Below are 72,089 nucleotides of genomic sequence, written 5' to 3'. Positions count from 1 at the left end.
TCTCAATGTCTGTCAGTCTGTATAAGTAACTCCTATAGCATACCTCCCAACCGTCCTGGATCCGGTGGGACAGTCCCGGTTTCTCACCGCTCTACCGGCGGTCTGCAAAATGTCCCGCTGGTCGCTGCATCCAAACAGCTGATCGCTGCTGACTGCAGCAGCGATCAGAAGAAGGCAGGAGTCTTGCGGCGGTGTTCTCACTGCGATCGATTCCGGCACGGGAGTGGACCAGTCTAGTCACCTGACCTGTCATCTGACCTCACCGGTCAGGTGACTGGACTGGTTCACTCCCGGGCCGGCATCGACACCAGTGAGAACGCCGCTGCAAGACTCCTGCCTTCTGACTGTGAGTGACGTCAAAAGCAGAGCGAAGAGTGGCAGAAGTAGGGCCGGCTACCTCTACCGCTCTCCGCTCTGGCACCTACAGGGGGACTGCGTGTGGAGCTATTTACAGGGGGGCTGTGTCTGGAGCTATCTATAGGGGGGCTGTATCTGGAGCTATCTATAGGGGGCCGTGTGTGGAGCTATCTACAGGGGGGCTGTGTGTGGCGCTATCTACAGGGGGGCTGTGTGTGGTGCTATCTACAGGGGGGCTGTGTGTGGTGCTATCTACAGGGGGGCTGTGTGTGGAGCTATCTACAGGGGGGCTGTGTGTGGAGCTATCTACAGGGGGCTGTGTGTGGCACTATCTACAGTGGGGCTGTGTGTGGAGCTATCTACAGGGGGGCTGTATCTGGAGCTATCTACAGGGGGGCTGTATCTGGAGCTATCTACAGGGGGGCTGTGTGTGGAGCTATCTACAGGGGGGCTGTGCCTGGAGCTATGTACAGGGGGCTGTGTCTGGAGCTATGTACAGGGGGGCTGTGTGTGTGGAGCTATCTACAGGGGGGCTGTGTCTGGCACTATGTACAGGGGGGCTGTGTGTGGAGCAATCTACAGGGGGGCTCTGGTGGATGATTTTTAAATTGACCGGTAGCAGAGTTACACAACTGGAATAAAAAATCCCCATCATGTAACTCTGCTACCTGTCAGTTGAAAAGTCATCCACCACAGGGTCTCCCTCTTGACTTTCATTGTTCTCAGCCTTTTGGTTTGTCCTGCATATGCCGCCGTGATGAGCAAATGTTATACCCAAGATAGGAAAAGTAACACAAAGACGATAATACCGGATCCATAATATCTGTGATATCCAGACAGTCTAGAGATCCGCAGTGAGAATTTGCGTGTTATTTGCAGAAGGATCTGGCCGTGATTTGATATTGGGCGTGGTTAGGGGCGTGGCTTAAAGGGTCCCTCTTTTCCGAATTCAAAAGTAGGGAGGTATGCCTATAGTTATGCTATGTCTGTGTCTATTTATCCTAGAACACGCCAACATTGAGGTAGGAATGTCCACATGACAGTCCACATGCACCCCGGTAGTTAGGAATGAAAACTCCACTTCTTAGTGTTTCCTTACAAGTCAAATACTGGTAGAAAGCAGCTGTTACATAAAAAATAGTAAGTTCAAATTTAAAATAAAAATATATTTTTGTTATCTCCGTTAAAGGTTTGTCCAGAATTAGAAAAATGTATCTGCTTTATTTCAGAAACAGCACCATGTTGGTCCCTGAGCTGTATTTGGTATTAATGCTCATCCCCATTCAAGTGAATGAGCATAAGCTGCAATACCAGACACAGCCAATGGACAGAAGTGGCGCTGTTTATGGGGAAAAATAAGAAAATCCTTTTATTTAATCTTGGACAAGCCCTTTGAGATAACTCCAGTCCTATGGAGAACAATAGATCTCACATTGTGATCCCACCATTAATCTAGCCAAATTATCCATTCAGCGCTGCTATAAGCATCTAGTCTGACACTGTCCAATCAGTGCTCAAAGTCACCGATTGTGTAGGGACACGCCCCCTTTGACAATGCGAATGGTAACACCCAGTTGTTAATTTATTAATACATTTCTAGGAGGAATAACAGAGGAACGCAATGCAGGTTCCAAGAAAAGATGCTCCAGAATTGTGATATTATGTGGAATACAAGTATTTACTAAAATAGATACACCAAGGGAGGTGACCCGTCCTCCTTAATTTTGCTTTATATAACAAATTCCCACGCAATATCTATACCCAGCCTTCTATATTACAGACGTTTTTACCAGGATTACAGTAAAATACTTTGTCATTATTGGTGGATTAAAGGGGTTATCTCATCACTGACAACTCCTTTCATATGGGAGTTGGTGCAGTGATCAGTGGATCGCAGTGGGTCCGGCTCATGACACTCCCGGCAAACAGATGATTTTTTAAAGATGGCCCTGAGGCCGCTACAGGGGTTATATAGTATTACATGGCGTCCACTCATATGAACGGCTTGAGTCACTCATAAAAAATTTTCTATGCAGATTCTAGGTTTAAACCATTCTATATGTGTGTGTGTGTGTGTGTGTGTGTATATGTGTGTGTGTGTATATATGTATATATATATATGTACTACTAAAAGGTTCATAAAATCTATTATTTTCTTAGACTTCCATTCTGTGTCCTCCTACTGCTACAAAACTACATTTCCCAGCATGTCGTGACAGGCACAGGCTGGAGACCACTACTCTGGAAAATGTCTCAAACGTTTGGTATGAAACCATCACAGTCCATGAGATCGAGAGTTCCTGGAATTTCTGGACAATTCTCCATTATAGTAAATAGGTCTAAGGACTTACTTTGATTATGCCCGGAGATCCCCTTTAATTACACATATTTAGGAAATGACATGTAACCTGTCATTTCCTTTTACCTATGTGCTCTATAAAGATGTCTCTTTTATTCCTCCTCCCTATTATTACAGATCTACGCGGGTCTCGCGCCTCCTTTTGTTTGGTGTCCTAAACTCACTCTCTCCCGGATCGCAGAGATGTGATATATAGCAGTCTACACAACAGATGTGCACCTCCTCACCTCCAAGACACTTTGCATCAAAACTCTCACCAAAAAGTACATGTTTAACTTCTCCAATTAACGCCCTATTTGGGACACGCGCTTCTCCCTAGGGAGCATGTCACCTCATGCCTATCAGACCCCAAAGCAACAAACTCGAAAGTCTCTTAAAGACACTTAAAAATAACCCTGTTTTCCCAGTCACGAGGGAACCATTGTTTGTCAGGAGACGGCAGTGCTCAGCAATGTTATACTCAGGCCTTCTACATAGACAAGGGTTTAACTGTGAAACGCAAGTTATTGTTTTCTATACAGATATTTCCCAATTTGGAAAGCTTAAAGGGGTTATGTGGGACCAAAAATAATTAGCAGTGTACTCGCGGCAATATGTGGTACACTCGCTAATATACATTCCGGTCCCCTATCGTGCCGATTCTGAGATTTTCACGCGCTGGCGGGGGACCGGAAGTCTAGTTGCATAGTCTTCTTTGATGACGATATGACTCCTCGTCATGTGACCGGCTCCGCTGTACTCTATGTAATCACTGTACTACTGCTCCTTTTTGTACATGGAGTACAGCGGGATCGGTCACATGACAAAGAGTCGTATCGTCATCAAAGAACACTGTGCAACTAGACTTCTGGTCCACGGCCAGTGCATGAAAATCTCAGAATCGGCGTGACGGGGGACCAGAATGTATATTAGCGAGTGTACCACATACTGCAGGGAGTACACTGCTAATAATTTTCGATCCCCACATAACCCCTTTAAACTGACTACAAATGAAAAAAAATTAACCTTTCATTTTTCATTTTTCTTGTCTTGCGATTTGAATTTTCTGTCCTTCTAGAGGGAGTTTAGAACTGTGGCATAAGCAGGGGCATCGCTATAGAAGGCGCAGAGGCCCAAAGGACCCTCTGCCAGATAGGATGAAGTATTATAAATGACACATGGTATGTGGGGTCCCTGTGACAGATTTTTGCATTAGGCCCCAGGAGCGTCAAGTTATGCCTCTGACTTTGGGAAATGGTCAAGGTCATTCAGACCTTACGGGGAATGGATCACCTTATTTTTGTTAATAATAAAAAAATCAATATTCAAACATATTTTTATTGCAAATCTGTTCTTTATTTTCTGATTGGATATTTTTCTATTCTCTTGTTTTTACATTATTATTAGCACAGTCATCTTGCCAGAGCTGCTGGTCTAAGCAATTTCACACTATATGGCCAAAAGTATGTGGACACCCATTGCAAAGGAGTACATAAAATCAAGCACATAGTTTTGACTTACAAATACAGACTAAATACTGCCAAGTGAAAGTGGCCTTAAAAGGGGGTATTTCCAACTTGAACGTTTATGGCATGTCCACAGGGTGTTTGATAAATGTCTGATAGATGCGGGTACCAGCTCTGGGACCAGCATCTATATCAAGCACAGGGGTGCCCGACCCCTGTTTCGCCTGGTGCGGCAGGTGCATTGTGCCGATTCTAGGCAGGGACTAGTGGAGAGGGGGCCGTGCATGAAAACAGCTCTCCCCATTCTGTTCAATGGGAGTTTATGAAAACAACCGAGCAAGCACATACATTAGAATGGAGAAAGCTGCGTGGTCCCCACTCCATTAGTTCTGCCTGGAATTGGCAGCTTGCGCCCACCACACCATGCGAAATGTCTAAGTTGGGAATACCCCTTTAAGCAATGTCCTACAATGTATCAGGGAACGTCGTTACTGATTAAATTGTCTTCATAAAATACCCCTCCCCATGTACTGTAATAAAGTACACCAGGGGAAATGCTCCTAGACGAATTCATAGCAGGGAGTCTTGGAGCTCATCGTCTTTCTCAGGGCCACTGACTGGGTAACAGAGATAACTGAGGGTGGCATATACTTACTAGCATTAATGTACCATTTTATTCCAGCTGCCCGATCTGCACTTCAGTGGCTTCTTGAGTGGGTGAACAAGTTTAGTAACATTATTATTATTGAAAGTGCCCGGATGATATTTGGCTATTGGAATGGCGGCCCAGGGGCCAATTTCCCCAGGTGTCTGTTACATCTCAGTCACAAAAAAGGTTATTTTGCTACTGTTTGACCTGTTATCTGGTCACTGTGGAGTTATTTGGGCACTGTACTTTTTAGGGGCTCTGTGGTGGTATTATTTAAATAATATAGAGTGGTATTATTTGGTGATGGTATTATACCATTGTTTTAGCACGTGCAGCTCAGTTGTTTGAGCACTGTATGGCTCTACTACATTCTTATTAATTGGGCACTGCATGGTTCTATTATTTTTGCTCTGTGGCGGTATTATTTATGCACTGTACGGTACTTTGTGGACTATTATCCAAATTGTGCTACAGTTAAACTTCTTTTACTTTATTGTGACAGAACAATTTCAATCTCTTGCCTGTATTTCTAACCCACTATCCCTCCACGTCCTTCCAAAAAAAAAATAGAGGGGCCCCCACATGTTTGGCCCAGATGACATATGGTGATATATGAAACAACGTTCTTATTGCAGAGTGTGAAGTGTCACTTTTATCTGTTGTTGAAGTGATCTGTACATACAAAATTTTTATATGGTTATTAGCGTCTAAATCTATATGTGCTCCTTTGCTTTAGATGTGACTGACTGATTTTGCTTGTAATTGGACTAAAACTTCCCGATGTCTGCTCTGCATATACTAATATAAATGACAAGTGTCCCTGAGTTTCCATCACTGTGACAGATTTTTTTTCCGCTGACAAGTATGCATAGAACAAGTATGTGACAGGGCACTGAATGTTACTGAATTAGCTCTTAAGGGCAGAAATAACAGTAACTGCTGCAGCAAATATACAATAATAAAATATGAGGTAGTACAAACAATTTTAAAGGGACATGCTTCAATAGAAATTTTTTCTATTATTTAATAGGGGTCGACTAAGAAACTTTTTTTATATATATACAGAAACAGCGCCACTCTTGTATTTGGGTTGAGCCTGTTATTGCAGCTCTGACCCATTGAAATTAATGGGCCTGAGATGCAATACCAGACACAGTCCATGGACAAGAGTGATGCTATTCATGGATTAAATAATTCAGCCTTTAAGTAATGATCTTGGGAGCTGAGGCTGTGCACAGTGGTTTTCTGGTGGACTGTCCGTATACAAACCATCCATATGGATTAGATGTATTTAACCACAGATCCCTATGATGTGTATCCTGTGACCCCAGATGAGATGTAGGCAAACAACCCAACCACCACTTAGTCGCCACACATTCCCACAGTCCCTGAGATCTGCACTAGGGGCCGAATTGTAAAAAAGACAATTATATAGAGGCAGAGCTGTTGTGGCTCCAATGCAACCTATTTCACAGCAGTGAGGGGAGAAGATTTCTTTTACTCCCCCTTTAGGTATAGATAATTTAACTATGATGATATATATAATATGGAGTTAATACGACACACCATAAGTAAGAGTAATTTGGGGACCTACATCACCTGGCTTAAAAGAAGCACTGCGATGGTGTCCACAGATAAAGCAGACTATTATGTTTCCTAATGTTTGGTTTTTGATGGATTGCCGGGCACCAACTTTTTGGACTGTTGTCATCTAAAATACCCCCTCCATATACTCAGGTGGGCTGCCAACTTTTAAGTCCCACAAATTTCAGATGGGGGGCTCTGTCAACAATTGACCAAATGAAAATCTGATTTTTACTTCCCAGGTCCCATAGAAGTGCTGCAGCTTGGCTCTGCAGGTACACCACTGCTTTTAGCTTTCAGTCTGTATTTTTTTTATAGTCTTTGTTATTCATAGTGTATTACGTAATTGTACATTTGCAAGTTATTTTTGACTCTTTACATATAAATCCTACATTTTTATGTACGGCTATATCTTGGGCTCAATTTATGCCTTCCTTTTCTTCTTTGTTCTCTGTAACGTCCACAGCCGCAGACTGTCGTTCTAACTTACCCCTCAACGGCTGCGGCCATGGACGAGTGAGTGCAGGTCGGCATCTCCCTCCTGAGAGACGCCGGCACTCGCTTCCACATCTTTGCACTGGTTCCCATAGGGTGCTTGCGCCCGGCCTTAAAGGGCCAGTACCCACACATGTGTAAAATCTGTAATTAGCCCATGATCACAATCGACTATAAAAAAGGCTCTGCCCTTTCACTCATTTCCTGAGCGTTGTTGTGTTTACCCATGTTAGTCTTAGCAAATGGTCCTTTACTGTTATCCTGTTCCTGGAGTTCCTGTGCCCTTCTACCTGTATCCTGTATCCAGGGGCGTAGCTAGAGGCTCATGGGCCCCGATGCAAAAATTCTTACTGGCCCCCCCCCCCCGCAAACTTCTCATGGCCGACGGTCCGCTTTCAGCTGCATCGCTGGGTCTCCTAAGTGACCCAACAATGCAGCACTAGCAGCCGGGGCGTCACTAAGGCTGGGTTCACACACACTATTTACGGACGTAATTCGGGCGTTTTAGCATTGAATTACGTCCGAAAATGCGGCTCAAAAGCGTCGGAAAACATCTGCCCATTCATTTGAATGGGTCTTACGATGTTCTGTGCCGACGGTCATTTTTTTTTACGCGCCGCTGTCAAAAGGCGGCGCGTAAAAAAGTGCCTGTCACTTCTTCAGACGTAAATGGAGCCGTTTTCCATGGACTCCATGGAAAACCAGCTTCAATTACTTCCGTAATGGACGCAGCAAAAGACGCCTGCACATGCCATTACGGTTGAAATTACGGTGCTGTTTTCTCCTGAAAACAGCACAGTAATTTCAGCCGTAACAGACGCTGCCGTGTGAACATACCCTCAGGGCTTAAAATGTCCGGGAAATAGCCCCAATACATATGTGTCCGCCCCAAAAAAAAGTGTGTATATGAGACAGCATAGCATATCTATAGCACTACGACCCTATAAACTATGGATAGGATTAGATACAGTGGCTGAGCAGACAGTATCACACATGATAGGATTAGATACAGTGGCTCAGAAGGCAGTATCACACATGATAGGATTAGATACACAGCTCAGCAGACAGTATCACACATGATAGGATTAGATACAGTGGCCCAGCAGACAGTATCACACATGATAGGATTAGATACAGTGGCTCAGCAGACAGTACCACACATGATAGGATTAGATACAGTGGCTCAGCAGACAGTACCACACATGATAGGATTAGATACAGTGGCTCAGCAGACAGTATCACACATGATAGGATTAGATACAGTGGCTCAGCAGACAGTACCACACATGATATGATTAGATACAGTGGCTCAGCAGACAGTATCACACATGATAGGATTAGATACAGTGGCTCAGCAGACAGTATCACACATGATCGGATTAGATATAGGGCCCAGCAGACAGTATCATACATGATTGGATTAGATACACAGCTCAGCAGACTGTATCACACATGATAGGATTAGATACAGGGCCCAGCTCGCTGACATTGCGGCTCCAGCGCTGGACCCAGGATTGGTAAGAATAATAATTTTGCTTCTTTATGTGTTACTGATTATTTTTGCGTGTTTGTGTTTTTTTTACAGGTTCGGTTGTTGGACTTCGGATACGAGGACTTCAATGACGGCGTTTTTTTTATTCTCAATAAAATGGTTAATGAGGGTTGTGTTTTTTTATTTCAATAAAATATTTTTTCTATGTGCTTGTATCTTTTTAAACTTTATTATCACCGCCTTAGTAATGGCCGCTGGCTGATTGACAATCTCCATCACTAAGGCGAGGCTTAATGTTAGCCGGTGCAGAGGCTACACTAACCCCCATTATTACCCCGGTACCCACCGCCACCAGGGGTACTGTGAAGAGCCGGGTACAAACCAGTACCCGACCATCTGTAGTGACGGGCAGGCACCGGGGTGGCCGCAGGCTGGTAGTATTAGGCTGGGGAAGGCCAAAAACAGTGGCCCTTCCCACCCTTGTAATGCTGCCTGCTGCTGCTGTGTTGTATCTGGCTGGTTATGAAAATTGGGGGGGACCCGACATCGTTCTTTCCAATTATTTTTTTTTATTTTTTAAATGACGTGGGGTCCCCCCCATTTTCATAACAAGCCAGATACAATAAAGCAGCAGCAGGCAGCATTACCAGGATGGGAAGGGCCACTGTTTTTGGCCTTTCCCCTCCTGATAATACCAGCCTGCGGCCACCCCAGTGGCCGACCATCACTACAGATGGTCAGGTACTGGATCGTACCCGGCTCTTGCCAGCACCCCTGGTGGCGGTGGGTACCGGGGTAATAAAGGGGGTTAGTGTTAGCCTCTGCATCCGCTAACACTAAGCCCCGCCTTAGCAATGGATGCTGTCAATCAGCTGGCGGCCATTACTAAGGCGGTAGTAATATAGTTTAAAAAAAAACACAAAGACATAGAAAAAATATTTTATTGAAATAAAAAAAAAACCCACACAACCCTCATTAACCATTTTATTAATAAAAAAAAAGCCGTCATCGAAGTAGTCCTGGAATCCGCCGTAGTCCAACGACCGAACCTGTAAGAAAACACACAAAAAATGATTAGTAACACATGTGTTAGGGTATGTGCACAGACACTAATTACGTCCGTAATTGACGGACGTATTTCGGCCGCAAGTACCGGACCGAACACAGTGCAGGGAGCCGGGCTCCTAGCGTCGTACTTACGTACGACGCTAGGAGTCCCTGCCTCGCTGCCGGACAACTGTCCCGTACTGAAAACATGTTTACAGTATGGGACAGTTGTCCTGCAGCGAGGCAGGGACTCCTAGCATCGTACATAACTATAATGCTAGGAGCCCGGCTCCCTGCACTGTGTTCGGTCCGGTACTTGCAGCCGAAATACGTCCGTCAATTACGGACGTAATTAGTGTCTGTGCACATACCCTAAGGCTTAGATACAGGGCCCATGTGTGATACTGTCTGTGGGACCCTGTATCTAAGCCTACCACAAGGTAGGCTTAGATACAGGGTCCAGCAGACAGTAATATTATACAGTATAAGATTACTGTGTGCTGGGGCCCTGTATCTAAACCTACAGTGTGGTAGGCTTAGATACAGGGCCCAGCAGACAGGATCACGCATGGGCCATGTATCTAAGCCTACCATGTGATTGGCTTAGATACAGGGCCCAGCAGACAGGATCACACAATCTGTGATCCTGTCTCATGGGCCCCCTAAGCCTGCTACATCGTAGGCTTCGGGGTTGTGCAGTCCCTAAACATTGATGGCCTATCCACAGGATAGGCCATCAATAGCTGATGTGTCTCCCGAGACCCGCAAATCAGCTGTTTTGAAGGGGCCGCAGCACTCGTACGAGAGCTGCTTCCCCTTCATTTCACTACTCGCCCACACTGTGAATCGCCGACACCGATTCACAGTGTGACCGGAATGAAGTGACAGGAATGAAGGGGAGAAGCTCTCGTACGAGTGCTGCGGCCCCTTCAAAACAGCTGATTGGCGGGTCCCGGGAGTCGAACCCCGCCAGTCAGGGATAACCTTACCTTCCTCTTCGGCCGCGGCGGGAGTTCTGTAGTCTCGATGCTGTGCGCGGCGGCATAGCGCTGTGACGTCATGCGCTGCGCACAGCGCTTGACGTCAGGACCTCCGCTGCGATCCGGAACCAGGAAGGTAAGTAAAGTATGTTACTATAGTAACAGGGGCCCGCAGCCCGAGTTACTATAGTAACTTTTTATTGATGTGGTGCGGGGGGCCGTGGGCCCCCCTTGCTTCGGGGCCCGGTCGCAATTGCGACCGCTGCGACCCCTATAGCTACGCCAGTGCCTGTATCCCGTGCTACATTTGTTCCTGTGCCTTAGAGTGTTGGAGTCGTGTTGTGTCATCTGTCACGCCTTCTGTTATACACCACGTCTGTTGTCATCTGCCTGCAAGTTCATCTGTGCCTCAGCCTCCACTACTGTCTGGACTATCAAATGTACTCTTGTACTGGGACTGTTGCTTGGCCAGGTGTTACTCCGCTGCGGTGGTGTGGCCTAGTGGGTCCGCATACCCACGGATCGTAACATTCTCTTGTCGTGTTGTTTTTACAGAAAAACTTAGAGAAATGTTTCTATTAACAGTCCCTTTGATTTTAACAGGATTTTTTGGATGGTATCATGTACACACAGTTGTGATGTCACTGCAGATAACCTAATGGAAACACAGTTGTGCTGTTACAGTAGCTTACCAGACTGAAACCCACTTTTGATGTCACAGCAGATAACCCGACAGAAACACAGTTGTGTTGTCACACTACCTTAACTGATTGAAACCCACTTGTGATGTCACAGCAGCTTACCTGACAAAAGCACCCTTGTAATGTCACAGGAAATCACATGACTGAAACGCACCAGTGATGTCACAGCCAGGAGCTTACCTTATGGAAACACACCTGTGATGTCACAGCAGCTTACCTGATAGATGTTTGTGAGTTCACAGCTGCTACCCAGACCTAAAGACTCTTAGTGCAGTTGCACACGACCGAGTGCCACTTGGGCTGTTTTTCACGGCATCCGAGTGGCACCCAATAGTTTTCACTGACCCGTTCACTTTAGCGGGTCAATCGGGTCCGTGAAAACTGACCCGATCCGTGGAAATGTCCTTTCTTTCCATGGATCACTGAAGGGACCCGGGCGGGGCACACTATCGTATGCATGAGGCATGACCCAGTAGCTTACCCAGGTGCAGACAACAACATAGGGCCCCTGTTCTGGAACAATATATGGGCTCCCTGATATCCAACTGATAATTTAGTGATAGAGGGATGCTAGTAATAGACCACCTCATTCATGGCTCTCCAGAAAATTAATCACAGCTGCACAAATCCATCAATAATTGTTAAACATGGATAGGAAGGAGCGTAACAACTTATGTGTGATCTAACTGACATTAGGAACCGCTTTCATTTTTTTTACAGTAGCAGTAGCCCTCATTGACTGCACAGACTGAACATATGCTATTTCCGCCCCTATATATCTATAACTAATATATATATATATATATATATATACACACCAACAAGCATCTCACTCCCACCCCATACGCCTCTCGTACTGCAGAACACATAGTCTGACTCTGCACACTTCGGGCAGGTTCAGGGTGTATGGAGGACGCTTGATTTGAGTCAGTAATTGCTGTCTTCCCATCGGATTTTCCGGCTGACATCTCGTCTCACCGGTGCTCGTATCCCACCCCCACATCTGATTTCTACCTATCGTCTTAATTGGGACTCTAGATCTGTAGATTCAGTGATTTTATCTGAGTAACTGACCCAAGCTGGGGGAGGGGAGCTACATTTGCTGCATTAAAACCATCTATAATTGAGTTGTTTTGTTTTAACGCTTTCATGGCTACCATGTAGAGCATTTCACCTAAGCGTGGCAACATATGACTCGATCTTCACCTGTTCCCAGAACTAGTATACTGCTTATTTTACTAGTTACCATCATATTTATCTCTCGCTTCCCTGATAGCATTGTGGCCGATGAAATCCGCCTCATGCATTAAATACTGAATGCTTTTATTGGGAACTCTGGTGTAACGTTAATGAAAGATGAGTAATTGGGTATTGTCTACTAAATAGATTGTTGAAAACCAAACGGTAAACTGATCCCCACATTGTCTTATGTTGTAGTTCCAAAAAGTAGTATTTTATTGTTTTCCATGTATTAAAGAACTGCGCTAATTTGCACCAAAATATCTAAAGGATGCACATTGAATTGTCCCTACCATATTCTAAGGTATTATTTGACTCCAGTTCACACACTGCGCTTATTATGAGGGTTTTTTTTTTCTTCATATGCTAGGGGGGGGGGGGGAATTGTTACAAGAACATATCCCATATGGGAGAAGCATCAAAATATTTTTTCCAGAAATGTAATATGCAAACCCGTCATAACCACACATACATGGTCCCTGTTCGGCGGCAAACAGACTTCACGACGGGAGTCATTTGTAGATGTATACTACTGTATAGGGATATATATTTCCATATGTTAGGTGGCACTTCTCAGACTTGCCCACCAACCATAATGGCCGAATGTAGAGTGAACATAAGACGAGGCAGGTGGAGGTATAGTTTGTGCCCAAAACAGTCTAGGGGGCCCCATACTATGGATCCGTCCATAATATGGCCGGATGTGTGAAGCCTAAAGGTAGCCCCCAATGCGACACTATCATTGGTCTATCCGAATACTGGACTGTTCATCATATCGGAGGGAAATGTTTACTTCTATCCATACCTCATTGACTACAAGTCTCAAATAGCTCACAGAAGCCTGCCATCGGGATATCCGGCTGTTTTAGTCTATCCGTACTGCAGGTTTCTTCTCCGCTGTATATTGTGCCGTATCCTCTACATTGAGCAGTGGCTCTGATGAGTGTTATCTTTTCTGCATTGGGGTGGAATGTATATTTTGTGGGGGTGGGGGTGCGCCCGTCAGTATTTCACAAGCTTTGACATAGGTGTGAGAATAATGCAGATATTAGAAGGGAAGAACATCTGCTTTTTGGACCTGCTTGCTACACCTCAGTTGCTTGGCAGACAGCTGCAGTGAGTCTTACAGCACTGACTCTATATAACTCCTCATATACAACACATATGTATTACGTTCCAGCATCAAAATGAAAAAGAAAAAGCACAAAATAATTAAAAGGAATGGGGGAGATGTGAATGTAAAGCTGCAAGATGAGTTGATTTTTGTTCTTAAGTGAAAAGAAAAGTAGACATATGGTGATTCCGACACAGGGAACATTTGCAAATTTCTCTCCCTTCTAAAAACATCTAGTAATTGCTATATATATATATATATATATATATATATATATATATATATATATATATATATATATACATATATTTATATATTTATTTTTTTACTGTGGTCTAATGTTTAGGTCGTCTTTGGATTTTAGTTTTTAATAGTTTGTGAGTGCGAGTCTAGTTTCCTCAGCGACTTCTAGGTCCCAATGGGAAATCTGTACCAGGGCCCCCTAAACGTGTAAAAGGTTTATTAGATAGGTAGATATGAGATAGATAGATAGATTAGATAGATTAGATAGATAGATAGATAGATAGATAGATAGATAGATAGATAGATAGATAGATAGATAGATAGATAGATAGATAGATAGATAGATAGATAGATAAGAGAGATAGATAGATAAGAGAGATAGGACGATACGAGATTGATTGATATATGAGATTGATAGATAGATATTAGATAGATAGATAGATATGAGATTGATTGATAGATATGAGGTTGATTGATAGATATGAGATAGATAAGAGAGATAGATACGAGATTGATTGATAGATATGAGATAGATAGATATTAGATAGATAGATATTAGATAGATAGATAGATAGATAGATATGAGATAGATAGATATGAGATAGATAGATAGATAGATAGATAGATAGATAGATAGATAAGAGAGATAGATATTAGATAGATAGATAGATAGATAGATAGATAGATATGAGAGATAGATAGATATGAGAGATAGATAGATAGATAGATATGAGATAGATAAATAGATTGATATGAGAGAGATAAGAGAGATATATATGAAATTGATAGATATGAGATTGATAGATAGGTATGAGATAGATAAGAGAGATAGATATGAGATAGATATGAGATAAATAGAGTTAGATAGATATGAGATAGATAGGTAGGTAGATAGATAGATAGATAGATAGATATGAGATAGATAAGAGAGATAGATAGATAGATATGAGAGATAGATAGATAGATAGATAGATAGATAGATAGATAGATAGATAGATAGATAGATAGATAGATAGATAGATAGATAGATAGATAGATATGAGAGATAGATAGATAGATATGAGAGATAGATAGATAGATATGAGATAGATAAATAGATTGATATGAGAGAGATAAGAGAGATATATATGAAATTGATAGATATGAGATTGATAGATAGGTATGAGATAGATAAGAGAGATAGATATGAGATAGATATGAGATAAATAGAGTTAGATAGATATGAGATAGATAGGTAGGTAGATAGATAGATAGATAGATAGATAGATATGAGATAGATAAGAGAGATAGATAGATAGATAGATATGAGATAGATAAGAGAGATAGATAGATAGATAGATAGATAGATAGATAGATAGATATGAGATAGATAAGAGAGATAGATAGATAAGAGAGATAGGACGATACGAGATTGATTGATATATGAGATTGATAGATAGATATTAGATAGATAGATAGATATGAGATTGATTGATAGATATGAGGTTGATTGATAGATATGAGATAGATAAGAGATATAGATACGAGATTGATTGATAGATATGAGATAGATAGATAGATATTAGATAGATATTAGATAGATTGATAGATATGAGATTGATTGATAGATATGAGGTTGATTGATAGATATGAGAGATAGATAGATAGATAGATAGATAGATAGATAGATAGATAGATAGATAGATAGATAGATAGATAGATAGATAGATAGATAGATAGATAGATAGATATGAGATAGATAGATAGATATGAGATAGATAGATAGATAGATAGATATGAGATAGATAGATAGATAGATAGATAGATAGATAGATATGAGATAGATAGATAGATAGATATGAGATAGATAGATAGATAGATAGATAGATATGAGATAGATAGATAGATATTAGATAGATATATATTAGATAGATAGATAGATAGATAAGAGAGATAGATATTAGATTGATAGATAGATAGATAGATAGATAGATAGATATGAGAGATAGATAGATAGATAGATAGATATGAGATAGATAAATAGATTGATATGAGAGAGATAAAAGAGATATATATGAGATTGATAGATATGAGATTGATAGATAGGTATGAGATAGATAAGAGAGATAGATATGAGATAGATATGAGATAAATAGAGTTAGATATATATGAGATAGGTAGGTAGATAGATAGATAGATAGATAGATAGATAGATAGATAGATAGATAGATAGATAGATAGATAGATAGATAGATAGATAGATAGATATGAGATAGATAAGAGAGATAGATAGATAGATATGAGAGATAGATAGATATATATGAGATAGATAAATAGATTGATATGAGAGAGATAAGAGAGATATATATGAGATTGATAGATATGAGATTGATAGATGATAGATAGGTATGAGATAGATAAGAGAGATAGATATGAGATAAATAGAGTTAGATAGATATGAGATTGATTGATAGATATGAGATAGATAGATAGATAGATAGATAGATAGATAGATAGATAGATAGATAGATAGATAGATAGATAGATAGATAGTGCAGTGAAGTAGAGGGAAGCTTTGTTCTATAGGTCTGAAGTGATAGGCTTCTGTCTGCTAATAGAATGGTGATCTCTAGAATGGTGATTGCCATAGTACTATGTGGCAGTGGGGATTATGTATCTTCTATACCCTCAAATCTTATACAGAAAGTTAAAAACCTGATCTATAAACATGGTTTTCTAATACTTGAGGATTATGTATACCTCATGATATATCCTGCATTTCTGCTATAGGTAGTCTTCAACTAGACAAACGTTTAGACCAAAGGCGTAACCTGAAGCTCCTGGGCCCCAATGCAAAATCTGTAACAGGGCTCCTCACCCACTATTTGCCATTTATAATACTGTTGTCTACTTATTAAGCAGATGGTTCTTTGGGCCCCCTCAGGCACCAGGTCACGGGTGCGACTGCTACCTCTGCACCACTTATAGCTGTGCCCTTGATTTACACCTACCCTCTCTCCAACATGGGACCCTATGTTGTGGTATTGCACCTGCACGACTAAGTGGACAACCATTTACACCATCTTCTCTCCCTTCCTTATGGACCAGGAATGGTGTACACCATTCCCAAACCCTCACCAGTAAACACAGTTTTTGAAGAATCAATATATAGTAAAGACTAGTATATTTATAGATATAGTGTATCTTAGTTTATTTTTAATAAAGGCTTATTAATTCAAGTTTGTTTGATGTTAGAATGCATAAAAGTCCACATTTCTAGTATCCGCTTTGTTATAAGGGCTTACCTATGATTGAATATGTTCTGGCACTGTTAAGGGAGACATTACAGGAAATGACTAAAGCGGCAGTATGGCGCTGGCCACACTTTCAGCTTACAAAGTTGCAATGTTTAGATGAAAACGCCTCACGCTAAGTTCTCATCTAACAGTCTTGATTGTGTTGTGGCTATCGACCATGCCATGCCCATATTTTAGGCTTATTCTATGACGACTTTACAAATGTGACATGTGAGGCAGGGGCGACATGTCCACTTTTGTGTCGTCCACCTTTGAAGGGGTTGTCCTCTATGTGGTCAGTCTCATAATCTTACTCTATCAGTTAGAATAATTTTAGTAAAAATGTGCAAATAGTCTGGAGCAATACGATTCCTATAGAGAAGCCCACTTATAGCCAACTTATATTTAGTCATTGATGGGTTAAAACCAAACAACACTCGAGAAAGGCTACGTTTAATGACACAGAGAGATCGCTCTTGTCCTGTCCTTTCTTCAGAGCCCTGGAGTGCCCTCTCCCAGTGTCTGCATTCAGTTGCCAGTGTCCCTGCGTCTTGGAAACAGCTGAGCCCCAGACTTCTGCCTTTGGTTCTGAGACCAACAAACAACCCTCACATTTTCTTCACATTAGACATCCACTTCTCCCGGTCCCAGGCAGACAATGAGCTGGTTGTGACTGCCCAACATTCAATCAGCACATAAGTGCCTGCCTTGTTCGCAGGCTAACACAGTGTGTGACAAGGACATCAGACTTTATGTAATAAGTACTACATGATCTCTTTAAAGGGACACTTTCTTTCCCCGACATCTGCCCAATGAACGTTGGCGAGACATCAAATACACATTAAATAGTCGGCCGGTCCCACCAAAATTGGCTGGTTCGGCCAACATTAGTCTAAGGCTTCGTTCACATCTGCGTCAGTACTCCGTTCATGGGTTCCGTCTGAAATTTCCGTCAGGAGAACCCATGAACGGAAGCAAAAAAGAAACAGACGGAAACCATAGGTTTCCATTTGTCACCGTTTTGTAAGGGTTCTGTTGTTTTGACGGAATCAATACCATAGTCGACTTCGCTATTCATTCCGTCAAAACAACGGAACACTTACAGAACGGTGACAAACGGAAACCATTTGCACCCGATCCATCACCATTGAAATTATTGGTGATGCAAACGGAAATCTATGTTTTCTGTTTGTTTCAGTTTGGATTCCTTTCATGGGTTCCCCTGACGGAAATCTCAGACGGAACCACTGAACAGAGTCCCGAAGCAGACGTGAACGAAGCCTAAGGTGTATGGCCACCTTTACTATAAACGCTATATTATCTGTATTTCTTTGACAGTCGATTGTTATCTATTGTCCTCTAACAATTGTTCAATATTACCAGCTGTTATAGGCTGAGGAAAGGCTGACTTTGATGTTCTTCCATCAAATTACAGTGACACCAAAATGCAATCCCTACAGGGGAAGTCCATGGAATTGGTGGTCTCCAAACTACTACTGTCAGGGCATGTCAGATCATGATGGTAGAGGCTGTGGGACTTATTTGCTTTCCCTTTCTAATTGCCCAGAGATTTCCATCACTTGAAATTTCTGACTCAACATTTTGAATGAAAGACCCTACAAATAAGCAGATCTTTGCTTAGGATGCGGTGTCAGAGATTTGGGTGTAGTTGATGCCACGTGTAGGTTGTAGACCACTACAGATTCTTGATTTATGAAATTGGTCATACTCCAAGCTCAGGCACTATAATGATGTGATCATCTGACACATATCAGAACATCATTGTTTGTTGGATTTCCCCTTTAAGTAGAACCTAAACATGTAAATGTTCTAAAAAAAGGGGTTCCTTTGGCCGTGTATATAATTTTAAAAAATGTTTATAGACATCACACATGATAGACTTAGTTACACTAGTCAGCAAAGTTTTCTTAGAAATTGTCTTCAAACTATGAATCAATTATTTATTTATTTATGTGGGTGTTCATCGAATCCTTAAGAAATTACTTTCAGATGTGACTTTGGTAATAGGTCCACCCTGAAATAAATTTCACGTTAGAGGACATATGATGACATCACTTACTTCACTTTGTTGAAAGCTTGAGTATGCCACCAACCAAAATGGCATTGCGTTCATGAACCTACGAATCTCCAGATCAAAGAAGGAGTCTTTCTTTATGCAGTATGTATGATCATGGGCTGTAAGTTATGTGTTTATTTCAATGTGGTCATTGGATTTGGCCATTCATTGGGAACGATTTATTAAAACTAGTGCAGTTGTCCACCGTGACCAATTTAGATCGAGCTGGAATCTGATAAGTTGCTCCAACTTTTCCTTGCACCAATTTTGATACGTGCATGAACACACACCTTCCCATTACACCTTCTCGTTGAGTTGGTACAAAGAAAACACACACAATTATTTTTTTTTTTACAATTCCTGGAAGGATTTTATATTTACAAGAAATTTGTTCGATATCCCACACAAACATTACAAGACAAAAAAAGGACAAAGATTTTGACATAGGTAACCCCTATTAAATAGCGAGCAGAGATAACTTGTAGGGTGTAAATTAACTGGGCACATAAGTCTTATCTTAATGTAAGATTAGGTATTATTCAATTCCTCATGTACTGTAGATATAATCTAAAACATGCAATCCATCCTTCATTGACATGACCAACAAACATGTGAAACAGAATGGTGACTAGACCCAGGTGGCATCTCCATGCCAACTAACCGAGCAGCCAAGGCAGCCACTGTGGGCTTCTCAATGCAGATTATTTGAGGGATGTATCTGCTAATGAATAGTTTTGCGCAGGTCAAGTGGATGCCCGGCAGGCATCATCTTTACGTACAGAGATGTCAAACTTCACGGATCTAAATTAATTGGGGTTTGCAAAATGTGGACATAAAGTGTTAAAAACATTATTTTAGCATTATAGTGTTACTTTTTTTAATCAGCAAGTTTCTAGGTAGGTTTTAAGGAAGCTAAATCTGATTGATTCTGTCTTCAAATGGAGAAAGTTACAATACGACAGGCCTAAGGTGGGGAACGCGGAGCTTACGGATAGATTGTCCTGTACATAATGTATATGTTTCTTAGTCTGTGGGGGAAGATATTCCATGACTCATTCTCTTTTCTTTCTTTAACACTCTCTATATATAATTACAAGATTTATTTTGGAGTTCTAGAGATATACAGATTGAGGTAGAAGGGAAAAATAACGCTGGGGGTTATTAGGATTTATTTAGGCACGAGAAACAAATATAGGGCTGATGAAAGAAACTGGAGCAGCCATATTGAAGAACGGATTGGAAATTGAATAAGATGTTGACGTTTACAACTAGGATATCATTATAAGGTATGGCGTTTGGGAACAGCATCATGACTAATACATGAATACTAGCGTCCTAGGGGATTTGTTTAACTATTTAGATGAAAAACATGTTCAAGTGTGGGAGTGGGAATCTGGAAATCATGTTTGCCATGTGGGTACTGACGTGAGAGATGGAGTTGGCATGAAGGTTGTTGAAGGCATACAGTCAAAAGGGATATGGAATTGAAGAAGAAAAGTCTTTGTGAAGGAATATAGAAGGTTTGAGATATGGAAGCATGAGACTGGTGGAGGGTTTCCAGGAGAACGAAGCTCGGTGGAGGGATGGAGTTAGGAATGTTGAGAATAGAGGTTGTAGATGTATGCATGGATGATGGATAAGGGGTAAAGGAAAAAGTAGCCTTTAATTTATTAGGTGTAGCACAGAGACAGAACCTTGAGTCTTGGTGGAAAGACCCATGCAAAACTCTTGGTAGATATCTACAGGCACAAAATATGGTGGATTGATATATGGATAAGACTTAATAAAAGTTACATAGGATAGGCTTGGTAGAGCTGGAGACATGAGGTTTGGTGGAATAAGTATGGTTGTTGAGGACGCATTATAGGTATGAGGTTTAGTATAAGGAACCTGTACATGGATGAGGCACAAGGCTTTCCAAAGAAATGCATGCAGATGGCTTGATGGAAAGTTACATAGCGGATTCTTGGTACATAAATACAGGAATAAGAATTGAAGAAGGGTTTTTAAGTATAATAAGTGTTAAAGGCATGAAGTTTGCTGGAGATATATTGGCATCTTATTAGATGGAGGTATATATCCATGGAAAGGCAAAGGGAGGTGGACCTGATCACGAGGCTTTGTAGCTGGTTTTATGACCATGTTGTCCTGCATTTTTCACACAATGGAACTACTCTATATATCCATGAGCTAGACTGAGGCTTATTGAAATAATTCCTAATGAGAAATTATAGTTTGGCACAAAAGTGATACCTAGATTAGGAAATTAGATCCTAATCCAATTATCTAATACTGAAAGGGTCAAGACAGAAGTTCATACAATTAAATTGGCCATTATGGGATTGAGCTTTGAATGGGATAGTGGCCTCAATTGAGGACTAGAGGCATGAGTGACGTGAAGCCAGTACAGTATTGAGGCTTTATTGAACAGCTACACAGTGAAGCATGGGAGATGGCACAGGAGTGGTCAAGGGCACAAGAGAGGTGTTGGGTAAGCATTGGGGAACAGCTACACAATCCCAAACACACCATGTGCAATGGAGGGGATTTAAGTGTTGAATGCAGCCGTCCTGTGCTTCTCTCTCGGGCTCCTTACTCCCCGGCAGTATAGGTGTAGGTAGGGGTAGTCCAGAGAACATTTTTTTTCTCAGTCTGAATAAATGATGAAGCCAGAGAAGGTACTGTATTTGTTGTTATTGCCTCCATGAGCTTTTCCACCATCCAACTTAATGTAGACTTCATCTCCGGCATCCAGGTGAAGGATCACACTGTTACTGGCATAGTCGTAATTCTGATCTGCATCCTGAGCAATGGCACTGGCACGAACCTGAAGTTAAACAAAAAAAGAGAGGGTAAAACACAGCTTATTAAAAAGGTAGCGAAATTATTGGATTGTTCTAGTTTTGGGCAGAGTTTGAGACGATAAGCCATGTCATGATGATGTGAAGGGCAAAAAAAAAGATTTTATAAATGCTGCTTCTTCTACAAGACATAATGGATCAAAGCTATTGAGGCTCTGTTCACATCACGTTTTTTTTGCTGCCGTTTAATGTGTCTGTCGGAAAACAGCTCCTGATCTATACATTAAATGTAGGCTGTGGCGGATTGCTAACGGGGGCATCCGTCACCATAAAGTTTAATGGTGTCCGTTAAACAGATACGTTGTGAACTGAGGTCATGAGAGTTCATGATGTATCCTTTAATCGGATATCATCATAGTCTATGGGTGACGGATGCCACTATTAGGCACCCTTAGACTTTAATAGTATCAGTTTAATGGATAAGTCATCAAAGGCTATTGGAAAGCCCAGGACGTATCCATTAAACCGATGCCTGTAACGCATACCATACAGTCGCATGCCATACAGTCACCCATAGGCTCCTATGTTTATAAAATATATCCGTAAATTGCAAGGGTATACTTTTTTTGCAGGATGGAAAAGCGTAGACTACCACGCTATTCCATACTTTAAAAAAAAGAAAGGTATACTGATGTATACAAGCCCAACGGAGACCAAAGGGACACTCTTTTGGCCTCCATAGGGCTAATGGCGCCCTATAGACACATTTAGCTTGTACATTGGGATCGCTCCCGATGTACTCGCTAAACAGACATTAGAAACGTGATGTGAGCAAGGCCTTATTTTTGTACCATAAGTTAAAAACCATCGAAAGAGGGTTCGTGCCAATCACCTGAGAAGAACACAATGCTTTGTACACAGCAAATGCTTCCTTACAACCCCTGAGGAGAAAATTGTATCGGTTAGCATTATCGGTTAGCATTATCGGCTTATCTAATAGGTTCCAAAGGGCCTTTTACATATTCGGCCAGTGCAGCGAGCGCCGGTCAACGAGACATCGTTGATCGGTGCTCATTTGCTCCTGTCAGAAGAAGCTATGGATGGGGATGAGCAGTCGTTACTCCGATCGCTCGTCTCCATACATTATTATTATTATGTCGGCAGCACTTCTCCGTGTTTATACAGGGAGATGTGCTACAGACAACGATAATATTTCACTTTTTTAAAACGATACGACCAGCAGATGATCGAGCGTTTGCTCGTTCATCTGTTGATCACTGCCCTTTTTACACAGGACAATTATCGGCAATGGGCGTTCTATGAACGCTTGTCTGCCCGATAATCGTCCAGTGTAAAACCCCCTTAACTCCACGGTTCACGTTAAAATATATCTTTATTTATTCTTTATTGTTCTTGTATTGATTGAACCATTGTATGTAGATTTTAACAGTAGATCACGGTCACAATGGTGAAGCTATAGAGGGTTGGAGGTTGCAGTTGCACCTGGGCTCTGGTGCCGGATGGAACTCCAAGGCCCCTCTTGTACATCACTGTGAAATATGTTGGTGCTAAATAAATAATAATAAACGATCACCAAGATAATGAAATATTATGGTAATCCATACTCGGCTATTTCATCATTCCATAGACTTTAAATGGAGCGTTAGTGTGCATACAAGCTCCATTCAAGCTCCTTCTCATAGTAGGGGGTGCAATGAGGAGGAACAGGGGTTTGGGCCCCCGTTCTTGCGATCGATGGGGTTTCCATCTATCAAACAATTATCACCTGACATGTGGATAGGTGATAATTGTAAATTCTGGTACAACCCCTTTAAGGGCGCGACCTATTTTCAGCCTTAAAGTGGATTTCCAGGACTTTAATATTGATGGCCTATTCTTAGGATCATTTTCAGATTGGCACCCCCACTGCTGGCACACACACCTAACAGCTGTTTGCCAGGCAAAGCACCATACTTTCTGTAGTGATTGTGCCTGGTATTGTAGCTCTCTGCTGTTCAGACTAAGCTGCAATACCAGGCACAGCCACTTCAAGATGTACGGAGCCGTCCTCACGTCCTAGACGGACCTGGGTGCCTTTGTTAGGCCCCCAGCTGCCATGGCAACCCTTTGGCACCACGTGATGGCATCGCAGAGCACTAACAGAGCTTCCTCCCATCTGTAAAAACACAGTCCTATTTATTGTGGCATTGAAATGGTTAAATGGCCTAGATCAGAGCTAGCTCCGATCTCAACTGTATGTTACCGCTGACACCTAATGCAAATGATGCAGGCTCCGCTCTTGAGCTCATGCCATTCCTGCGTCCCATACGTTTACAGCGCTGTGCGAGAACTACCTCCAGTTAGTGCTGAAAATGTACAGACTGGTGTTGTAAGAAAGAGTAAAGAGGTTTCCTGAGACTTAAAATATGTCATCAATATTTGTTTGCGTCTGAGTCCCGGGACCACCACCGATCAGCAGAATGAAAGGGAATAATAATGTGGCTGTGTCTGGTACTGCAGCTCATTCTTATTCACTGCAGCTCGGCACCTTCATTCTACTGATTAGCAGGGTCCCAAGAATCGAACCCCCACCAATTACTTATTGATGGCCTTTCCTAGGGATTGGCCATCAATATTAAACTTACAGAAAATTCTTTAATGAATCAGATGCCGGATATAAATTTAAATTAGCCACAATTAGTTCAGATACGTGCTGCATACCTTCAGACATTTCGGTGCAGACAGGCCGCATGGATCTGAACTAATTGCAATATACCCATAATTCCTGTGGATTTCATAGATGTCTCATTTTCTGTGGCTTGCAGAAGAACAGCAATTAGTCGGTCTTGTTTATTTGTCAACAAGGGTAAAAGGAAATTCAGAGTTTGGTTAAAAAAAATTGGAAATAATAAACTAATTAGATGAAATCACAAGATGTAATTACCACGTCCTTTAATCTTACAGAAATCCATCAAAATAACCTTAAAACTACAGCGAGACAGAGAAATCTGATTCCACTTTATACATCAGAAAGCCAATATGTTTTTGCGCACTGTCTCGGAGGCAGACGGACCCTTGACTCTTCAGTCCCTGAATCTCATAGCTATCCGTATCGGAAATCAATGACCGTGCATTGAGTATATTGCCCTCAAGGGGTTAATCACAAATCCCTCTATTTCCAGTGGAAGCGCGGTGCCTTTTTGACAGGACGGAGGCACACGTGAGCCTCGACACCAACTCCTAGCACACAAGCCTCAGCACAGGTGTGTTAATAAGGAGAATAAACAGCTCACTGTGCTAGTAATTAATGTCTCCAGTCACAGGCTCGCCTGCCAAGAACTAAAGAACGAGAGAGAGCGGCAGCGAGAAGGAAGAGGAGTATGTGACTCATTAAAAGTGGCAGTCCCCCCTGCTGGAAAATAATCCTTGTTTTTCAACTAGACAACTAAACGTCTGCCGTAACACGCGATTGAGACAGTTTCGGACAATTATCGGCTGAAATCGCTGCACAAATGGCCATTGCGGAGGCCGATGGATATCGTGATACCGGGTTGAATTTTTTTAGCCATTAATTGCTGACTTTGGGCTGTAGTTGCGATTGCCAGTTTGTTCCCTTTTTAGGTGATCTCGCTCAAGCAGGAATCCATAGGCTGTCTAAGGGTGTCGGTTGTAACGGGGTATAGCTATGGGTGCCGCCAGGCCGGTAAACCACCTACCTAGCCAATATTTACACTGGAAGACCGATGAAGTAAAAACATTTTTTATAGGCAACTGTAAGGCTGGGTTCACACAACCTATTTTCAGACGTAAACGAGGCGTATTATGCCTCGTTTTACGTCTGAAAATAAGGCTACAATACGTCGGCAAACATCTGCCCATTCATTTGAATGGGTTTGCCGACGTACTGTGCCGACGACCTGTCATTTACGCGTCGTCGTTTGACAGCTGTCAAACGACGACGCGTAAAAATACAGCCTCGTCAAAAGAAGTGCAGGACACTTCTTTCAGACGTAATTTGAGCCGTTCTTCATTGAACTCAATGAAGAGCAGCTCAAAATTTACGGCTGTCAGAGAAGCCTCGCAAAATGCGAGGAGTAGCATTTACGTCTGAAACGAGGCAGCTGTTTTCTCCTGAAAACAGTCTGTCTTTTCAGACGTAAAAGGCACTTCTCGTGTGCACATACCCTAAGTGCCAGTAAGGCTGGATTCACAAGGCTGTGTTCGGTCCGTGAGATACAAATTGTATGTCGGCCGTATTTCCTGGACCGAACACCGTTCAGGGAGCCGGGTTCCTAGCATCATAGTCATCCATGATGCTGTAAGTCACTGCCTCCTGTACTGAAGACATTATTCCCGCAGGCAGGCAGGGACTTCTAGCATTCTACAGAACTATGACTCCGGCTCCCTGAACTGTGTTTGGGCTGGGAAAATGTGGCCGACATACGGTCCATATCTCACGGACCGAACACGTTCGTCTAAATGAGGCCTAACTTTGCATAATAAGACTTTTAGTTTGCCAGTCTGCCCAGCCCTACAAACGTCAGCAGCGTGAGGACTAGGTCAAGCGTAGGATTGGCACCAGCGGGAGATTGCAGAGATCCAGAGATACTCACATTCAGCAGCCGAACATGCGCACCCTTCCTGCGCGGCCCCGAGGGTCAAGAGCGGAGGTCGTTGTCTGCCTGAGGCTCGCAGACATAAAGTTTGCCATGCATTAGATCCTAAATGGCCGAAAAGGCAGATTTACAAAATTTTCTGCTGACTTTTCGTGACACGAACATACACGACAGACGCTGACTAAAGCAAGATATTTGTGAACAAATGTATCTGCAGTGTGGAATTTTTCGGTTATTGTTGGGTGCAATCTTGTATAGTCGTTCATGCCAAACGGTAGGTCGGTATCCCAGCAATAGAGGCCCAGACCAGGCCACACATCAGGGCAGAGATCGATTGGCAATTTGTTGTTTTAACTTATGGCATCGACATCCAGCGCGACAACCTTCACAGACCAACCATGGACAACAAGTCATTCAGAAAACAGCCATCCGAAATCCCTAATGTGTGGCCAGTTTAAGAGAAAAATCCCGAGTAATGTGAAGTCATGCCCCCAAAAATCACACCAACTTTTAACCCACGTGACGATGTGGGTTAGAAGTAACCCACATTGTCACGTGGGTTGTAAATACGTGGGATGTAAATACACCCTGAAACCAGAAATGTAGAGAAGTTGCCCATGGCAACCAATCTGCATCTGTAGCCCGAACTAACCAGTCTGATTGGTTGATATGGGCAACTTCTCCACTTTTCCTTTGCACCAGTTTTTATAAATCTCCCTCATTAGATTAATTCTTGCAATACGAGAACAGGAGTGACGCTATTCTCGGAAAAGATGCAGACCCATTTTTTCTAATCTCCTATAATCCCCCTACCAGACAAGATTGATTCACATATTTTTCTGCATTCGCATCATCAGCCCAAGCCATAAAAACCTGTGTATAGGATATAAATGCTAGGATCAGAGCTACTGCCCCAAGGGTGTACAATGTTATGAGGCCCTTGGAGAGACGGGGCCGTGCTCTGCTTGGTCCCATCCCCTTTGCTACTGGGTGGCGAGAATGTGCGCAGGACTCCCCTCTCGAGAGAAACTGCATTATTGGCAAACAAGGGGGTGGCACTTTAGCCAAAGGGTGATGTAAAGGGTATGCAGGGGGAAACCAACAGGTCCTTCTGTCCTGAGTGTCAAAACTTGACAACGTACCTAGGTGGCCCATTTTGATCTTTACTCCAGGTCCACTTCTCTTTTATGTACTGCTGCATGCTATACATTTTTCTGCACATGTGCACACTTCTGTAAGGCTGTTCCTGAGGGATTTTTACAGTATCGGGAAGGATGTCAATCACTCTGGAGCAGCGGAGATCTAAGCTCTCAACATGAAGACCCCTGACCCTACTTCTAGTTTGCATACTGGGTGCAGAATTTTTCAGCCTGGAATAACCAGGTATTTATTATACCTATTCTGTATGTAGGGGTTATAATATGCTGACTGCTGTCTAGGAGGATTTTTCCAGCGACATTCTGCTTTAAATACCTGTGATGTGGGTGCATATTTAGCAGTTCTGCTTTATTCCTGCCCACTTCACACGTCCTATATGAACGGTTTGGAACATATGGGAAAGTACAAGATCACATGGTACAAATAAGTTGTGTTTTCTGCAGATGTGCAAATCTTCTCACTCAATTCTGCCTACGAAATCACACAGCTGATCATCATTTATGTGGAATGCTGACATGTGTGATAGAATATTAGACATTTAACTGTAAGGCTCTGTTCACACCACATTTGTACCCTCAGTCAGACATACTGTATACTGCACAAAACAATGTAATTGTATCTTTTTTTTATTTTAACATTATTTTGGTGTTTTATAGAGCTCCAAATCCACTGCATAGACATAGGTTTAAAATATGACATGCTGACTACCTGCAGCCACCACTAGAGGGAGCTTATTGCATACTGTTATACATAGAATGCTATAATAACACAGTATGCAATAAGCCCCTGAGCTCCCTCTAGTGGTGGCTTCAGGTAGTCAGCATGTCATATTTTAAATGTATGTCTATGCAGGGAATTCAGAGCTAGGTAGGTGCCTATGCTTTTCATTATCTTAAAAAAAATATCCTGACATAAACCTGTCAAATGTATGCCAAAAGGACAACTTTTTGGCTTATTTTGGCACAGCAGAAGCGTATGGGTACGTCTCTTTTTATGTTTTGTTTTTTTCTCTACAGACATACTGTATATGTGTGTATGTAGGTATGTATGTGTTTATATATATATATATATATATATATATATATATATATCACAAAGAATAAATCCTGCAGCACTCCAGTAGTCAAGATAAGAAAAAACTGTGATTTATTTATGCCAACATGGCAAGTGCAACGTTTCTGTCCAACATTAGGACCTTTTTCAAGCATTTTTCAAGAATAAAATAATACACTGTAACGATTTACTAAATAATGCACCGCAACTTCAGTGTCGTTCCGGTGACCTTGTGACCATCGCTAAAAATCCAACCATGTCTGAGCTTCTGCCCAATGCTGTTTTGGCATGCTTAATACGCCCCTATTTCCCATACTCTTCTACGTCTTGAACCTAAGCTTAGGGTTGTTACCTCACTTTAGAATTCATTCTCTGTTTTGGAGTTATTAGTAAAACATAAACCACACTATAAAACCAGCTTTCAGAATTTCAGTCTTTTGTTCGGCTTTTGTACTCGCGCACCTGTTCAGTTGTACAAGTCTCTAGGACTATAGCGAAATAGTGTCTGGAGAAAACAAGGTCATAAGCATCTGGTTAGATAAAAGCTAAAATTTACCTGTCAAAAATGAACTAAAACTGGTTTTATGTTTTTCTTTCCCCTGATTGATTCTGTATTTATGGTTACGTCAATAACCTTGGAGAACCAGAGATGTCAGTTCACCTGTCATTAGAAAAGATCACTTTTAACATTGCCTACAAGATGTCCATAAAGAATTGAAGGTGTTGTCCGCAGGGGACTCCACTAGTAAAGTTTTTACTGTTACTCCCATATGGGCTATTTTTCTAATTCATACGCCATAATCAAGATTTAAGCCATCATTGAATGTCCACATAACAGATCACATGAAGAACCGTAAATGTATATGCTAGTGGACATGTCAAGTTGACTAAAACCTGCCCAGCAAACCAGCATGAAGTAGACAAGAGGAATGGCCATGTCAGAAACGTAATGTCAACTAGTAAGGCACAGACAAGTCCAAATGGACTGGAAAACCTAACGTGAAGAACTTTATGCAATGTAAAATGTTACTAAATATTCCCCCTTAATCATTTAGGCACAATGTGCCCCCATTATGCACCAGCTTTTTTTTTCAGCTAGAACCCGATTGGCTCTTGATTCTGGAGGACACATTGTGTCGGTTGCACTAAATGGATACCCACTGATGTCATCATGTGGCATTAACCCTACAGTTCCCCAGCAGATTATGGTGGACTCCCTGTGTGGTGGTTCCCTTTAAAATCGTTCGGCAGGAATGTTGGCCCCTGTGGACAGGATCGCTTCTCGCAGTTGCCGGTAAATTGTCCTTCTGCTTTAGGGTAACCCGCTGCCATGAAGGGATGAACTTAGTCGGCCCTACTGTTCAAACATTCATCCACAGGTATCAGAGGACCCAGGGTGTGCCAAGAAAACCTTTCCCACACCCTGACTCCACCTCCACCAGTCCGAACTGTTCACATCTGACAGGAAGGCTTCATCGATTCATGCTGGTTGCACCAAATACTGACCCTCCCATCAACATGTTGCCACAGAAATCTGGATTAGTCTGACCAGGCAATATTTTTCCACTGCTCAGTGATCCAATTTTTGCCCACTGGAGTCTTTCCTTTCTGCTTCCCTCAAACTGGTCATCTGTTATAGCCCATCCGTGCTAAGGAATGCCAAGTTGTAAGTACGAACACGTTAGTTGGAGTACCAGCATTGTATTCGGCTACAAGTTGGTCAACTGTGCACCGACTGTTCGTCAGAACGATTCTTGACATCCCACTCTGACCTCTTTCGGCGATGAGCTGTTGACGTCCATAGGATCTGCTTTTACTGGATGTTCCTCACTCACGCCATTTTCGGTTTATTTTCTACATTGTTGCTTGAAGGAACCCCACAAGGATGTCAGTCTTTAAAATATTGTCCCTGGCTAGTTCAGCACTGATGACCATGCCTTGTTCAAAGTCACTTCGATAGCTCAATTTATATATATTAGAGGTCACTTTCCCCTTTTCAAGGCTTGTGACACATATGACCCACATTACGTGAGTCTACTGACCAAAACACTGAGCATACGTTTGCTTCAATTTAAGTAAAATATTTTCAAAGAGACAGATGTCAGTCTGCTGTTCATCTGTATCACTGAATCAGAATCTTTCTATTCTTCCAGTATCCGTCTCGGCTAATGAATGCATAGAATTAGTGCGTGAAGTATTTGCTGTTTCCATCCAAGCAGGTGTCATATTATAGCTGCCAACATTTTTAAATAACTTCCAGGAATACTTTGTTGATGAGCTGTTGTATTTAAATCTATCCCGTACGATAAATTATCAGGAATTCACACAGAACTATTTTCCCCATCATGACATATTCAAGATCATTGTAAAGTAATACTTTGTGCTTTAAATAGTTACATAGTTATTTATGGTGAATAATTCTATATATGTAGAAATGTTTGAGATTGGCGAGGGTCGGCGAAATCACAAAACTGAACAGCCAATCATTAGTTATGTGTCACTTGTGGTGCATGACACCAAATAAAGAAGTTTGTCCTCTCAATGCCGTCAACAGACATTAGAATTTGCTGGTGCTACCTTACTTTAGGTTTTTTTTCTATCTGTTACTACTCTGTACCTACAGCATTTCAGCGTTTTCCATCTGTGACACCAGTAGAACACACTGCCAAATAAGTAATCATAAGGTTTGTTCCATCAACCCCTGTCCATATGTTCTATCAGGGACCCACCACAAGCAGTGGCTCTCACTCTGGCAGATCGGCCATTCATCTGAATCGCTGCCATGTAAGGGTATGTGCACACGGTAGCAGGCTTTTACGTCTGAAAAGACCGACTGTTTTCAGGAGAAAACAGCTGCCTCGTTTCAGATGTAAATGCTTCTCCTCGCATTTTGCGAGGCTTCTCTGACAGCCGTAAATTTTGAGCTGTGCTTCATTGAGTTCAATGAAGAACGGCTCAAATTACGTCTGAAAGAAGTGCCCTGCATATAATGTATATAAGTGTCCTGCACTTCTTTTCACGAGGCTGTATTTTTACGCGTCGTCGTTTGACAGCTGTCAAACGACAACGCTTAAATGACATGTTGTCTGCACAGTACGTCGGCAAACCCATTCAAATGAATGGGCAGATGTTTGCCGACGTATTGTAGCCCTATTTTCAGACGTAAAACGAGGCATAATACGCCTCGTTTACGTCTGAAAATAGGTTGTGTGAACCCAGCCTTACACTGCATATGCTCCGCAGTGGCTACTGCAAGGCAAGTGCATAGTGGGCTGATTTAGCTGTTTGCCAGGGTCATGAGAGCTCTCTGATTATGAGGTTGTCTGTCATGAGGCAACACCTTTAATGTTGGTGCTCCATACCCACCTCTAAAGCATGTTTTTTTTCCATCTGTGACATAAGTTGAGCCCTCGGCCCTTTAATTTCACCCCAAATTGATAAATCCTCAGTAAATGTAAGTGTTTGATATCTCTTCTTCTTCTGTTAAGATCCAAAATATTCTATTTAGCCATTTTGCTATAATATATCTGTTTCTATCAAATATCTTTGACAAATAATTTTGCTACCAATACAGCTCTTACAGAGATATCTGAATAGTAAATCTGCAAGTTATATAGCAGTGCTGCATCAGGGAATACATCATTGTGTAACGAGGCAGATTTGGCATTCAGGAATCTAGGAAAGTTTGGTGTCAACCAGTCATAGAAGCCTCAGTTTTATAATTGGGCTCCCTACCCATCTGGAACCATCTGGCTGCTCTTATGAGTACTATACATATTATTGATATATTATACTTCGTATTGTGCTATCATAGGCAGAAGCTATATCTTGGAGATGACTTTCACATTTAAAATATGTCTGTGCTTGATTCCCATCAAGTAAAAGTGTAGTGACCACGTAAAGCTTCTAAGCAGGTGGAGCATGGAGCATGAAATTGCTTTTTGGTATTATAGTCTAATTCAAATAAAATGAAAAAAGAAATAGAAAAAAAAAACAATGACAAAAGTATGCTGCCCTCAATGAAATATTTAGAGACGATTTAATAATTAGACCCTGATTTATCGCCAATGCCTCTTAAAGGTATATTAACCCCTTTCTGCTCACCGTGCACTATTGGCACACATGTAGTGTGTGTGGGGAGGGTGTGAAACAATAGTTCTAGGAAATATTTCTAGAACTGTTTCTATTAAACTGCATGTGCAGTACAAGTGAGTTGTTTTTGTTTTTTTTACATGCAATATAGTTCTACTTATGAAAGAAGAAAACTGTCTCCAGTGCCACCTAGTGATGGCTACCCTGCAAGAGAGTGTCTGAGTCTTGAAATTTGAGTTATCAGCCTAACCAGAGACACCAATCTGTAGACAGTTGTTTCATAGTAGGTTTCTGGTTGGTTGTGTACGATGCCTGTGAAGCAGCTCTTGGAAAGTACTGATTTACTGATTCTACTCAAGGAGAGCCAGCTGGTAGGGAGTTTTAAGAGCAATGCTACCTGGGAAAAATTATGCAAAATAGCTCTTCTCTAAAAGCAAGAGAACTGGTTTTCCCCTATTGCAGTCGATGGTGGGAAAATGACTCAAGAATACCTTTCATTGACAAAAAGATAGCATTTGTAATTGCTGCAAAATCCAACATGCTTAAAAAATAAGTCCAATTCACTAACATCTGTTGCATTTTAGAGTAATACTCCAGGTAAAAACTAAGACATACAGTTATTGCCAAGAGGGTAGGCACCCACCCCAGGCCCAAAGTCTCATCTGCGTGGTCACCGCTGATCCGAGGATCCACAAGTGTCTTCTTGCAGGCCACTTCTGCAGCCAGCCTGCATGTATCCTGGGCAGTGGTTGTCATTTCCTGGCCAGGAACCTGTATAAGAAATTACTCTTTGTAAAGTCTGCACGTGCGGTCAGTCGATTCCTATACAGGTTCCTGGGCGGATCATAACAACCATGGGACCTGAGTATCAATTTAAAGGGGGCCTGTTAGTAAGTGCCCTTGTATGTTACATTTGATCCATATATAGAGACGTGGGGAAGCAGCATCTTGGAATGAAGCATAACAAACAGGCGCTTGACCAGAGACAGGACATTATAGTTTGTGGTCAAGTGTTAATCAGTTATGCTCAATCCCTGGCAGCTGCTTCTCTGCATGTAAAGTCTATATTTGCCCAGCAACATCACTCTCCGCTAGATAATGTCATACATAATGCCCTGTATACAAAGCAGATAGACTATGTCAAGGACCCTACGGACTGGTACCATAGTCCTTTCAGTTCCGCTGAATATAGATTTATGAGGACAACACTGTGGAAATTATTCTGGAAGGAATGCGTATAGGTCAAACCATTCCCAGAGGTACTGAAGGTTGTGTTGGGCAATTGGTTAGGTCTTCATGGAAGGATGAGAGCTTCATGATGGTGTTCCCATGTCTAGGTACATCACGTAAAATTATTGAGTTACATATGGATGAATGCAAATGAAAGTTTGAGGCAGAAGTAATGAAGAGGAATGAGCGGAGGATTGAAGAAAAAGTGGAGGTGTTTGGAAAAGAATGAAAACATCCAGAGGAACTGCTGAGAGGAGGGTTGGTGATGGGGAACAAGAAAGTGAAGGAGGAGGGAGCCGCAGACAAGGAGGAATATTCTGTCACACAGGAGAATGACGAAGCTTTGCCAAGACGAGCTAATCAGAAGCGACATTTGAAGAGGTGGATTTGTCCCAGCAGCTGCCAACATGTTTATGTGGAGCAGATGTATTCATTTTATGCAACAGAGAAGGAGGGGGGCCTAGAAAGAACCTGCCTGGCAGAGCCAAGGACCCCCACCCGCATTCATCACGTGCGTGTGGGGGGTCAGCTGAAAAGCAGCTTGTTGGAGAATAGAATTCTGAAATAATAAAAGCTTCGACACAAAAGGACAGAAAGTCACTACTGGGATGAAGGTGTGAATGAAAGGTGGAGAGGGCCGAGGAACAGCTGGGACGATGCAATGCAAAGAATGTAAAGAGCGGCATAGAAGAATCCTGGTGGTTATTATACATATAGAGGGATATATGTACTGCATTTCTGTATACACATTGTGACATGGGGAAAATAACTTTGACGTAGAGTGAAGCTACAGATACCAGCAGCCCGAAGATGGGAGGCCATTTTTTGACCACAGCATCTGGAGATACTTGTTTTTTTAGACTGATCCAAAAAGTGAATGAAATTCCTCATTTTTATGTACATACCCCTGGTTTAGGAAAAATGTGGATGTAATTTACTTACAGTTCTGGGGTTTCGATTTCTAGGGGTTTTCTACAATCTGAAGGCAGACCTACTCCATTTTTTGTAGGGCTCTATGTGGACACCATTTGGATAATAAACAAATGTTCACTTGATATTAAAAAAATGATCTACTTCTATCTACCCAGCACATCTTGGCTACTATATTATACACATTGTCTTGTTGATGATGTTAGGAGGAACACAAGGTCACTTAACCTGCAGACTATGATGCCCTGTGTCTTCATAAACTCAGCAGTCAGCTTCTTCTACTTGGCACAGTTGACCAAATCTGTCCAAGGTGCTGGTGTAGATGGTGGGAGATAAGCAAAAGTTAACATGTTTTATCTGTTTCTCTCAATCAAATGCAACTAGTAAACTGTATAAATAAAAAACAACACTCCTTCAAACTATAGTAATAAGAGCAATGAAGACTGTCTATTAGCGTCCTTTCTGGTGGGACTGTACCCTGTCTAGGCTAAAAAAAATAGATGTCACCACAGTGTGTCTTCTACTATCCAATGTAACCCCCTTCCTCCATGCGGCCAGGGTCTGCTCAGTCTCCAAGCCAAGATCTGAATGGCTTGGTACGCAGTTCCTGCATAGTGATGCAGACAATAGACTGGGATGGACAGGTAGGAGACCTAAATGGCCCTCTTCCATTTGCCAATGTTGGAATTGAAGATCAGTATTTGGTGTTGGCATGATCGACCCAGGTCCCGCCCTCTGTCTTCAGGGACCTATAACAATAGTGTACAGGTATACCAATGGTCCTTCTTTATCTAGTCAGGTTAAATATTTCCACCCTGATTATACACGATTGTTTTACTTATGGTAAAAAAAAAATGGAAAATACACTATTTGGACAAAAGTATTGGGATTTGGGACACACTTCTTAATCATTGAAGTCAGGAGTTTCATTCAGTCTCATTGCCACAGGTGTATAAAATCCAGCACCTCGCCATGCAGTCGTCTTTACAAACATTTGTGAAATAATGGGTCATTCTAAAGAGCTCCCTGAATTTGAGTGTGGTCCTGTAATAGGATGTCACTGATGTAACAAGTCCGTTTGTGAAATTTCTTCCCTCCTAGATATTCCTTGATCAACTGGCCCGCACAGAGCCCTTACCTCAAGCCCATCGAACACCTTTGGGATGAACTAGAACAGAGATTGCGAGCCAGGTCCTCTCCTCCAACAACAGTGTCTGACCTTACAAAATGTTCTTCTGGATGAATGGGCAAAAATTCCCACAGACACTCCAAAATCTTGTAGAAAGCCTTGAAACTATTGTAGAAACTATTTTAGCTGCAAAGGGGGGACCAAATCCATATTAATGCCTATGGATTTAGAATAGGATGTCATAAAAGCTCTTGTAGGTGTAAGGTGCAGGTGTCCCAATACTTTTGACCATATAGCGTATATTAAATTTTATCGTTTTATCTTCATATATTGCTTAATTGGATGAGACTTTGCTGGAACTTCTGTATACCTTTTCTATATTAGTCCTTGTTATTTCTTCTGTTAGAGTCTTGGATGGCAATGGAAGGACATGAACCCTTTCCTAATGTTCCTTTAATTACTTAGAACTGTCTGCATTTATTTAACCCCCTGGTACCCTCCCTGCCTAATCTCTGGTGTGCTATAAATAAACATGTTCTTCCTATGGCAGGAGATAACCCTATGTAGGGGTCACCTTAAATAGGGTCTAATATTTTCTGGCCTAACGGTCCATTAATGACATCCCCGTCACCCAAGTTTGTCACTTCCAGCCTCTCCCTTGCTCTACCCCTACATAGAATAAAATCTCTAATCTCCCATCCGGTTTCTTCCAAGACATCTGTTCTTTGGAAATGTTCCTGCATTTTTTTAAACATAGAACCGGAGATTTCTCCAGGGATGGCGTGTTTTGAATCCCACGCCCCCGGTGCTGGAAACAGGCGCCTGTCTTTGGCTTAATTAGCTAATTACTTGTTCTTAACTACTGGGAGGTGTTTTCAATATTTGGAGGGTTTTAATTCTTCACCGTATGAGACCTTCTTCCTCCTACTACTCTTTTTTTTTTTTATTATTAAAGTTTTCCAGTTCTCCATCCTGTTTTTGTCTTTGAATTTCACACTTCTAGATAAATCACGCAATTAGTCTTACTATCTCATAAGGTTTTGTCACAGAATGCATTATTATACTGTAGGACTAGGGTTGTCACAATACCAGAATTTGGACTTCGATACTGATACTTTGTGTAGTATTGCGACTCTCGATAACAAAACGATACTTTTCCAACAATAATAATAAAAAAAAGTTCTTCCATTTTCTGATGTGAGGCACGAAGTGTGATGAATTTTGAACCTCCATGTGCCTCACATTAATAGTAGTTAACCCCATCATGTTTCTCAGTCATAATGGACAACATTGGGTTAATGTGTGAGGTACATGATGGGGTTAATTACTATTAATGTGAGGCACATGGAGGTTAAAAATTCAAAATACCACGTGCCTCACATTAATAAGTGAAAGAAAGCAGATTTTATTACATTTTTTACAGCGTACACATTACAAATGACGCTATAAATTTGTTGTGCAGTTTATTATGGTCGCAACGATACCGAATGTGTCTATATTTTATGTATTGAGACTTTTAATGTTTATTGTAAATAATGTGTGTGTATTTTTTTAAATTTGTAATTTTAATATTACTTTATTTTTATTTACTTTTTTATTTTTAAAGTTTAATGTACTGGCGTATATCTATATACTGATAGTATACAGGCAGTTGTTAGGACAGAGCTAAGTATGCCCTAACAACAGGAAATATGGTCAGACAGCCCTGGGGTCCTTCAATGGACCCTGGGCTGTCTGCCCATATATGGTATGCCTCACTGGGATTCCCTGTGACGCTATCCAAGGGGCATCCCCCCTTATCATTTTCCCCTAGAATGCTGCAGTCAGCTTTGATCGCAGCATTCAAGGGAATACAGCCATTGCCCCGCTCCTGACAACAAGTGTGTGCACGCGGTCAGTATGAGGTGATGTGGCCGGCGCAGTACTAATGAGCGGCGGAGCCGGCACTGAAGATAGAATATGGGGGGATTTTGCAGTGCGCCCACCATGTTCTCTGTCACAGTGATTCCTGTGTATGACTGTTGACATCAGCTAAGGACGTGTCCAAGGGCCATGACAAAGAAATTCCCATGGAATAAATTCCTTCTTGTAGAGGTTACGTGTGAAGACTGCCGGTATCTTAGGCTTTGCTCAGGCCATCCAGATCCATAAACTTGGGTATAACCATACAGAGGATGTCTTTGCTTACCCCAGAGATACTTTCTTTATATTTGAAGTGCACCTAACCTATTGGCTGATGTATCAAATCTTTTTAAGTATTTTGTAAGCAACACCTTCTAAGTTGTATGAGAATGTGGCATCTATGTATCAAGAAAAATATCAGAAATGGCGTACGATATTCCTGGAGTATTACGCGTCATTATAGATGGGACTGTTCCCTTTTTAAGGAGTTTTCTCATCTCGGATATTTATGGAATATCCACAGGGTATGTCATAAATGTCCGATTGATACAGGTCCCACCTCTAGGACCCGCACCTATCTCTAGAAGGGGGCCCCCTGACCCTGTCCTTCCATGTCCTGCTGCCCCTGCTCTCCGGCCACTGAGTTACAAGGTGTCCGGGAGTACGTAAAAAGCTGTGCTTGAAGTGCTACGCTTTTTTCGTAACTCCCATTCACTTCTATGTGAGTACGGAGACAGTGTAGCTCAGCGAGCTCGGCTCTTTACATATTCCCGGCCACCTCGTTACTCAGTGGTTGGAGCCCAGCAGCAGAAGGTAGGACACAAGTCAGCGGGCCTCGTTCTAGAGATAGGTGCGAATCCCAAAGATGGGACCCGCATCTATCGGTCATTTATGGCATATCATGTGGATATGCCATAAATTCCGAGCTGAGAAAACCTCCCCTATAAGCATGTTGAGTCCCACATTGATGAGGATCCCAGAGCTTGGACCCTTACCAATATCTTGAACCCATGGGTTTTGGCACTTGGCTATGCATCTAAAACAATGTTCCAAGTTAAGTCAATGGATGTTAAGCAAATCTATGAATGAGAGCAGCAGATAAAATAATATGGATGAGTTTGCAGAATACTATTGATTATACTGGTCACTGTGCGCTCGGCTGCTTGTATTGGAATTGAAACAGACAATGGAGCCGAGACCGAGGGAAGATGCATTTTATTTGACCACAGTACTACTCAATGATGTCTATTGTGCTCACAACATGAGAAGTATAGCTGACATTTAGGTCGATTTAACATAACGTGTAAATGCAGGCTCGTCTGATTCAATGTAAAAAATAAAATAATTTAATATATTTTGTAGGAGTTCTCATCTACTTTGACGGACAAGCAAATAGTGGTAATTCTCAGCCTCTGTATGGTAAAGGGAATACTCTGTATATAAATTACATCTGTTTAACATTCAGTTTAAAGGGTTACTCCACCCAAAGTCCATAAATCATGTATTGATCATTGGCTTGTTTTTATGGTTGTCTGAGGATTGTCACATCCCCATCTCTGTTACAGACATCACTAAATAATAATGTATTCTTATATACTAACACGTTTCTTAAAGTGAATGTCCACACTTGAACGCCATTTATTTTTTTTATTCAAAATTCTCTGCTAATTAACTTGATAACGTTTTAATAGCAGTCAGAGTTCTGTTTTTTCCTGATAAAGGGCTCTAAATCCCCTGCATAGACAGAGTTAAATGATAAAATTCTGTGTGCCTGCAGCCACCACTAGGGGGAGTTTAGAATCTTACTGCATACTGTGTTATTACTGAGTTTAATGTATGAACAGTATTCAGTAAACTCTAAAGCTCCCTCTAGTGGTGACTGCAGGCGGACAGAATCTTATAATTGAACTATACAGGGCAGATTTACTAAGACTGGCATTTCATATGCCAGTCTTAGCGTTCTGCTCCGCTGAAGTAAGATTCAACAATGCCAGTGCGCATTGTGGAGTAACAACTGCGACCGTGCGCAAACCATTCCCCCCTCTTAAAACATAAAATGAAAAAAAATTGTATACAACACCCCTCTTCTCTTCTCCCCTCCAGGTCCCCTCAGCCTCCATCAGCATGCCGCTGCTCATACAAGATCCTGATGGTGAGCAACGTCAGGGCCTTATATGTAACACAGTACTCAATGTCCTGAGCGCTTCATCACATACAACGTCCTGACGCTGCCTGGCGTCAGTACCTTGTATGCACCACAGCATTCTGAGAAAGGCTGAGGGGACCTGGAGGGGAGAAGCGGAGCAGTGAGGTCAGCATATCTTCTTTTTTTTTCATTGTCCGTTCGGGGTGGCAAGGTATGGAGCTTTCTGCTTTAAATTTACTTTATAATAAAGTTGACACCCATAAATGGTGCCAGTCAGAGAGTGCCCGACACAGTGCCAGCCAGAGAGTACCCCCATAAGCAGTGTCAGAAAGAGAGTACTTTTCTCAAACAGTGCCAGACAGAAAGCTTTTACTATTAACTGTACTAGTATGTTTTGATTAAAAAGAAGAAAACTCCTCGTTCCAGATCTATAAGGAATTGATATGTGAGCGGCCAACAAGTGCCCCCCATGATGGAGCTGACTATCTGAACCTTCATTTCGCAAAGCGACATCAATTAAGTTCAGACCTTTTTACATGGCCAATGATCATGCAAGCGGGCGTTCATCAGCTGATCAGATCTTTTAACCGGCCCAAAAAAAATGGTCGCTAGTCTCCAGCACATCTCCCAGTTTAGACGGGGAGATGTGCTGCCGACACGATGCAAATGCAAGGGGACAAACTGTCGTATTAGTGATGATTACATTAATGATCGTTGCTTGTTGTGAATGGAGCGAATGAGCACCGATTGCCGTGCTTTATCATCCATCGGTGCTCCTTTCTCCAGGCAGTATCAGGTTTTACTTATACTGATCAGGGGCGGTGTCAAGTATCTAGAAAATATATGTATACAAAGGCGTATCAAAGCTGAACTAGCAGGCGCTATTGCATTTGCTAAATGCCCTCAGTAGCGCCACTTAGTGGATGAGGTTGTGAGTTGCCGTATATGCCATTATTTAATGAGAATATATCATGGGTGCGGAAAATGTAGTTTAAAGGGAAAAATAGTAAAAAAAAAAAAGCAATACATTTTTGGAGAATACATGGTTTATATTTGCACCAGTTGTACTTTCTAATCTGGTGAATTGCAGAATATGTGGTTAGAATCAGAAATCTATGAAAGCGTTCTCAGCACTGATCCCATGGTTCTTCAATCAATACGGACACGGTTATATCTAGCTAGTGCGGATTATCTCCTCTGGACAGTCTGAAGCCATGGTCTAAGCAATGGTTTTATGAACACTCATTATAGCATTACATTATTTTTCTTCACCCCTAAGTGGATTATTAACAACCATCCTACTACAAGAACAACTGAAAATAAAAATCAATCAATTCAAGAATTATACAGTAACAGCTTTTAATTAAAATTGCAGGAGGGTGCAAAATAATAAATGTCATGCAATAGCTGACGACAAAGTTGACCGACTTTACTTCACCAATGAAAGCATTTATGTGTACAACCTATACTTGGCACTAGCATGCATTCATATGTGACGCTTGTGCTTGCTAGTATACTAGCATGTATGCATCTGTTAGGCCCCATGCACACGACCAAAATGTTTTTTACTGACTGCAAATATGGATCCGTAGTCATCCGTATATCTGGCACGCTGTCCGCAAATACGGTCCATAGTGCATTCATATTTACAGATCCGGAAAAAAAGGGAGACTACAAATGATGTCACCAACATGTCCCAACTCCTTGAAAAGGTCACATGAACGCTCTGATGTCATTTTCTTGGGGAATCCGTCTCTTAGCAACGCTTCCGCAATTACGGACAGCTACGGATGCACATCCTTAGCCGTCCACTATTTTGCACGCACCCATAGACTTCTATGGGCGAGTCCGTGCCGTAATTGCGGACAAGAATAGGACATGTTCTATATTTTGCAGATCATTTCTAAGGCCTGGGCACACATCCGTAAATATACGGAAAGGTGTCCGTGGCCTATAGAAATGAATGTGTCCGCAGATTCAGTCGTGTGCAGGGGGCCTCATGATATGATTGATAAACATGGCACCCATGTAACCTCGTTCCCACCCTACCTGTATCAGCCACCATTCTGAAGGTGGTGCCTCAGATGGCCTGGCTTGTGACCACCATTAATCTTAATATTTATAGTGGTATTAGTAAAATATTCTATAGCACTGTAATTACACGTACGATGCTGCTTTATGATCACTGTATGTTGGTATTATTTATGGTAGTATTTACTTAGGCATTGTGTGACACTGCTACATAAGCGCGGTACTTTACAGTATATTATTTTTTCAGTGTATATTGGTGGCATCACTGTATGATATTGTTATTTGGCCAACGCATGGCATGGTTTGTTTGGGCACCATACTGTGTGGCACTTATAATTCAGCACTGTATGGTATGGTTATTTTTATGCTGTATGACATTGCATCAAATGCGGGAGGCGCCAACAGAAGGTAACGCACAGGGCACCGTCCAACGTAAGGCTGGTCCTGTTATGTGTCCTGGCAAGTGAGAGCCGCCCAACAGAATATATAGTACAAAACCGTAGAGACTCTGCGTGCCGCTTTATGGGCTCCGCTCACACAACTCTGCTGCATGCTCAACCTCTAATTATAATTTAATATTATTGCACAATATGCAGAATTTACAGTTACAGCATGTGTCTTACTCCAAGCAACTACGTTTTCAAATGGACCATTCTATCCATAAAATGACTTACAGATGTAGCAGAGCTGAGTTTTCCGTTTAACTCTTTCGGGCTGCTGGAGTTGATTTATCAATGTAATTGCATTCAAAAAATGGTGTTCTTAGTATACCAACGCCATATTTATAATATTTTCTGCCCCCAACACTTAGTATCAATAAATAGGGTTAGACTTTCAACCAATTTTCTGTTTAGGAAAGTGGCGGTGAAAAACAACAGGTACAGCCTGGCATTATCCAGTAGTCTGCAGCGTATTCTTCAACAAGCGTGTGTTAATATCATACATCCTATACTAAGAAATTAGCTGGGCAAGTCCCTGAGCCATATTCCTGCCTTAGTAGATCTTCTCCATCTGATCAACCAAACTTGGCTACATCTGACAAACTCAACATTGCTACACATGATAAACTTGGCTCTGCTACATCTATATTTTGAATTATCACCATCATAAAATATATTTAGACAGCCATACAGTAAAAAAAAAAGACCCAAAATAGACCGAAGGAAATGTAAAGAACTATTATGTGAACGTCTGTTTCTCTTCCCTCTTTCTCTTTGTTGCGTTCCCTCCTTCACCTCAATGAAATAAGGCAAATCCCCCTTGTGAGTTTCAGCAGAGATCAGCATGTATCTGCTCTGCCTGTCACATCTGCCTAACACGAGAGGGGCTCCATGTCTTTATCAAACAGACACAAGCTCCTGCAGGCCATTCTTTTCTTGCCTCTTAATTTTCCAAAACGCTGGCGTTGCATAGAGAAAACTAAAATTGATAATATATTTTTTAACAGAAGCTGCCGGGCACCTCGGGCACAATTCTTCTGTGACCAGCGCTGATTCAGATCTAATATTGGTTTATGAAGGGCAGGAACACGACTGGACTTGTATGTAAATGCCAATTCAAAGGCAGGAATCTTGACTACATGGCGTATGTGGCTCCCAAGGTGGCGATCCCTAGGTGCGATGTTTCTATCAGGGCCTCCAATTATCCTTCCACCGCTAATTAGGGCTCATGCACACGACCGCTGTAATAATCATAATAATCTATAGATAATTTTTAGAGTATGCATAAGATTAAAAATGATCTATAGATTATTATGATTATCATTTCTAGTTATGTTTCCTCTTGGCACCTACTGTACATATACCAGCCGTGCCGGCCCTTCTTGTCTAAGTTTGTATGATCCTACGTTATACAGTACAATTTATCTATATCTATAACCTTCTTGATAGATTTTACTCAGACTGGATCTATACGACTTCCTCTATATCCAGATACGCCACTTGTTACTCCGTAGCTTACATCGTGAACTTGTAATATGACCATTTCCTGGAGACTTGACGCTCCGCACTGTTCCTGTTTTAAGTTTTTGTATGTATTTCTATATTTTCTAGATAGTGTCTGTATATGTATAGAATTGGAAATTATGAATGTACTATATCCTAATTATGTATATGGAAATTGCCTATATGTGTCTATATCACCTGTATATATCTCCTTAGTGCCTGATGAAGGTCGCACGACTGAAACATTGCACTTAAGCCACTGGCATCACAGAGAAAATTAAAATATATATATTTTTTCACTTTTCCAAGAGAGTGCCCCGAATATTTATTTTACATATCTGTGCATTAAGCGGACAGCCAATTGATTTCAATGGACACCACGTAATACTTAATTTCCCCTGTGGAAGTGCTGCAGGGAAATTGAACATATGCTATCAGATCCCCCATTGATACCAGCTGATCACTGGAGTTACCAGTAGCCAGACACCCTGTGATCAGTTTATTTTCGGGGGACCTTCTAACCAAAAAGGGATTTTCCAATGCAGACAACCCCTTTAATTCCATTTTTATCTTCCCTTTCCCGTTTCACTCTTCAGACTTTTGTAGTCGTCTTATGACAATATCTTCTTTCTTCTAAATTCTTTATGCCAATCTCATTCTGTTGTGCTCTCATTATGCCAGTTTTCTCTTTCCTCCCAGTCCTTCAAATGCGTAAATGCCATCTCCATTCCTAATCGTATAGACTTAGGGAACCATTAGGTCCTGGTACCCTTGATGGACCCATGAGATGTTGGTAGAGTGTCTACCCCCGTTACTCTACCAGTGCTTACAACTGTATAGATATCGTATATAAGCTCATGAAATAAGTTTGTGTTCATTGTAGATGGAATGGGTTAAAAATGCAAATCAGGAAGGGGAAAAGAAATGAAGTGGAATGGATGGGGAGACGGGAGAGGCTCGAATGAAGGAGAGGAGAGGGTGGGTGAGAGGGAGATGAGGCTGCAGGGAGAAGGGGAAAGTGACAGATGTGAGCAGGCAGACGGAAACGGACAGATAGAAAAAGAGAAACCGAGAGAGAGGGAAACACAGAAAGATAACAACTGACAGAGGGAAAGAGATGAGATAAGCAGAATTATACAAGGAGACAGCCGACTGTGAAGCAAAGTAGAGGAATGGACACAAAATTCATTAACTCCTCCAAGATCTCATTGCTCAGTCTCAAGTTCTTCATATTCGGCGGGACAAAATAATAGCCCCAATAACCTGCCCCAAGACACCCTCAGGTCATACTGGATCTAATAGGCTACGGGAAAGTGATTTCATAATAATATTGCTTTCCTTTCTTTTTCTAAATTTTATTATAAGAGGTATAAAGAATATATTGTACCATTAGTATGTACGTTAGTACCTGGACATGCACCTAAGTACAGCGGGTCCATCGTGTAATAATAAAAATGTCAAAATAAAGTTATACAGTCAGAATGTAGGATAGTACAAAAACAAAAAAACATCTTTCCAATGTAGATAAAAATCAGCGAGACAAGACTTCCTGCAGCATCGTGCCAAGTAAACTCAAGGTAACATTCTATGGGGCAAATCCATTGAGTATTAAGAGCTATTGTGGGGGTTAGTAAATTTATCAGGGCAACCACGTGCATTGAAGGGTAACTAAACGTTCAACAAACTTCCGACATTTCATAGTGACATGTCAGAAGTTTTGATTGGTGGTGGTCCAAGCATTGAGACCCCCACCAATCCCTAAAACGAAGCGCTAGAAGCGCTGGGGTGAGTGCTGAGCAGGTTCATTTCTGTTCAGCTTTTTCCGGAAAGCGATGTAGCGGTGTACGGGCTCCAAGACTTTCTACATCGATTTCTGGAAAAAGCCGAACAGAGACGAAGCGGCTGAGCGCTCACACGAGCGCTTCTGCCACTTCGTTTTAGTGATTAGTGGGGGTCTCCGTGCTCGGATCCCCACCAATCAAAACTTCTGACATGTCACTATGACATGTCAGAAGCTTGTTGAATGTTTAGTTACCATTTAAAGGTTAATTTAAAGAGGGGACAGGTAGAGTTTACCATTGCAATACCTTTGGGGTGTTTCCTGTGGGTGAGAATAGTTTGTTTTTTTGGGCACAAAATAATAGAAGTTTTATAAGAGTTAGAGATACTCCAGGCTGTATTAGCTCTACTGTCACAAGACCTTACGATCCAGTGCTCGTGGTAAACCCACTTTCTGATCAATGAATTCCATAATTTCCGCCTGAAAACTAAGCATAACGGGGCAGTCCCAAAACATATGTAAAAAAGATCCATCAGCCATATTCAGTGGGGGGGGGGGGTCAAAGAGGGGAGGAAGTTCTACCTATCCTAAATAATTTGGAGGGAATATAATAAATTCGATGAAAAAAATGTAACCTGAATAAAACCTTATCATGGGTCCGATCGGTGCTATTGCTTTCCTTAAAGTGCATGTCCAGATTTTTAATACCCTGTATTTTTTAGGTCCAAAATGATGTGCTGTTTAACTTCCTAATATATTTTTATAGGGGTAAGAGCTCAGAATTTCTGACACAGCGCTCCAAATATCTTGCATAGACACAGAGTTAAATAATAAAATTCAGGCTGCTTGTAGCCACAACTAGGGGGAGGTTACTGCATACCATTATATTATTGAGTTCAATGTATTAACAGTATGCAGCATGCTCCCCCTAGTGGTGACTTTACCCAATCAGAATTTTATCATTTAACTCTGTGTCCACAGAGAGCTCTGACCACAAAGGTATATTAAGAAATTGTTGGACCTTTTTAGAGAAAAAAAAAAGAGGTGGGGACAAAGTTGAATTGGGAATTTACATGATGATGATGATAATGTATGATATTTATAATGATATTATTATTATTATTACTGGATTTATGCCCGAAATAATACATTTACCTTTTTTTGCTTGCATCTTAGACCATCCCTGGGGAGCTATACATCTTACATGGACCACCCATTACATTACACCACCATTATTAGGCTATGTTCACACAGGGCGGGTACGCTGCGTAAAAGCACACAGCGTATCCACCCTGGGCGCCACAGGAAATTCCAGCTGCAAAACCGCACCAAATTGTAGTGATGTTTTTCGGCTGGAATGTCCGCTGCGGAAAACAACACTTAAGAAAAAAAAAGTTTCATACTTACATTGCAACATCTGCTATTTGCTGCGGGTTTTACCTTCCATTGAATTCAATGGGGAAAACCCGCAACAAAAAAGCAGCGACTATGCAAATACAATTGACATGCTGCGGATTAAAACACTGCACCACAAGTCAATTTCTGAATCTTTTTTCCGCTTATTTACGCAGCATGGGGATGAGATTTGTTCAGATCTCATCAACTCTGCCGCTACTATATTATGCTGCAGATTTTCCGCAACTAAATCCGTTGTGGAAAATCTGCAGTGTTTACGCGATATGTGAACTTGCCCTTAGAGTGGGGGTAAGTCCGTTGTTCCCCAGATAGACTTAACAATTTCCTTCCCACATGACATCTACCAATATCTCACTCATTTAGTTTAAAAGGAAACAAACTGCATCAAAATCTAATTGTCGTTTTGTGTAAATGTGCGCCGTCCTTCACTTTGCTGACCCAGCAGATTCTAAAAGATTTTGTTGATCTTTGCAAAATGTTTGCTTCAAAATAAAATAGCGGGGGCCGACATACAGTAAGATCATAACACATTATATTTATTCTTGACATAAGGTTGTAGCTGCATTTAATGTAGACTCCCTCACCACTGGCACCTCTTTAACTTGTTTCATGAATACAACCCCTGTCCATATGCCCTATGAGGGTATATGGACTCCATAGATGCGGTGGTCCCTCTGCATCGGGACCCACCTCAATGAGCCAGAAAGCGGCTCTCGCTCTGAGGGACTTAAGCCGTTCATGTATTACATGGATTACCATTCATCTAATTGGTCGCCATATAATACTACATTTATTACATTGCTACTCCAAGGAAAATGTTTGACTAGCCGCAGCTTCTTAAACAGGGTTGTCTCTGCTGAGTCAACAGCTACTGGTCAATATATAGCAGCTGCTATGACTGCTGCCCTGGCATTTACAACTCTGCTTGTTCGCTGGCTCATTGTATTTTATGTGGGTGGTCCTCTCAAAGAAAAAAGTACACAAAATGAGGGTTAAAGTATGTAATGCAGTCCGCAAACATCTACAGCCCACAAATGAACAGCCCTCTCATTTCTAGTCCCCAGCATAGCTCCATCCTCATTCCTGGTCCCCAGCATGGCACCCCTATAAATCTTGTTTCCCAGCATAGTTCCCCTCTTGGACTCCAACATAACCCCACTCTCATTCCTGGTTCCCTTTAGGGCTCTACGCTCATTCCTAGTCCCCAGCATAGCTCCCCCTTTCATTCCTATACAGTACAGTACACCTGCATGGCTCCCCGCTCATCTCATTATGACTCCCCTCGTTCTTAGAGCCAATTCATGTTCCGCACTCCAGATCCCCCTCACTGATAACCTTGACTCCTCAGTGGCAGTCTGCAGGCTCCCTTGCTCAGCAATCACGCAGGCTGTTCAGTGCAGCGTGACACTAAACCCCATCCTCTCTGACAGCCTCCTTACTCCTCTTCCGTACAGCTGGAAGGGACAAGAAAGTCTCCTCCTCCTGCTCTCTCCGGTCCGCTGATGCGGTGCGCATCCGCATCCAGATGACTTACAGGGCATGTAAGTCCAATTTGTGATCTTTTCAAAGGGGTGCCCATTTAAAGATTTGCTCAAGAAAAAAGGTGTCTTTGGTTGGATAAGGGGCTGCTCTGCGTATATAAGGGCAGATTCCATAGACTATAAAGGTAGGGAAAATAAATCACAGGAGGTTTCACTGCTTTGGAATTATGGCTGGTACTTTTTATGGGCATTAATACATACATAATCGCAGTACTTTTGGGGGCGTGGTATCTATGGACAAAGTTCCAAAAATTTGCCATGATGCGTAATATTTGTTGAATATCTCCCCATTCCCTTCCCAGCACCACACCTGTGTACCTACAACCAGGTGCTCATGAGCACACTGGAAGGCAGCCACCTTGCTCCGCTGACAAGCCTTCTCATATCTATTGCTGTATTTTCTCAAGAAGTCTGCCATCAGCTGTCGGAGCTACAGTCAGTACTATGGGCTAATTAGCGGTTATGTAGTTGCCCATTGCTATGCAGCACAGTGATAAGTGACAAGCCGTTGAGTCTGAGGGAGATAAACTACATAGAAAATCTGCAGCGTTTTCATGAAGACACATCTATCATGTAATAAGTGATCAACTTAGAAGTGGATAACGACTATTACACATAACTATAAATTTACTAAGACTTGATGCATAAAATGTGTTCATTTATAATTAAGCACGAGGTTATTTAAAGGGATTGTCTATGAATAGCAAAAAGAGTTGTAGTTTTTCCTAGAAATATCACCACTCTCATCCATAGGCTGTATCTGCTATTGCAGCTCTGCCGCATGCAATACCGGACCCAGGCCAGGGGCAAGAGTGGCGCTGTTTCTGGAAAGTTAAAAACAAAAAAATTCTTAAAGCTCCCCATAATGATTGTTTATTGTCGTTTAAGGTTACATTGGGTGAGGACAATTTCTGTGTCACCTCTAATCAGTCTGTTCTTAACGGAAAACTCTGGTGAAATCCATAATTTCCCATGTGAATATTATTTATAATGAGTTTTACCACTGCTGTCTCTTGTCATTTTATATACCTGGGCCACTGAATAGCAGCAATACAGGAATGCACTGGGTGACAATGTAAATCTGTATAGCCTGCTGTTGTCACTGAATCTCCTCACGGGCTGCCTCTTGTTTTCCTGTAGATGATGTAATGATATTACCATCTAATAATCTCTGCCCCTCCCTGCAGTGGGCTGGAGTTTGCACACTGCCTGTGACATGCATGCTGCTGCACAAAGCACAGTCTGCCGCCTCTCATGTGCCTTATACTTGCTCCTGCGGCTCTCCAGTATCCTGCTCACAATTCGGAATGATTTATAGTCTGTAATAGATGTGATCTGGCCACACCTCTCTATTTGATACCTAAGCAAAGCATCATGGGATATGTAGTTATCAGATCTACTGCCTGCAGACTGTGATTTTACAGCAAGTTAGGCCTCATGCACACAAACATATTTTTTTCCTCCTGTAAATACTGGCGTAAATACGGGTCCTTGGTCACACGTATTTGACCCGTATTGCACCAGTATTTACGGGCACGTTTTCGCTGCAAAATTGCACTGAACTAATCGGCAGCCCCTTCTCTCTATCAGTGCAGGATAGAGAGAAGGGGCAGCCCTTTCCGTAGTAAAAGTAAATTTGCCTTGGTGACGCGTCCCTCTTTCGACATCCAGCCCGACCTCCCTGGATGACGTGGCAGTCCATGTGACCGCTGCAGCCGTGATTGGCCTGTGATTGGCTGCAGCGGTCACATGGGCTGAAACGTCATCCCGGGAGGCCGGCCTGGAGGGAGAAGCAGGGAGTTCTGGGTATGTATGAACTGCTATTTTTTTTACACGTTGATCTATATTGTGATCGGTAGTCACTGTCCAAGGTGCTGAAAGAGTTACTGCCGATCGTTTAACTCTTTCAGCACCCTGGTCAGTGACTATCCCCTAATGTCGCCTAGCAACGCTCCCGTAATTACGTGTGCACACACGTAGTCACCCGTAATTACGGGAGCCTTATAGACTTCTATGGGCCTGCCCGTGCCGTTATTACGGCCTGAAATAGTACATGTTCTATATTTTTCAACGGCACGGGCACCTTCCCGTAAGCATATTCAAAGTGTGCAGCTTTCACTGTGAGTATAAGTGCCCTTTGGGACTGAAGTGTTGCTATGTTATCTTGCTATGCTCTGATGGATCATTAAAGGTATTTTTTAACCCCTTAACGCACCATGACGTAACTGTACGTCCAGGTGAGCAGTAACTTCGCGCACCTTGACGTACAGTTACGTCAGTGCTTTGACAGTTAACCGCCGCGCGGCGCTACACCGCAGCGGCGGTTAACTGTGCAGGGTGTCAGCCCTGCTCTCCCCTTTGCCGATCAGCGGCCTGTCGCCGCTGATATCGGCAGTTAACCCCTTAATTGCGGCGCTCGATTTTGAACGCCACAATTAAGGTCTTTAGCGCCGATCGGCAGCCCCCATGTGAAATCACGGGGGCTGGCGATGGTACCCATGGCAACCGGACGCCAGACAATGGCTTCCGGGTTGCCATGTACAGAAGCCTATGAGGACCACCCCGAGGGTGGTCGTCGTAGGCTTCCTGTCAGTGTGACTGTCACGTCACAATGACAGTTGAAATGCATTACACTACGTGTGTAGTGTAATGTATTCCAGCAGCGATCAAAGCTGCAAGTCTAAGTGTCCCCTAGTGGGACAAGTGAAAAAAGTAAAAAAAAGAATAAAAATGTTTTAAAAAAAGTGTAAAAATAAAAGTTATAAGTGATATAAACAAGAACTGCTTTTTTTCCTATAATAAGTCTTTCATTATAGGAAAAAAAATGAACACGTAAAAAAAAAGTACACATATTTGGTATCACCGCGTTCGTAACGACCCCAACTATAAAACTATAATATTATTTTTCCCGCACAGTGAACGCCGCAAAAAAAATAAACGAAAAACAATGCCAGAATCACTATTTTTTGGTCACCACCCCTCACAAAATATGTAATAAGTGATCAAAAAGTTGCATGTACGCCAAAATAGTACCGATACAAACTACAACCCGTCCCGCAAAAAAAAAGCCCTTACACAGCTTTTTGGACTGAAAAATAAAAAAGTTATGGCTCTCAGAATACGGTGACACAGAGAAAATACATTATTTTCTAAATAAGTTATTTTATTGCTCAAACGCTGCAAAACATAAAAAAACGTATATACAAATGGTATCGCCGTAATCGTACCGACCCGCAGAATAAAGTATAATGGTCATTTATAGCCCAGGGTAAACGCCGTCAAAAATAAATAAAAATCATTGTCAGAATTGATGGTTTTTGGTCACCTGGCTTGCCGAAAAATTGAATAAAAAGTGATCAACAAAATCTCATGTACCCCAAAATGGTACCAATGAAAATTACAGATTGTCCCGCAACAAATAAGCCCTCACACGGCTCCGGTGGTGAAAAAATAAAAAAAAGTTCCGGCTCCCAGATTATGGCGATGCAAAATGTGCAGAGTGTCCAAAAGCAGATAAGATCGGGCACCATTTATAAGTGCGACACTGGTCACATATCTGTGGATTATTATTTATTTACCCCATTATTATACCCTTTTATTATGCCCCTGATGTACTCTGCCCAGCCTACATGTGCCACAACATTATAAACTGAAATACCAGCAAAACGCCAGAGCTACTACCAAGCAAAATATGCGCTCCAAAAGCCAAATGGCGTCCCTCCCTTCTGAGCCCTACAGCGTGCCCAAACAGCCGTTTATGTCCACCGATATGGCATCGTACCAAAAAATGGTACCAATAAAAACGACAGCTCGTCCCGCAAAAAATAAGCCCCCACACCGCTCTATTGACAGAAAAATAAAAAAGTAGTGGCTCTTGGAAAGCGGGGAGGAAAAACGAAAAAGAAAAACATGAATCAGTTCGTAAAGGGTTAATTACTTTCTAATGAAAAACATTTATGACCACATGTGGGGTATTGCCGTACTCGGGAGAAATTGCTTTACAAACGTTGGGGTGCATTTTCTCGTTTATCCTTTGTGAAATTGAAAAAATTCAACATTTTAGTGGAAATAATGTTGATATTAATTTTCACGGCCTAATTCTAATAAATTCTGCAAAAGACGTGTGGGGCCTAAATTCTCACTATACCCCTAGATAGATTCCTTAAGTGGTGTAGTTTCCCAAATGGGGTTACTTTTGGGGGGCTTCCACTGTTTCGGTCTCTCAGGGGCTTTGCAAATTCAACATGACACCCAAAAACATTCCAGCTAAATTTGAGCTCCAAAAGTCAAATAGCGCTCCTTCCCTTCTAAGCCCCGGTGTGGGTCCAAACAGTAGTTTATTACCACATATGGGGTATTTACGTAATCAGGAGAAATTGTTTTACAAATGTTGGGGTGCTTTTTCTCCTTTATTCCTTGAAAAAATTAAAAATGGCTACCTTTTTTCAGAAAAAAAGTAGATTTTCATCTTCACATACTAATTCAAATAAATTTATCAAAAAAACTGTGGGTTCAAAATGCTAACTATACCCCTAGAAAAATTCCTTGAGGGGTATAGTTTCCAAAATGGGGTCACTTTTGGGGTGTTTCCACTGTTTTGGCAGCACAAGGCCTCCTCACACCTGACATGGTACCTAAAATATATTCTAATAAAATAAAGGCCCAAAATCCACTAGGTGCTCCTTTGCTTCTGAGGCCGGTGCTTCAGTCCATGACCGCGCTAGGGCCACATGTGGGGTATTTCTAAAAACTGCAGAATCTGGGCAATAAATATTGAGTTGCATTTCTTGGGTAAAACCTTCTGTGGTACAGAAAAAATTTATTACAAATGAATTTTTGAAGAAAAAAAATGAAATTTGTAAATTTCACCTCTACTTTGCTTTAATTCCTGTGAAACGCCTAAAGGGCTAAAATACTTTGTGAATGCTGTTTTGAATACTTTGATGGGTGCAGTTTTCAAAATGGGGTGATTTATGGTGACTTTCTAATATACAAGGCCCTCAAAGCCATTTCAGAACTGAACTGGTCCCTGAAAAAATAGCCTTTTGAAATTTTCTTGAAAATATGAGAAATTGCTGCTAAAGTTCTAAGCCTCGTAACGTCCCAGAAAAATAAAAGAATGTTCAAAAAATGACGCAAACATAAAGTAGACATATGGGAAATATAAACTAGTATGTATTTTGTGTGGTATTACTATCTGTTTTACAAGTAAATACATTCAAATTTAGAAAAATGCTAATTTTTGCTAATTTTCTCTAAATCTTGGCGTTTCTTACAAATAAATATTGAATTTAACGACAACATTTTTTCAGTATCATAAAGTACAACATGTCACGAGAAAACAATCCCAGAATCGCTTGGATAGGTAAAAGCATTCTGAAGTTATTACCACATAAAGTGACACATGTCAGATTTGCAAAAATGGGGCTGGTCCTGAAGGCCAAAACAGGCTTAGACACTAAGGGGTTAAATATATTGTAGGTAGCCTGATGGGGATCGGGTGAAGTTTGACTGAATGGTACTGAGGACTGAGCTCCTTTCTGGAGCAGACTACACGATGTTACTCAAGATCCGCGCATGATAAGTAATGTAAAGTCTTTTCAAATCTACTCATTATAAATGTGGAATACATATGTCAGACATTGATAAATGTATTATATAGGGGTTGTCAAGGGTTAGAAAAAAAGGATCTGCCCCCCCCCCCCCCCCCAGAAACAGCGCCTCTTTTGTCCATTGGCTTTTCTGCAATGCCAGACACATCGAATAGGAAAGAGGATCGCTGTTTCTGGTAGAAAGCAAAGATTTTTTTCTGATCAGCACAATCCCTTTGAGGATACCCTAGGCTAGTGGACCTGAAATCCGCAGTTTGTGACAAGAGTTGCTATTATCAGTCACACATATGTATGTAAATGTGTCTAGAGGTTTTCAGAACTGAAGGTAAAATAGTGATCATGGGGGCAAGGATTTTTCTGTCAGTCATCACATTGCAAAACACTGCAGTGAGTGTCTCGCAAGCCTGAAATAGCTGATAACTGAGAGCAGTAGATGTATTCAATCCCAAAGAATGCACCTTATGATTAGTGTCCCTTTAACTCCAATCCGGCAAATGCAAAACCCAGTATTAGACTGGGTTTAAGGAGCTCTTCCGACCAAACAAATGAGCAAGTGTACTCAGCTGTTCCGTATCCATTGACTTTAATGCATAGTGAACACGAAGGGCACCGATCATCCCCTTTCTCAAGGGTTGCCCTGTCAGACCCTGACCAATCAGACTTACAATAGGAAAACCCCTTCAACAATGAAAACCAAACAATTATGGGAAAAGCGGATTCCTCCACGAGATACAACAAGGTCCAGGCAACAATGACGGAAAATAAATTTGCCATCTAGACTGTGTAACACACAATCACTCCCAGCGTGCACCCAGTGTGCCATTTCCACCCCTACGATCATTCGCTATATTAGTATTTTTTAATAAAATAGACGGATCATTGCCTTCTTGACAGAAATCCTTTTGATTAATTAACACTTGATGTCCCGGAGACTATCCCATGTGTGTGGCGTTGTCAGAGAGCTGCCTCAGACACAGATCAAATAAGTTTTATGTGCGTCTAGAAATAGATATAATTTAACGGGTACCTATAAATCCGCTATAGACCTCTAGTATAACCAGCCATGTTTATTGCAGGTAATTGCTGATTGCTCGCTGTAGGATATCACACATTTGTACAATGTTAGTTAATTACCGGCAGTCTTAATTAGTGTTCAGGTAAATTATGGTAAACGGAAAAAAAGCGTTAAACTGGCGACATCACTAATCACATGGAGACAGTGATGTAGGTCTTGGAGGGGTGCAAAGGTAGCAATTGCACCTGGTGCCTGTAGGGGCCGCAAGGCTTCTCTGCCACATAAGAAGCCACCAGTATTATAAATGGCAAGATGGCAGATGGAAGGTCCAGGCGTTTTGGCTCTTAGGTATTGTATCATATCCAGTACTGGCCTTAGCGATATGCGACCTATGCAGTCGCACAGGTCGCATCAGATTCCCCTACTGAAGGGGGCGCCACAGATTGCCTGCCACCCGGAGCTTACGATCACCATGAGTTGTATAGCTCTGTTGTTAGATTATTTTATGTATGTCGCTGTTATTTGATTACTGTATGTTGGTATTATTTGAGCACTCTATGGTGGTATTTATAGTCTATTTATTATTGCAGCGTATAGTGATGGCGGGGGGTGTATAGCATTTTTATTTAGGCAATTATATGGAAGTGTTATTGACCAACGTATGGTAACATATGGTTATTTGGACACCATATTGTATGGCGCTTATATTTAATCACTGTATGGTATGTTGTATATTGTATGAGCATACACCATATGGTGGGCAAAAGAATGTACCACACAGGGCATCATCCAACTTAAAGCGGATCTGTCATCGGACTATGCTGCCCTAAGTAAGCGATTCCCCACGCCGCCCCTAACCCCTGTCAGCAGTGATTAACGTGCTACATGTATACATGCAGATATTGCTGATAGGGCGTGGAGAGGTGGGATAGCGCTTGTCTTGTGAATACACCGGACTTAGGGCTGATTCAGACGAACGTGGCGTTTTTGCGCACGCAAAACACGCGGCGATTTGCCTGCGCAAAAGCCACTTGACAGCTCCATGTGGCAGCAGCATATGATGCGCGGCCGCGTGGTTTTCGCGCAGCCGCCATCATTATGACACGCCATTTGGATGTTTGTAAACAGAAAAGCACGTGGCGCTTTTCTGTTTACATTCATCCTTTTGACAGCTGTTGCGCCAAACAGCCAGTTCGCACGGAAGTGCTTCCGTGTGACCTGCGTGGTTTTCACGCACCCATTGACTTCAATGGGTGCGTGATGGGCGAAAAACGCTGAGATATTGAACACGTCGCGCTTTTTACACAGCGGACAAATGCTGCGCAAAAAGCACGGACTGTCTGTACTGCCCCATATACTTCTATTGGTCCATGCGAGCCGCGTGAAAACCACGCGGCCTGAACGGACGCAATTCATGTTCGTGTGAATTCGCCCTTATAGCTATGAGTTTGCTGAATTTTTATTGGTCGCTCGTAGTCAAATTTCACAATATTTTTTTGTGTCGTTTGGCCTAATAGGAGAGCGGATCTGTCCTCACACGTACGTAGGGCAGCGTAGTCTGATGACAGATCCACTTTAAGGCAGGTCCCGATCATATCCACCAGATGGGCCATAGAAAATATGAAGCTTGCAGTCTTTGGCATTGTTCCATATTATCCAACAGCCTTACACCTTTTTTGGTGAACGGTACACACAGTTTTTGGTGGAAATACTCTAAGGGTCTGTATGTACATTTTAAGGCATTTGGCCTTCAGATCCAACAATCGTCCAAGATAAAATTCAGCAAGATCAGCATGATTTAAAAAGTGCATATGTAAGGCCAAACGCACATGATGCGTATTACATGCGGGCTTGCCGCACGTATATTCGTGCGGTTAATTCGCAGCGTAATACAGTACTAGCAAAGTAAATGAGACTTCAAGAAATCTCATCTACACGTTGCAGATTTTTTTCTGCTTGTAAATTCAACTGCGATTCGTATTTTAAAATCGGCAGCATGTCAATTTATCTTGCATTTCCGCTTGCGAATTGTAGCTATTGTTTTGAAAAAACGCACCAAAATCTGCAATATAAAAATGCACCTATTTCTGCATCAAAATGTAAAAATCGCACGTAAAAAATGCATAAGAAAACCCACACTATTAGGGGGGATTCACACGAACGTGTATTGGGTCCGTGCAGGCCGAGTGGTTTTCACGCGCCACGCAAAGACCAATACAAGTCTATGGGGCAGTACAGACAGTCCGTGCTTTTTGCGCAGCGTTTGTCAGCTGCGCAAAATGCGCGACATGCTCAATATCTCCGCGTATTTCGCGCATCACGCACCCATTGAAGTCAATGGGTGCGTGAAAACCACGCAGGTCGCACGGAAGCACTTCCGTGCGAACCGACTGAAACAGCGCACCAGCTGTCAAAAGGATGAATGTAAACAGAAAAGCACCACATGCTTTTCTGTTTCCAAACATCCAAACGGAGTGTCTTTTGAGATGAGCGAACCCGGACAACCGAACCGAACTTCACCGGGTTTGGCCGAACTCGTTTTGGCTGAACCCGGCAAAGAAATTTCCGGTACGCGACGTCAGGAGATAGTCACTGTCCAGGGTGCTGTAAGAGTTAAACTGTTTCAGCACCATGGACAGTGACTTCCGATCCCAATATACAAGAACGTGTAAAAAAAAAACGAAGTTCTGACTTACCGATAACTCCCGGCTTCTTCCTCCAGTCTGACCTCCCGGGATGACAATTCAGTCCAAGTGACAGCTCCAGCCAATCACAGGCCAAGCACAGGCTGCAGCGGTCACATGGACTGCCGCGTCATCCAGGGAGGTGGGCCCCGATGTCAAGAGAGGCGCGTCACCAAGGACGCGTCACCAAGGCAACGGCCGGGAGGGAAGTTCTCGGTAAGTACGAACTTTTTCTTTTTTTTTAACAGGTTTCTCGATATTGTGTTTGGCATTCACTGTCGAGGGTGCTGAAAGAGTTACTGCCGATCAGTTAGCTCTTTCAGCACCTTGGACAGTGACGGGCGTCGACTAGCCTCATCTCTATGATGGCGGCTGCGCGAAAATCACGCAGCCGTGCATCATACACGGATGACACACGCAGCTGTCAAGTGGTTTTTGCGCGCGCAAAACGCTGCGTTGTTTGCGCGTGCAAAAACGCAACGTTCGTCTGAATCTGCCCTTAGGTGCAGTTTTTACCTGCGGAATTACCTGTGTTTTCCTGCGGTTTTATTGCATATATTCAGCACCAAATTCTGCAACATGTGCATGTAGCCTCGATGTGACTGTATATTTTTCCGTTTTTGTTTGCTTAGTGACATCTATTCCTTCCTTGAGATATCCTAAATAAGTAAAAGTGTTTATCACCACGAAAGGTAACAGTCAAGACTGCTTGACAGCTGCTGCAAACCGTCAACACCACTTCAGTGGTTTGAGTTTTGTGTTTGGTGAGAAAAGACACTAGGAGGGGGTTGGGGGCAGCTGTATAATAGGATATGCAAGCGACACTTGTCTTCCAATATAAAATCCAAACATACAATGAAGTTCAATTAATAACTTATATAATGTATTATTTCTACTAGCATACAGCAATAAAGTGTTAGTTCCCAGTAAACAACTGCCTACAAGTGATAATAAGATGGTAACATTCTGTTTCACAGCAGGCTGTAAAATGATATGATTTTCTAAAAGGTATATCTGTTGTACTGACATCTAATGGCCAATATGAAAAGTAATTTATAATTCACTTTTTTGGGTAAACACCACAAAATGACAAAAGAAACATCATCCGGCATGAATAGGATCTAATGAATGCCAGATGATCAAATATTGAAATGTCTCCAACAAATCTGCCATGTGTTAATATATTTATTGATTTCAGTTACTTATATAGCGGCAACATATTACGCAGCGCTGTACAGAGGTCCTGTTTTTTCCTGTCCCCATTGGGGCTCACAATCTAAATTCCCTATTGGTATGTTTTTTTGGGGTAATATACCCTCAAGGACTTTTGTGAAATCCAAAATAAAATTCTAATACAAAATCTGTCACTAAGGGTACTATTAAACGAACGCTGACAAACGAGACAGCTCATTGATCGGCACTGGTTTGTTCCTATCACACGGAGCAATGATTGGATACGAATAGGGAAGAGCGCTCGTTACTACGATCGGTCGTCCCCATACAGTTTCATCATGTCGTCAGCACATCTCCCTGATTACACAGAAGGATGTGCTGCCAACAACAATGATTTTTATTTCTGCATAAAAGAGCAGATCAGCCGATAAACGAGCATTTGCCCGATCATTGGCCCGTGTGATAGATAGATAGATAGACAATTATATATATATATATATATATATATATATATATATATATATCATCATGGTTTAATTTTTAACACTTGGAGCACTTATACATGTACCATACAATGTAGGCTGGAAACTCATTAGAATCCCGATGTGTGCCAGATTATCAAATGTTCTGGATTATTGGACACTCATAGAAAGTTATATAACTTATTTGTAAGGGTCGAGAACCTTCAGTAAGACAGTCCCCGCATGTAGTGCTTGCATATAATACAATATTCTAACTTTTTTTTTATTGTAAGTTCTGTATCAGACTATCAGACTGTCCGGATAAAAGGACGTTGTATTATAATGATTACAATTGTCATTCTTTTGGAAACATTACGTATTAATTATGTCACTGATAATTTATATGCAAAAAGAAAGTCAAGAGCAGCACCATATAAAGAGAAAAAGGTGAGTGCAAGCCTAAGGATAAAGGCCCCATCCTATGTAATGCGATGCAAAAAATAGGCAGCAGTCCCGGATATCAAGGTGAAAACACCAAAGTGCTGGACTTTAATCCATAAGCGACGTTTCGACAGATGCAACTGCCTTTCTCCAGCAAACATGGGGTGTCAGACCCAGATTTTATACATGTCAATCAATGAGATAATAATATTGCAATTAAATTGTTATTAAAAGATACACGTGATAAAAACAATGTATCAAATGTGTATAAGAGGTTCCAAACAAGACACTATATAATGTATGTTCAGTAATAATGTGCATAAAGGATTTTCAAAACTAGAAGAAATTTGTTAAAGATCAGAATGATAAAGTGATTAGGTTCACATGTGACATTATGGCCGGAGCAACGAGCGCCGATCAACGAGACATCTCGTTGATCGGCGCTCGTTTGCTCCTGTCACAAACAGCTAGTATGGGGACGAGCGCTCGTTACTCCGATCGCTCGTCCCCATACATTATTATCATGTCGGCAGCGCGTCTCCCGGTGTACACAAAATGGTCTTAAGTGGTGACTCGCCGATTAGAGACATAGTTAGGAGTTTCCATAGGGACATATATACTCCGCGTCCTAGATGCCTTACTGCGCACAAGCGGCAATGTGGGGCGGCTCAACCCGGGTCTGGTCACTCAACAGAACAGTGCGCATGTGTGCCCATGGTGTGGCAGAGCGTCACCGACGCCATTTTAATGAAGGGCAAGTGTGTAGCGTTTTCGACGTTGGGATCTGCTGAAATGTCGCTTATGGATTAAAGTTCACCACTTTGTTTTTTTCACCTTGATATCCAGGAGTGCTGCCTATTTTTTTGCATCATGATAAATTTTATGTTTATTTTCCGCACAATCCTTTAAAAAATATCAGTCACCGTTTCCATCACATGACTCCGCCGCTGTACACAATGCCATTTTTTATTAATTGCACATCCCCAAAATGTCCTTTAATCTTGGAGAAGTTGTTCCAGTTTAGCACCTACATAGATGTGTGATCACTGACACTGAGCCGCGATGTGGACTGATGATATCATTGACTCCAAGGAACACATGATTTCTTCTATCACTTCTCCTTAGTTCCGGGACTTTTCTCTTTGTTTCACTTCCTTGCTGGAATAATTGTTATGCTGCTGCTTATGGATTTTGCTGCTGTTCTCCAGGGAACAACCAGTATAAGTTGAGAATTATTGGTGGGAAGACGAACTTACTGGGGTGTAGAGATCACCATTCTATTAGCAGACAGAAGCCTATTACTTCAGACCTATAGAACAAAGCTTCCCTCTACTTCACTGCACTATCTATCTATCTATCTATCTATCTATCTATCTATCTATCTATCTATCTATCTATCTATCTATCTATCTATCTATCTATCTATCTATCTATCTATCTATCTATCTATCTATCTATCTGTCTGTCTGTCTGTCTGTCTATCTATCTATCTGTCTGTCTATCTATCTATCTATCTATCTATCTATCTATCTATCTATCTATCTATCTATCTATCTATCTATCTATCTCATATCTATCTCCCTCATACCTATATATATATATATATATACACACATACATACACATATACAGTAATACACCTACACCATGTGCATTGTTTATTTCTCTATCATTTGATATATGAAATATTATCTGTTATTCCTAAATATTATCTGCTTTTTAGATTGCTGTTTCTTTCTTGTATTCTGTTACCAATAGCAGCTATATGATTTGTATAGCTCTCCCATAGTAGAGATAACACAGCTTTACTGGGTGCGCCTGTCACCAGCTTCATTCCTGATAATCCTGTGTGTGTCTAAAAGCAGAACCCTTGCCTGGCATTCAAACAGATAAGATTTGCACTGGGTATAACTAGGGAAATGTTCATTTTATACAGCCTTTTATTATATTTTACAAATATAGAATATATTGTCTGTGGTAACTGTTCTCTCACACTAGTCTATGGTTTTCCATCATGTGGTTCCTGGCTTGTATTGCCTCTGGGGTGTCACCTTCGGGCTCTGTTTCTCTGGGCTGACTATAACTTCCCTCCACTCAGCTGAGTTTTACCTGCTCTTGGCTAGCCACCATTCACCAAGCCTCTTATCTAGCCCATTCCTTGCCAGGCCCTACATCATCTTGGTTAGCCTAGGAGTCTGCTCAGTCTCATCCCCATCTTGTGCTCATAGTTTTTATACTCAATGATCCAACTGAAGAAAATTAATGGTAGCGACAATCAATATTGTAAAAATAAGTAACGTGAGCAGACCCATCAGACCTAAAAAGGAGCCGACCTGCTAAAAAATGTTACAATCCGGTCATTCTCCGGACACTGGTCTGATTGGGTATAGTATTGTAACATTTAAACCCAGCCTAAGCTATGATCGGTGAGCTGGCTCTAGTCCCAGAATTGTACTAGTTCTCTCTACATGGACTACCTATCCTTTCCCCACACTATAGTATCTCTCCTTATCTTAGTTCAGGCTAGTAGTAGAACTCTTACAAACTGTTTCTGTCCCAAAAGTTACAACTCTTCCAGGTTCAGTATAGACTAGTTCTTCCTTCGGCTCACATTGGTTCTACTGGTCTTAGTATAAACTAGACAATCATGCCTTTTCCTAACTGGGTTATCTCTCCAGTCCGCTCCATGTATTATATCTTCCTGCTCTAGTTTTATCTGGTTTGGGTGTTGATTCCCTTTTTAATAAACCTATTCCTGCCCCTTGCTAGGCATGGGTCTTTAATGGTTGGTTCTCAAGGTCCTTCACAGAGTTATGTTGACCTGTCATTCACTACATTATACCTCCATGTCCTTATTTGCTAATTCTCGTCTATGCCATATTGGACTATTTCTCCGTACTCAATTGGGCTAACCTTTACCTGCCCTTCATTGTGGTCAGACCTCTCCTTCTTCTTGTCTTCTCCTTCACTCTCTCCGTTCATTGCACCACAGGTTTTTTTTTTCTATACATCCTTTTTTTTTTTTATAAATTACATTTGCTTCTTTTAGTTTCTAACTATATTTCGTCTCCATATTTACGACTCTCAGCTGAACTAGGTCTTTCTTGATAAGGAATATTCTTTCTAATAGATCCTTTTACTCATCAGGACTAAATATTTTTGCCCTACTTTTGACTAGTCCGTGTCTTAGAAATGAATCACTTTGTATCTCTGTGTTAGATGTCTACTTACCACTGTTTCTTTTATGTACTAGCTCTGTCCTTGTATTTTTTTTGTTCTTTGAACTAACATCATTTGCATCTTTTTGTTTTCTTTTTAACAAAGTACTGATTCCGAGAAGAACAGCAAATGGGAATTTATTCACCTCATTGTAAACACAACAATGTCCAAACCATCATAGAATATCAGTCCTTGTCCTTTGGGAAGTTAGCTCTTTATATTATTGCGAACGTTGTATTTGGGGATATTCTGCTAGACTTTCGTGTTTTTCATCTTTTTATAAAATATGTAATTCTCCACTTTGATGTCATCTGTTGCATGGTCAATAAGAACAGACCCATCACCTCCTCCATATAAACCATTCTTTTACTGCCAAAATTAGAGACAACCATAAATGTTGTATTTTTAATTTTTTTTTTTTTAAAACTCAACAAAAATAGCAGATATCTCGGGAAATTTGTTTTTTCCAAGCATGATTTTTATAGACAGTTGTGATAATTACTCCATCCCGGACTGTGACCGCCAATGCAGTTCGTGAAACAAATGACCAGTCACAAGAAAAAAATTAAAACATTTACGAATGAAACGGGATGAGTGATTGCTTCTTACATGCAATGATTCAAAACTTGTCATTTTCTGAACAATCACACCGTGTATGATTAGCACACTGACCTGTTTCCTACAAGTCCAAACATCTTCATGTCCCCTGGACCAAGCCTCTCGCTTAACTCAACAGTCTAGTACCCAGTCACTAAGAACTAGAACCTGATATCGGACCTTCTGAGCGTCCACCTACGTCGTCTTGAACTTTTTATCACTCTGTAGGTAGCTTTTTCTCCTTTGTCCTATGTCTTCTACACTTGATAGGTAACTATCAGACACGGTTGAAAGCTTTCCACTCCTCTACTTGGTCTTACTAATATATCTTCTCTCCACCAACTGGGACGTCCATATAACAAACTTTATCATTTATGATGTGTTTAAAAAATGGAGGATACTGTAGTCTACATAGGTAACTATTCGGATCTAGCCGGATTTGGAATATTTTTTGTTTGTTTGTATTTTCTTCTAGTGCAACTTTTTTTTAGACTCCGTCAGTATATACTTAGTCCTATCTTCTTCCTTGTCATCCCCAGGATTTTTCTTGATTAATCTCCAGAAAATGTCACATGTTCTTGACTATACCTCAAAGGTTTTCTAGATAAGATACCTCTCTCCTCCTCTAGACGAGATCTCTTTCTTACCATGTGCTAACGGTCTACCTTTCTTTAGGCAGCTAGTTTTTCACTTCCTCTGGGTAAACTCATTTTCCCTGCTCCACTGAGCTATCTCGCCCTTGTCTGCGGGTGATTTAACATCTAAACGTTGGAGAAGCGATAAGCACAGTCCCTAAGGCGTTCTATTTAATAAGTCACCCATTGTGACCATTGTTCCTGCTTCTAAAAAAAAAAAAGAAGAAAATCTGCATCAGTCAATGCTAGGCTAGTAATGGGATCATAGGAACATGTACGTTTGCGGGGACCACAGCGCGTTGTGTACTATTGGAGTAACGAGATCTTTTAGTTCATGGCCCTCTTAGTTCATCTTCATTACTCATTTTCCCTCTAGGCTAGCTTGTTTTTTCATTCTAATTATTTCTGATGGTGTCAATCGGAGAACTTCTCCAGTGAAGATTGTGCAGAAGTTCTAGATAAATGGAAATTCTATTGAAACTGATCCATTAGAATTTCTTAAATATCCTTCTCCCCTCCTTGATGTTTTCTCTTCTTCCTCTCACAAAATTCTAAAAACTATTCATTACTGAATTTACTTTGGAAGTTTAATACAGAAAACCTCATATAACCCTACATAAGATCCACAGCTTAGTGCAGATTTCATATGAATATATTCAGTTTATGCAAGATCCCAGTGGAAAGAAAGTGAAGAGAAAAAGCTTCTAGCGTGACAAATACCCAATGCGGTACTCATTTTATATTGTATTTCTTATTCAGAATTTTTTGTCTTATTGTCTAAATTCAAAGGGACGGATAATATTTTTGCCTTTAGTAAACTGATTTATTTAGGTACGTTCTATATGTCATATTGCTCATGACGCCATTACTGTATCTTTCAACAATATGAAAAAAAAAATACACACACATAATACGGCTTAACAACAAATAAGTAACAATTTCCATGCATATTTTTAGACTTAAGATGATTCATTTGATTATGTAAAGTTTATAATTTTCTATAAATATATGTATTTATTTTAATGCAATTACAATATTTCAACCAAAAATGATAACTTGTCCGTTGCTGCACACTCACCTGGCCATTTTTGCAGAGGTCCGCCCACATACTGGTGCCATCTCCACCTCTCATTAGGACATGGTAGGTAAAAAAGTAAGTGCCCGGTACTGTACAGCTGAACCGCCCACTTGCTGCATCGTAGTTGTTCCCAAGGTTGGTGACCACGTCATCAAATTTGAGGACCTCATAACCCTCATGGGGGTTCTTCAAACCAGCATAGAAGGCCACACGGGGAATGGTAGTGTATGTGGCTGTACTTATGGCACCATTCACAGCTCCTCCTGCCAAGCCCGGTAGTCCAGCTTTCCCTGGCTCTCCTCGTTCCCCTGGTGGCCCTTGTGGACCAGGTGGACCTGGTAGCCCAGGCTCTCCAGGTGGTCCAGTTTTACCAGGACGTCCAGCTTTGCCCTGAGGACCTTGCACTAAAGTTGATGGAGCTTGTTGTCCTCTGTCACTCAATGGTTCAGCTCCAGTCCCGGCTCTGATGCTGGTGCTAGTGGTGGTTGCCCCTGCTTTGCTGAGGTAGGGGTCGCATACCATCCGGCAGGTGCCCAGCATTTCATAGTGGCCATCAGAGCCCACTGAGTTGACCAACACTGGAATTAGGATGACCAATATTAAAACCATCACCACGCCAATAGCCACTGCCACCAATGTCTTCCTCCCAAGGCCAAATGGGGCCAAGGGACGGGGGGTTGCACGGCTGGGGGGAGCTATGGTGCCGAAGGTTGTGGGGGAGAGGCAAGGTGGCCCCTCCAGTAAAGAAGGGGATATGTAGTCTTATAGAAGTCACCACAAATAATGTGGTCAAAGACAAATGCACCGACTAGGAGACCAAGTCTTGGTGAGGGAACAAAATAGAAGCGGGTGAGCAAAACTAGGAAGGATGAAAGGAGACAAAAGTGAGAAGAAAGCGATCAAATATAAAGACAGGTGAGAACTTGATAGAACTTGCAGGAAAATAATATGCAAACAAAGAAGAGAAAATGGAACGAGAAGAAATTGCAAGAGACGGGAGAAATGTGTGACACAAAAAAAAGTGAATGGATAATATGTGACAGAACAGCAATGATTAAGAATAGAGGGAAAGGGAATTGTATGAGAGAGATAAGAAGGTGGGTAGGACAGAAAAAAGGAGGGGGAGCAGGTAAATGTGAATACTTAAAGAGAAGAGGATTAAAGTGGAAAGAAGAGAGAGAAGCTGCTGCAGTGTCGGACAGGGACAGAGAAGAGAGAGCTGGAAAGAAGAAGATTACGAGAAAGGGTGAAAGCTGCAGAGGCAAAGCGGAAAGGCAGCAGGGAATCTAACTTGTGAGAGGTTGGTCTGTGCATCCTGACTATTATATATGAAACAGAGCAGTGCCCCCTAAAGGATGAAAGAGAGTATGCAGCTCTATACAGGGATATAGACAGGTGTAGCATATCCAGGAATAGGTGCACACAACTTCTAGGCTATGTACCCTTATAACACACAACTACACATAATACATAATATTCAGATTAGTGACCATAAGAAGCATTCATCAAAGCAACTATGAAGAGCACATTTCTATGCCAGTGTTAACGTCTCATGCACATACGGGGGCAGACTATTTCAATATGTGGCACACTGGCAGCTGTAAAATTAATCCAGAAAACCATCGCAGTGTGGAGAAATTAAAGAGGTTCCTGAGATCAGGAAAAAGGGTCTTCTATTTTTTCAGAAACTGCTCTAAACTTGTCCATATTTTGTGTCTGATATTGCAGTATCCAAGTGAATGAGGCTAATCTGCAATACCACACACAGCCCATGGGCAAAAGTGGTGCTGTTTCTGGAAAAACAAACCCCTTTAATTGCTTCATCATTATAATGTATATACAACCTGTGAAACCGTTACAGAAAACAATATGTGATGGTTCATGGGTTCATAGGGCCCAGGAGTTTCAAATTATATGTTGTACAAGATATTTATAAATTATAGGAGTTTTAAACCTAAATTTGTCCGTTTTATAAAAGTGCTGTTAATATCATTCACACATGTATGTAAATGATTCTGGGGTTCTTGAGAGATGTGAGATAAAGTAGAGATCATGGGGCAAATACATTTCTGGACATTCTGTCAAAAATCCCATTGAAGAACATTATAGTCAGCCCGTTGCCGGAACGAAGTAGATCATAACAGAGACATAAGGGTCTCTGGCGAGTGGCAAGAAAAGTCACAAATTTTGTGCCATGTTTGCAACATTTTTAAGCCAAAAAACAGGTGCAAAGCTTTTGATAAATTCCTCCTGTACCGGAGCGCTTATGTCCGATTATTATCCTGGTAGTAAAATGCTGGGCCATATGAATTTGCCTTCCGTTGGGGTTTGCACATCTCGGACATAAGGGCCGCATGTAGCCCCTGTGCCACCTGTTTGGCTTCACTCATTTACGTACAACGATATCTGTGTAAGCAGGATATATATTTCTGCCACTGAAAATCGGTTCCATTCATCTGAATGGAATTTGCAGAAATCCCTGCACCTGCTGCAGAAACAACCGTATTCAGATGAATGAAACGGATTTTCAGTTCCAGAAATTTCTGCAAGAAACATTGCCGTGTGTGACCGCACCCTTATAGTGGTCAGTTAGCTGAGCACTATATGCTAAGACTTTAGAGCCCCCTTCATTTCTGATGTCCTAGGCATGTACATCATTGGCCAGTATGTTCTCTCTTGCATATATAAAACTGTGCAGTATCTCTGCATTCATAAATGATCCCCTTCAGATAGTTCTACCTCCTGTCTGTAGAAATTCTCAGCAACCATAGACACAAATCAAGAACTAGAGAGATCTCCAAAACCTGAGCGGCAGACAAGTCCTGATGTCTGGACAAGGGAGAACATAAATCCAGATAGTTCAGACAATTCAATCTTCCAGATGTTGGCTTCTTCTCTAATAAGGAGGTTCTGGGGTCTGCAAGGGAGACGGCAATGAAAGTAAAATCTTAATGTTATGGTAACCCGGAGACTTCCAGGAGCTGCTTTCAACTTCAGGACACGTTGTCTGACCTACGCGAGGAGGATCAAAAAATAAGACCCCACTGGAGAGTGAAAATAAAAATGAAGCCTGTGTAATAAATGCTACAAAGGCTCAGAAGTCCACAGAAAATTTCTTTGAGAGACATATAGAACTAGAACTACAAAATCAAATAAAACACACAACAATAAAAGTAAAAGTAAAACATCGAACAGAATGCCTGGATGCACAAGTAAACTGTACGGGGCAAACTAACCCAATGACAAGAATGTGTCATAGACCCGTCTTGTCATGAAAGCAATCAAAAAAAATCTCTTAATGGCTAAACATCAGAATCACAATCTACTGTACTTTACCAAATCCGTGGTGGGAGTACAAGTAACTGATAACAGATAGTCACAAGTATCGTAGTTATGGCCATTGGCACTGCAGCATGTTTGTGAAGCCATGCTCCGTGCTTCCATTAAGTGCCCAACAGACCTCAGGTCTACATAGGACATATAGGACCCCCAGTGGTATTCGTTGCCACCACCCGTAGCGTTTCTCTTCACAATGGCTCTTCCATGGTCCCTTGTCCCTCCGGTTCCTCATATCAGCCTTTGGGGTTTCTATAGCTATAGTCATGTAATCCATTAATTCCTCGGAACGGTTACATAATACGTTTTCCTCATTTCTTCTATTTGCATAGCATGCCACTGGCACTAGATTAAAAGAAAAGAGCAGGCAGATAATAATGGAAAAACGAAGCATTATAAAACAGGGAAGGACCAATGCCATGAAATCACATTGTGTTACACTCACTCCTCCATGAATGAGAGTGGCGACATGGTAAGATTAAGCGAAAGCTACCACCAATTACTGAGCCGGTGGTGGCTTTTTGTTTATTAAAAAATGGTGGTCAACTCACTAACTTATTGTGGCAATTGACTCTAATATTAGTGTCATGTGTGCCATGGTTTTAGCGGGACCAGATTGGTGGGGTCCCATCAGATGTGAGCATTTATGGCGTATCCTATAGATATTACATACATTTCTATATTGAGAAAGTCCCTTTAGTAGGGATGATGACGCCACAAGCAGATCAGAGCTAGTTCAGATTTTACAAAGAAAAGGGAGCTGAAGATAGCTGGGTGCCCATCTCCAGGCCGTAAGTTGCCCACTACTGATTTAAAGGATGTTGGTGAGGTGGGATGAGTGTGTAATAATAGTCAGAGTGCAGCACCAGATATTGGTCATCAGATGGGGTCACTAAAGTAGTGTCTGTATAACCTACCACTGAGGTGTAACTTGAAGCTCCTGGGCCCCAATGCAAAATCTGTAACAGGGCCCCTACCTACCAAGTACCATTTATATTACTGGTGTCTTCTCATGTGGCAAAGGGGCCTTGGTACCCACTTTAACGCCGGAGCCCGATGCAACTGCTACCTCTGCACCCCTACAGATATGCCCCTGATATACCAGATATAATAGAGATGTAACAGAATAATAAATGTGTACATAATAGACCACATAATGTACTAGTCATTATATTGGCCCATCAGAATAGGATCTGTGTTGAAAACTCGTCAAGTAGTGGGGTTCTTCAGAATAGGCTCTTGTGAACCAGTCAATAAATGAAGTTTCAGAATAGGGTCTGAGCTCTATACTGGTCAATAAATGACATCAATAAATGACGTCCTCAGAATTCGATCTGCATAATGTACTCGACAATAAAAGGTGTCTTAGAAATGGACCCTCCTTTGTGTATTGGTCACTAAATTAGATTGGGGAACTGTACGTGATACTAGAGAACAGATGGTATATACATACTGCCCAACATTTGAATCCCAAATCGTGGGAAATTTTAAACCTTGCCCCCGTTATGACTGGGATCACCCCCAAAACTGCCTTTGTGGACAGGTTCAGGAGATAGTCCAGTGAAAAGCGGTCTGTTGGGAAGTATTGTGTATATATAGGGCTTAGGTGTATGTACAAACAATCCCTATCGGTTCATGTACTATATATGGCTACATTGGAGGTTTGTGGGCTCTCCCGGTCTCTTTCCCTCTATGGACATATCTCATTGTACCCATTTGGAAGCAGAAGAGGTATAACAATGGTACTCACACTGAATAACAGGGATATGGGAGGGGAGGAGTTCCCAGGGACAATGCTGATGTCATCACTTAGACTTGTAATCTGAGAAGTAGACCGAGAGACCAAACTACAGCACCATGAGATATTAAAGTTGATGCATACTCCCCTGGTCTTAAATGAACAAATATTGCCAGATCTGGAAAAACAATAGCTGAACCTTAGATAAAAAGACTTTACTAACTTACTACACATGTAGGTTCTATAGCAATGTGAGAGGTCAACGATGACCTCAGTTTCAAAATACATTTTCAATAGTCTATTATCCAGCCATAAGACCGTTAAAAGGGGTTTTCCTGGTCTATAATATTGATTGCCTTTCTTTAGTAAAGGCCATCACTATCAGATCTGTGGAGGTCCGACTTCCACCACCCCTGCCAATCAGCAGACTGAAGAGGCGGCGGTTCTCCAGAGCCGTATATTTGCTAGTGGTTGTGCAGGGTACTGCAGCTCATGGCCTCTTAGTCACATTCAAGTGAATGGGACTTAGCTGCAATACCTGGCACAGCCACTACCCAATGTATGGAGCTGTGTCTGGTAAACAATAAAGGGGGTACAGCGTTAGCTGCAGTGCCACCGCCCCTTCAGGCAGCTGATCGGCAGGGTTCCCGAGATTCAGACCCCCACCGATCATATATTACTGGCTTAGCTTTTGTTTTTTTAGTTCTGAAAATCCTCTTTAAATATTATCTTTGGGCGCTTGATTGTGACCTGTTACTAATTGTTCAAACGATCAATTTTATCTAAATCATTATTAAACATTGGTTATATATAACCATAAAGGATGACAAAGAACCGTAAAGTATACAAAAACAACAAGAAACCCTCATTTATACCTATAGTCCTCAACCAATTTATTTGCCTTTTCCTATCTGCTTGGCACCTTGCCCAGTCCAGACAGAGTAAAGCAGCCTCAGAGCCGCACGTACGTGATTTTTTTTTCCCTTTTACTTACTCTAACATCGTATGTCATTAGGACATTAGGCTTTTACTTTTGCTACTCCCATAGCTGAGTACCAACCATCATGCTGCTAAAATATGTATCGGTAAGGATCACATTGACATGAACTGTAAAAAAAAATCCCCATTTGAGCAAGAGAAGACCTGGAGGACAGGATGCCCTTTCTGAAGATATACGCGAGAAAAAACATTTCCCAGGTGTTAAATTTACCTTACCACCAGCCCCCCCCCCTATTTTCCCCTAATTAAATAGCAATACAGACATGTAATATTTAG

At 41.7% G+C, this 72,089-nt stretch overlaps 1 protein-coding gene across 1 annotated transcript; it reads right to left on the bottom strand.

Annotated features, from left to right (window-relative positions):
* Positions 1-19,422: 19,422 nt before the first annotated feature.
* C1QL1 (complement C1q like 1) lies at positions 19,423-67,025 on the bottom strand. Its single transcript, XM_075845580.1, has 2 exons — positions 65,741-67,025; positions 19,423-21,884 (listed from the first exon to the last, which is right to left on the bottom strand). The coding sequence occupies exons 1-2, from the start codon at positions 66,347-66,349 to the stop codon at positions 21,705-21,707; spliced, it is 789 nt and encodes a 262-aa protein (XP_075701695.1). The 5' UTR covers positions 66,350-67,025; the 3' UTR covers positions 19,423-21,704.
* Positions 67,026-72,089: the final 5,064 nt, after the last annotated feature.

The sequence above is a fragment of the Rhinoderma darwinii genome, chromosome 13, assembly GCF_050947455.1.
Source record: "Rhinoderma darwinii isolate aRhiDar2 chromosome 13, aRhiDar2.hap1, whole genome shotgun sequence".
NCBI lineage: Eukaryota > Metazoa > Chordata > Amphibia > Anura > Rhinodermatidae > Rhinoderma > Rhinoderma darwinii.
This window is presented reverse-complemented; position numbering and strand designations above follow the sequence as displayed.

Excerpts from the sequence above, each read along its gene's own strand:
- C1QL1 (XM_075845580.1), bottom strand. The coding sequence starts at position 66,349 with ATGGTTTTAATATTGGTCATCCTAATTCCAGTGTTGGTCAACTCAGTG. Across the intron at positions 21,885-65,740 it reads ACCTCTGCAAAAATGGCCAG|GTTCGTGCCAGTGCCATTGC; the intron begins GTGAGTGTGCAG and ends GTTTAACTTCAG.